This window comes from Salvia splendens, chromosome 3, assembly GCF_004379255.2.
Source record: "Salvia splendens isolate huo1 chromosome 3, SspV2, whole genome shotgun sequence".
Classification (NCBI taxonomy): domain Eukaryota; kingdom Viridiplantae; phylum Streptophyta; class Magnoliopsida; order Lamiales; family Lamiaceae; genus Salvia; species Salvia splendens.
Window position 1 is genome coordinate 15,801,215 of NC_056034.1, and position 60,450 is coordinate 15,861,664.

At 38.3% G+C, this 60,450-nt stretch overlaps 5 protein-coding genes across 6 annotated transcripts; 4 read left to right on the forward strand and 1 right to left on the reverse strand.

The window, feature by feature from the left end:
- Positions 1 to 7,066: 7,066 nt before the first annotated feature.
- LOC121796655 (senescence/dehydration-associated protein At4g35985, chloroplastic-like) lies at positions 7,067 to 8,190 on the forward strand. Its single transcript, XM_042195461.1, has 2 exons — positions 7,067 to 7,533; positions 7,807 to 8,190. The coding sequence occupies exons 1-2, from the start codon at positions 7,067 to 7,069 to the stop codon at positions 8,123 to 8,125; spliced, it is 786 nt and encodes a 261-aa protein (XP_042051395.1). The 3' UTR covers positions 8,126 to 8,190.
- A 2,286-nt stretch (positions 8,191 to 10,476) lies between these two features.
- LOC121797200 (probable serine/threonine-protein kinase At1g01540) lies at positions 10,477 to 13,559 on the forward strand. 2 transcript variants are annotated; one of them, XM_042195947.1, is made up of 9 exons: positions 10,477 to 10,772; positions 10,857 to 11,181; positions 11,686 to 11,993; positions 12,107 to 12,211; positions 12,302 to 12,424; positions 12,502 to 12,672; positions 12,775 to 12,904; positions 12,968 to 13,177; positions 13,261 to 13,559. In XM_042195947.1, the coding sequence occupies exons 2-9, from the start codon at positions 10,903 to 10,905 to the stop codon at positions 13,375 to 13,377; spliced, it is 1,443 nt and encodes a 480-aa protein (XP_042051881.1). In that variant the 5' UTR covers positions 10,477 to 10,772; positions 10,857 to 10,902; the 3' UTR covers positions 13,378 to 13,559. The 2 variants fall into 2 exon arrangements, with proteins under 2 accessions (XP_042051881.1, XP_042051880.1); XM_042195946.1 differs by having other exon boundaries at positions 10,477 to 11,181.
- Positions 13,560 to 25,325: 11,766 nt separating this feature from the next.
- On the forward strand, positions 25,326 to 28,300 carry LOC121795234 (protein BPS1, chloroplastic-like). Its single transcript, XM_042193725.1, has 2 exons — positions 25,326 to 25,455; positions 27,041 to 28,300. Exon 2 carries the CDS (start codon positions 27,054 to 27,056, stop codon positions 28,113 to 28,115), a length of 1,062 nt encoding a protein of 353 aa, XP_042049659.1. The 5' UTR covers positions 25,326 to 25,455; positions 27,041 to 27,053; the 3' UTR covers positions 28,116 to 28,300.
- A 673-nt stretch (positions 28,301 to 28,973) lies between these two features.
- On the forward strand, positions 28,974 to 31,026 carry LOC121795236 (mitogen-activated protein kinase homolog MMK2-like). The gene is made up of 6 exons (XM_042193727.1): positions 28,974 to 29,284; positions 29,435 to 29,564; positions 29,644 to 29,781; positions 30,013 to 30,345; positions 30,420 to 30,603; positions 30,684 to 31,026. Exons 1-6 carry the CDS (start codon positions 29,112 to 29,114, stop codon positions 30,854 to 30,856), a joined length of 1,131 nt encoding a protein of 376 aa, XP_042049661.1. The 5' UTR covers positions 28,974 to 29,111; the 3' UTR covers positions 30,857 to 31,026.
- Positions 31,027 to 31,720: 694 nt separating this feature from the next.
- LOC121795235 (putative UDP-rhamnose:rhamnosyltransferase 1) lies at positions 31,721 to 33,859 on the reverse strand. The gene is made up of 2 exons (XM_042193726.1): positions 33,269 to 33,859; positions 31,721 to 32,695 (listed from the first exon to the last, which is right to left on the reverse strand). The coding sequence occupies exons 1-2, from the start codon at positions 33,824 to 33,826 to the stop codon at positions 31,829 to 31,831; spliced, it is 1,425 nt and encodes a 474-aa protein (XP_042049660.1). The 5' UTR covers positions 33,827 to 33,859; the 3' UTR covers positions 31,721 to 31,828.
- Between the last annotated feature and the right edge of the window lie 26,591 nt (positions 33,860 to 60,450).

A 60,450-nucleotide genomic window follows, 5' to 3' on the forward strand; every position in this document is an offset into this window, starting at 1 on the left:
CAATAAACCCTTATTTGGTTAGTGATACGAATGTGATCTTTGTATGATTTTCTAATTTGCTTTTCATTGTATTTTTCTGTTCAGATAAAATGTCAAACTTGGCTTACAAGTGTTTGATGGAAACACACAAGTTGACTGGGTCAAATTTCATGGATTGGCTCCGTTGTTTGCGCTTGGTGCTAAGGCATGAAAAAATTGATTATGTCCTGGACAAACCAATTGGTGTCGTTCCAATTGGTGTCGTTCCCAGTAAGGAATCCTCTGAGTTTGCTACGTTTGACGCTGCTCCTCATGAGAAACATGTTGAAAATACAAATGATGCTCAGTGTGTCATGCTGTCATCCTTGAGTTTAGAACTTCAAAGACAACATGAGCACAAGCTTCCATATGAGATACTTAAACACTTGGAGAGTTTGTATGCTTCACAAGCTAAAATTATGGAGTATGAGATACTTCGCGATCTCTTCAAGTGCAAGCTTCATGATGAAGGAAAGGTTTCTGAGCATGTGCTGAAAATGATTGGTTTGATTGAGAGGTTAGCCTCGATTGGAACGGTGCTTCCCCCAAATGTCACAACTGTAATACCCCGTAAAAAAAAGAGAAAAAAAATTAATTATTTATTCCAAATTTGTAGTCATCTACTTGGTCAAATATATTTCTCCAAACCCCATCACCAAACGATTTCTCCATATCTTCTTCTCTCCTTAAAAATCTCCAACCGAATACTCTCTGATAACTCTATTTATACATCTCCTTCCACAATCTAACAAAACCGTCGTTCCTACAGTTTTCTTCCTTTCATTAAAGTTTGAAGGAGAAACCAAGAGAGTTGCAATTTTTCAATACCTTCTCTTCTGCAAGTATTGCCTCTTCCAGTAGGTATATACACAGTTCTTGATAGTCTATTCATTCAATTGCATGATTTAGTTTCACATAATCACACACGGGAATAAATCCCTTTTGAAATTCTCGAAACTGTTGAATGATGGATTTGTGTGAAAGCCTCAATCTTTAACACTATTAGAAGCTGCCCTTTTGTTTTCCCTTCAATTCAATTCTTGGAAAATATTTCTGCCTACCTACTAAAAATTAGAATCAGATAATTAGAAATTTAATAAAGGTGAGAATGGGGAAAAGGGATGGAACTTACCTGTTGTGCGAACGGTGCTGCTCGGCGACGAAGGAGCGGTGACGGCTGTGAATTGCAACGGCTATGGATGGCGGATGCTGGTACAGCAGCGAGAGAGAGGGAGAGAATCTGTTTTAGGGGTGTATACTTGGATGATATAGAGACGAGAACCTGAGCATGTTGTGAGGAATTGTTGTGGTGAATTTGTGGAAGAATGGCGGAGGGAGAGAGAGACGTGAGATTGAGAGAGAGAGAGAAATTTTAATAAAATTGAATGAAGAAGAAAGAGGCTGGGAGACGTGTTTGGAGGCTGGGAGTACTTTAGTTCAGTTGTTTAAAGGCTTGGGCCATTTAATTCATTTACAAATTTTGGGCCTTTGGTTTTTAAAAGAATTTGGCCTCATTAATTAAAATTGGATGTTTTGTTTGGCTCTTTTATTTTGTTTGGGGCTTTATAATTAAATTGGAGATATAAGGTGGGGGAATAATTAAGTTTTGGGCCGATAATTAATCGTGATGAATTATTTAATTAATCCCAGAATATTTTGAAGGATGAATAATCTTTATCCTAATTCCAAAATAAATATATTTTCGAAGGGAAATGGTTGCGATAATTTAATTATGCACTTTTCTAATTTTTGGGAATTTATTTCGATATCATGATGGAAAATACGACGAGCCAACGGAGGAACGCGGCCGCCGAATAATCGAAAATCGAGAAACGAGATAAACGATTTTAATTAGGCTGCATGCATCTTATTTATTTACTTGATTCATTGTGTTGATTTATGTGTTATTTAAATGCTAAAGGTGATTCCTTGCTAGAGAGACGTGATATCAAGGGAAAGGAAATAATTTCGGTTTAAGAACTTGAGGTGAACTTTCTTTTTAAATAAGGGCAATGCCCTAAGTATATTTTTATGCGAAAATGATATGAATATTTGTCATGCCGTGTTTTGTTTTATTATATGGAACCTATCTGATGTGACTTTTGCCATCAATGGATAATCGAATTTGGGTCTGTCTAGGAGTGAGTCCCTATTCAGGCTAGTGTACACCTATGGAGATCGTGAGCCGTCTTTTGGGTCGGCCGGTCTAGTGACTTGGAATGTGGCCACGTTCCTTGTCATCAATGGATCAGATATGGGAGATAGCTATGGGAAAATGGTTGATCAACCGAATTTTACAATGGAAATGATTTTAGTGTCTTGGGCGATTTCTAAAGTTAAAACCCCAAGGTCACTCAATGGTGGCATGATAAATACTTTTTATAAAATGTTTTCGGCATGAGTCCACTGAGTGCATCAAGTACTCAGCCCTGCATTTCTTTTTAAAAAATGTGCAGGTTGAGCAGTGACGAGCGCGGTGGGTGTTGAGCATAAAAGTGAAGAATGTCTATCAAATGTCTAGAATATGTTGTGTCTTCATACATAGCATTATTTAACTCTCGAAATGCTTCCGCTAAATATTGTTTCTTTTGAGTTGTCGATAATTCAGATACTATGATTTTATTCGAGCTATTCCCATTTGTTTCGGACTATGGTTGAGTTGTGTTGTTTTTCCCTTTCTTCCCCGCTTCTTTAATCCTCCCCTAGTCGCGATAAACCGTGTTTTCTATCCTTAGAAAATGCGGGCGTGACAACAAATCTAATTCTTCAGTCTCTTCCTAGTAGCTTTGAGAATTTCATTGTGAATTTCAACATGAACAACATGAAGGTTGGGCTGCCAGAATTGCACAACATGCTTAAGACTTATGAGTCTTCTACTGCTAAGGTAAAATTTGTGCTCATGGTGAGCTCTTATGCGAAGTCTTGGAAATGGAAGAATGAGCAGCAACAGAAGAAGAAAACATCTAAGAATGCTGTTCTAAAGCCCAAGAGTGGAGGGGCCAAGAAGAAGTCGAAATTATGAAAGGATGAGTGTCTTTTCTGTCATGAGAAGGGACACTGGAAGAGAGCATCTAAGGATAACTGTTTTGTTAAGTGTCTACAGTTTATTAGTGCATGAAGTATGTAATAGTCCTTGGATCTGAGGTCATTACACATTTTGTTTGCTGTGTGGTGTGCTTTGATCTTGCCCAACGCTTTGCCTCCCAAAGGAGGATTGAGACACAGACCTGTGTTGGGTATATCATAAGATAAATGAAAATGATAGTTGAGCCAAGAATGAGATTCATTCATCGATGAGAATTTCGAGAGAACACTCAAATTCTCTATATTACTTGACCACTAAGTCATTGGCCAATGCAAAGATATATTCGATTAAAGTAATTGAATATGATCGAATGAGTCATTTAATAAAGATGAGATAAAGTGATTGAGCCATTTGGATGACACATGAAAAATCTTAGGCTCAATCGGTGGTTCGTGAATGAAAGGATATTACTATAAACTTTATGTAAATGCTTGTTTACCGAATTAACGTAAACGTCCTTCATATATCGAGCTACACTGCCAACACATTCTAGGAGTTTTGTGCAGACTTTGATTAGATCGTCGTCGATAATGAGGGCCTAAAGGGTCACACTATATGTGTATTTTGATCTGCTCAAGGGTACAAAGTTGGAACTGCGTATTATATCTAATGCTAGTCCAAGTGGGAGATTGAAAGGAAATTGGCTAGAATTAGATTAATATGGATTAAGTAATTATAGTTGGGCTACAATTATATTAGTCCATAAGCCCAACAATCATGGAACCCTAGTGACTCTTCATCTATTTAATGGTTATTTATTCTCCATTGTGGGGCATGAGAAATAGCGTAACAACAGAGAGAAAATACGTAAAGCTTTGTAGAGAGAATTTATAGCATTCTTCTATGGAGCAATTGTACCTGGATAGTTCCTGCATCGGATTGGATTGCACGTGGACCTCGATCGTAGTGGATTCAATTTGCAGGATTCAATCGTAGAAGAAAACAACACAAGTAAGATTTAGTTTCGTTGTGTTTATATGCTCAACTTGCAATATGATTATGAATCTAGATCTGTTATTCTTGTATGCAATTTCCGCGGCGCTTATTAGATAAATACAAGAATTTCTAACATTCACGCCATTCATGATGACAACATTGATTCCAACAAGCTCCTGTTGTAGTGGCTTGACCTATAAATACGAAGACAATGCACCATCTTGCATTCCACACACAAGTTTCTGCAGTGCATAACACATTCTCTCTCTCCCCCTCTTTGCATCCTTCATTGTCGACGCTTTCCCTTGTCTCAGCCAACTTGCCGAAGCTTGTTCATCTACGGTGGTGCAATGAGCAAGATGAAACCGTTTATTCTTTGAAAACGACACGCCTTATCCGAAAGCACTACCGGAGCGTACTTCGTCTTACGGACGAAGGCCTTCCCAAATTCTGCTTAACAATATTGTTTCAAGTTTAAGTTTGTATTTCAAGTTCTTTGTAATTTTCTTCTTTTTTTGTTCTTAGATTGTATCACGTCCTACAAATTGTTTAAATTTTTTATCTTTGTAATCAAATTTTATTTTTAATGAAGTGAGTTATATTCTTTATTAATAATATTTTACCAATTTTGCATTATAATGATGTTCACTATCAATACTATTTTTCGTACCTTTAGTTGATAGATGTAGCATAAATTAATTAGACTTTCTAGACCTCGTATTTGTAATTAGGATTCGAAAAATTGCAAGACCATTTATTCATACTCCCAGACTCCAACGACGTGAGCTTCTTCCTATTTGCATACAGTAGTAGTAATTTTTTTGCAGAATCATGAATTCTAGTATTGATTCTTGTTTGTGTTTGAAACGTGTAACTGAAAGTGTTTGATAGCCAAGGAAGACCATTTATTCATACTCCCAGACCCCTTTCCTAGGCTTTTCCATCGTTTGACACATTTTCAATTTTGGTTAAGAAGCCCGCGAAATAACCCGGCCCGCAAAGGCCCAAGAGTGTATACCACTATTTCGGATGAAACTTATCGGTGCTGGAGAGGAGGTTTGTTTTCCAACTTTCAAATTTTAGTCTAGAAACTTAAGAGCATCCGCAACGGTGGCGACGGTCGCCACCACCGTCCGCGCCGCTGGCAAGGCGAAGCACCGCCGCCGCTGCGCTCGCGCCAGCATTTTAGTCTAGAAACTTAAGAGCATCCGCAACGGTGGCAACGGTCGCCACCACCGTCCGCGCCGCTGGCAAGGCGAAGCACCGCCGCCGCTGCGCTCGCGCCGCTGGCACGGCGCTACTCGATGCATTGAGCAGCGCCGCACCAGCGAGCAGCTGACGTGGCGGCACGGGATTGGGCAAAAGCATAGTCGTTGCCTTCAAAAAAAATTTATTTTTTTTATTTAAAATCAGTTTTTAATTAAAAAAACCGATAAAAAATAAAAAAAAAATTCACTTCCCAAAAAAATTATAACCGTTTATTACCGTTTTTTACACTTTTTTTATTATTTTTTATTTTTTCCCCCCAAAAATACACACTTTCATCTATAAATACCCCCACTTTCACACCAAAAAATTCACATCAAACTACACAATTCTCATCTTCATTCTCCAATATCCATTCTCATCTTCATTCTCCCATATCCATTTTCATCTTCATTCTCTCATACCCTAACAATGTCCGGCCAAGGCGATGACAACCCGCCCTCTCACGGTTGGAACCCCCAATGGTTCGGGGGACAACCGTTTCCTAGTCCGGAAACGGAATATTCGGCCCCTCCTCTCACCCAAGATTCGGCCGTTCCGGGTGGCTACCGGCCATACCCAATCGACGACCAAGGTGCCTCCGAAGGACGATACGGGTGGACACCGGAGCCTAGGTCGACCGCCCCTTCCCAAACTCCGACTCCTCCTACTCGCGCCGGTGTCCGCACACCGTACACTCCTGCGGAGATGGATAAATTGTTCAAGGCGTACTTCAAAATCTCCGAAGATGCGGCGGTTGGCATGAACCAATCCGACGATCACTTTTGGTGGCGCGTCTCTCGCCGGTACAATGCAAACCGGCCGCCGGGAACGATCGAGCGCAACGAGAGTACGGTGCGCAACTGCATCGGCCGAGCCGACGAAGAAATTGGCAAGTTCAATGGCTATTTCCTCCAGGAGTCGCGGAATGCCGGGAGCGGCCGGAGCGAGGTCGACATCATCACTGCCGCGCTGAGCACCTACCAATCCTTGAACGGAAAGTCGTTCAAGTACCTCAATGTTTGGCAGGAAACGCAGTTCCACCCGAGGTATATAGGAGGCGTAACATCCTCCTCTAGCGGGTCCTCCAAACGGTCAAGGTCGGTATCCCTATCCGACTCCGGCTCCGAAGAAGTGGCTAGCCAACTCGTCGGAGCTAACTTGGGTAGCCCCGACGCCGGACCAAGCGGTTCCCAACGCCGACCGCAAGGAAGGAAGAAGGCGGCGGCCGACCGCCGGCGCTCCGCGACTCCATCGACCCCCGCCCCCGAACCCGCACCCTATGTTCCACCTCCACCCCCGAACAACTCGTTGTGGGCCCTTTTGGCCCAACTCAATATGGCCGATAGGTCAACTATGACCCCCACGCAACTTCAAACGCACGAGGACATGATATTGGGTCTCAATAAACAATTGGGGTTGGTGCCGCCGGATGCGTAGTCTTCCTCGGGTAATATTAGCCAATAATCATGTAATTTTTTATTTTTAGGAGTTTAATTATGTAATTTTTAATTTTTAGGATTTTAATTATGTCTTATTTATTTATTTTATTTGTAATTTGTAATATTTATTGTGGTTTTTTAATGAATTTTAGTATTATGGAAATGTTTTTGTGTAATTGAATTTTAAATTAATTGTGCTCGTTCTTGCGGAAGAGCACAGTTGTGGGTGTTGTGCTCTTGCCAGAGAGCAGACAGAAAAAATGGGGTCGGGCACATAACTGTGCCGCTGGCAAGAGCACGGTTGTGGATGCTCTAAATACCTTCCAAAATTATCCCGCTCATGCTCAATCCTCTCTTCTCTTCCATCTTTCTCTTCCCCTTTTCTCTTTTGAATTACGGATTGACTTTAGCGGCGAAGGGGCAGGAGGGGAAGGTGAGGGAGCTTGACGCGGTGCTGGAGAAATTCAACGCGTTTAAGGTGGAGAAGGAGGCGGCGGTGGTGGAGCAGGGGTGGTGGGGGACGGTGGCGCGGGAGGTGTCGCCGGAGGAGATGAAGGGGGAGAAGAAGGAGGAGGTGGAGAAGAGCGCCGCTGCGTATTGGACGACGCTGGCGCCGAATGTGGAGGAGTATAGCGGGAGCGTGGCGAAGCTGATCGCCGCCGGGTCAGGGCAGCTGGTGAGGGGGATTTTGTGGTGTGGAGATGTCACTGTCGATAGGCTTAAATGGGGGAATGAATTCTTAACTAAGAGAATGGGGAAAGGCTCAAGTTCTGAGGTTAGCCCTCAAGCTTTGAGGAGATTGAAGAGGTAGTAGTTTCTTTCTTCCATTTCAATTCTTTAATCTTTGAATTTAATTAAAAAAAAGAATTTTTAAGATTGATTTTGTGTATAATGGTTTGCCTTCAGTTCTCTGTATTGATTATTGCTGAAGTATAAGGAATTTTGGGGATAGTTTTTGTGATTGTGTGGCTGGAGCTTTCATCTTATGTTAGTTGTGGTACTGATAGTAATGCTGTTTGTACAAGTGTGTATTGCTTGGTGATGAAGTTGATTAGTTGATCATGGTTGTAATTGTGGCAGGATGAAGCAGATGACGAAGATGCCGGAGAAGGTTGCAACCGGGCTGCTCTCGGGGGTTGTGAAGGTCTCTGGTTTCTTTACTAGTTCAGTTGTGAATTCTGCAGTGGGGAAGAAATTCTTCAGCCTTCTTCCTGGAGAGATCATTCTTGCTTCCTTGGATGGATTCAGTAGGGAGGGGAAGAAGAATCGGAAGGAAATTATAATATATATGGAGCTAGGGCTTAAAAGAGTATTTTGGGAAAAAATAGAAAATATTGAGGGCTATAATGTCTACTCAATATATATATTGTTAACGTGGGTATTAAACTTGGCCATTTAAGAAACTTACATTTACTAAATGCATCAAACAATAACCGAGAAAAAGAAAAGGCTACATAATTTGGATTATTTTCTGATGTAGTTTCTTCTCTAGCATTTTCCAACTTATGCTAGGTAATATCTAGTATAATTGTTACTATTTTTTTTATGGTGATGAGATAAAATACTACTAATAATTTCTATAAAATGAAACTTATTATAATTAAAATCAACATGATTGCTTACATGCATTGACATGTTATTGAGCATTAGATATCTCCAAAATTATATTCCCTTCTCTGTTCCAACTAAGTTTGAGTCGCATTCATTTTTGGAACGTCCCAATAAACTTGAATCATTTTTTTATAATAAACAAAATACTTAATCACTCTTACTTTATTCTCTCTTATATTTTCTCGTATTTTCTCTTATTGTATTTTATTTAATTTAATCAATTCAATACAATTTTTAAACGTTCATGCTCAAAATTTTTTCCCAAACTTAATTGGGATTTATGGAATAATAAAAATAAGATCACTTGTAAAATATTTGAAAGAATATATGTGGAGTGAAAAATAGATACTACTCCATAATTATGTGTGGAGTAAATTTTGAAAGAGCATGTGTGGAGTAAAAATTTGATAAAATTTTCACAATTCACCCACATTATTAAAAATTTGTTTGGTAAGCCATTTAAGATAATTTGAATAAATATTCGTCGATTACATATTTTTCATTAATGGAAAAAAATGTAAAATTCAGTCACATCAAAACCAGTTAGCTAAAGCTAGATAGAGCCACATATAATTGATATTCTTAAACTTTATGTAACAGTGACGGTCCTTTTTCTGCCTATAAGGCCATCCACAATAGGAATAGCCCAGCAATAGCCCAGCCATAGCCTAGCCACTGCCACATCATCAGCACTAAAAATCCTCCTGCCACATCATAAATAGCCCAGCCATAACCTAGCCACATCATAAATAGCCCAGCCACATCAATAGCCACATCACTAATAACAATTATATAAAATGACATAATTAACAATCACACAATATACGGAATTTAATTTACGAGACATATACGGGAAACATTAATAATAATAGCCACATCACTATTAACAAATATATACAAAATGAAATAATTAATAATCTCACAATATACGGAATTAAATTTCCGTTGTTAATCTTGAACAGAAATTAAGATAGAGAGAGTACTCGTTAAAACAAGTGGTGCGAATGAAAATGACGAACAAAGCGCGTATATATAGTGTTTCGAAAAAAAAATTATTTTTTCGCGCTAGGCGGTGCGCTGGGCGATCCGGGCGCTGCAATAGCGCCGAACGGACCGCCCAGCACCACGCGACCGCCCAGCGCTGCGCGGTTTCTCTCTCCAATCGCCCGCTGGGCGGCTGCAATAGATCGCTCAGCGAACCGCCCAGCGAACCGCCCAGCGCCGGCGCTCGGCTGGGCGGTCGCTAGGCGCCTACTGTGGATGGCCTAAGAAACCTAAATTAAACGGTTCATATAATCCCCTTCTTATCTTATTGCAGATTTATGCGCTCCGCTTTCTAGCTTGACTCCGTCAATCGAATGCGTCTTTGCTCGCCACGTGTCATTATTCTCATTATAGTGGGTCCTGAAATTCCATGAGTCTGAGGGTTAATTATTTGGACCATTTCTAAACTTAGATATTAAAAATTGTTTATTTTTCAATCCCATTTCTAACTTTTGTAATTTCCAATTTATACTCGATGTTTTCCTGCTTGTTAGTATTTGTTTCATACAGATTGACAGTATAAAAAATTTCAACTATTTTTCAAAATATTTTGCAAGCAAAATCAAATGCAGTATTTCTAAAGTGAATGCTTCATGAAGCTAGAGTTGATATTTATAAAGTTATTCACCATATACATTGCTGAGTGAGTAATCAATAATCATACTATTAAGGTTCAATATAATATAGTAATTCCCCAGTTGAAATTGAAAACCATGTAATTAATTGAATGAGGGAGTACCTTATATATTCGTTAAAGAATTCATATTGATTAGTTACCTATTAAACTAGAGAAAAACAACTAACTTTTAAATTTCGAATTTTGAACTTTGATCTCACTTTAACAGGAAAAAAGGCTTTAATAGAAGAACTATTTTAATTATGAACAAACATTAACCCATAATTTTCTTACTAAATTATAGATTTTGAGTTGACTATGCGTTTAGATATGGAAAAGTAATGTATGGTGTTTGACCAATGACAGAGAAAATTGAATAAACGCCAATTTATTCGAGTCATAAATATTAATATCATGATATATGCATTTCATTTTTCTAAAGGAAAGATAAAAAGAGAAAAGGAAAAGAGCTCCGTCGCAAATGAAAGATTAGAATATAAAAACCTTCGATAAAGCAAAAGCAGGCAAATCAAAACACACACACTGTCCACTCTCTAGTCTAATTCACCGATTCTCTCTCTCTCTCTCTACACACTCGCCGGAGCCGGAGGAATCGAATCGATTGAATACAAATTTATTAAACCAATTGCGAACAGACGCAATACACTGAATTCCTATCTCACAAGCAGTTCACTTTTATAGTTTCCACCTTGGATCCATTGAACACAAATTTATCAGCAAACACTCAATACACTGAATTCATATCTCACAACCAGTTCAGTTTCCTCCTTGCATGTGTATTTTTCACCTTATCTCACACACGCAGAGTTCGCATTCGTTAATTCTCGTACATCGATAGGTACGCGGGGAAGCGGCTGATTTTGTGGATGTGAATCACAGAAGAAATGTCAGTTTTGGATACGGCGTTTGTGGACACCGAGCTCTCTAACAGGACATCGATCTTCGGCCTGCATCTATGGGTGGTGATCGGGATAGTAATCGGAGCAGTCATAGTGCTCATTCTCTTCCTCGTGTCGCTCTGCATCACCGCCTTCCGCCGCCGCGGTAGCGCCGGCAGCAAGGGAAAATTGCGCTTCTCGGCGAGCGAGATGAGTCCGTCCATATCGAAGGAGATACAGGTGATCGCCCGCGACGCCGCTGAGCAACGCTCCGTCGCACCTCAGGTTAGTTTCTGAATTTTTTCGATTTGTAATTTTTTTCCATTTATAATGAAAAATCTTCAGGAACTTATTGCTTGGTGAATTAGGGATAAATTATTCTCTGGTTCATAAATCGTGATTTGCTCTGATTGCTTAATCAGTAGCGATTCGAGTTGGACTGAGAAAATCATTTTGAGGTTTTTTTTTTTTTTTTTACTTTGGGAGCTCACATGCCTATGATAGTAGCATTCAATCGTTTTGTTCCATGAATTTCGATTTTGCTTATTTTTTGAAGTTGATGTTTACTTGTTATTTTCAATTTAGTTGTTCAGATATTTACTCTATTGAACTCATCTGAATTTAATGACAGATTTTATTTCAAATTGATTTCCTTGTACAGAAACAGATATCCTGTATTGGAAAATCCAAATGATGATTTATTTAATGCATTGTCAATAATTAAAAACGATAACAAGGTTTAGATTATTTAGAGGAGTGATTTATTTTATATGGATATGAAAATCTCAGGCTGTGCCAGAGATACAGATAGATATGGGGAAGGTGGAGCACAGGGTTGTGTTTTCTGATAGAGCGGGATCAAGTGGCGAGAGCAAGGGCACTAGTGGGGCTGAGACAGGATCGCGTGGTGGCAATGGGTCGTTGCCAGAGGTGTCCCATTTGGGATGGGGAAGGTGGTATACTTTGAGAGAGCTTGAGGCAGCCTGTAACAGTTTGTCTGATGAAAATGTGATTGGTGAAGGTGGATACGGCATTGTGTATTATGGCGAGTTAGCTGATAACACCCGTATAGCTGTAAAGAATTTGTTGAACAACAGGTAAAGTGGTTTCTCAAATTGTTACATTCATTTAATGCATGGTTTTGTTGATTAGGTTGAAGAGTTTTTTTATATGAACTTTATGTGAATGTCTTTCCCTTGACATTTCTTAGGGGACAAGCGGAAAAAGAGTTCAAGGTTGAAGTGGATGCAATTGGACGTGTTAGACACAAGAATCTTGTCAGGTTGCTCGGTTACTGTGTCGAAGGAGCCTACAGGTATCATAAATGAATTTCAGTTTAAGCTACATATGTGCATCAAGCATTAAGACTTAATGTTTTTCGTTTTTTATGTGTGCTTGTATGCAGGATGCTTGTCTATGAATATGTTGATAATGGAAATTTGGAGCAATGGCTTCATGGAGATGTGAGAGAAGTCAGCCCTTTGACATGGGAGATTCGTGTGAATATAATCATTGGAACTGCTAAAGGGTGCGGTAGTTTGAAAACATCTGACCTGCCCGTGGTTGTTCCTTCTATTTATATTTGGATTATCTTCTTCGTTGCAGATTGGCTTATCTCCATGAAGGTCTGGAGCCAAAGGTTGTTCACCGTGACATCAAGTCCAGCAACATACTGCTTGATCATCAGTGGCATCCTAAATTATCTGACTTTGGTCTAGCTAAACTTTTGAATCCAGAGATTTCTTACGTGACAACACGAGTGATGGGAACATTTGGGTAAGCAATCCATAATTTATACTTCATAAAAAATCATTTTTTTAATTGAGTAATTTCATGTGAGGTTGAGTTGCTATAAACTGTTCTTCATTGGTTTGCTAGTTATGTTGCTCCTGAATATGCTTGCACTGGTATGCTGAACGAGAAGAGTGATGTATATAGCTTTGGAATATTGATCATGGAGATCATCACCGGTAGATCACCGGTTGATTATTCCCGGCCAAAAGAAGAGGTTAGTTCACATCAACTGCCAAGCTTGCGGACCAAAGTCTCACTAGAAACAAATACAATGCAGGTCAATCTGGTTGAGTGGCTGAAGATGATGGTTGGAAACAGGAAATCTGAGGAAGTAGCAGATCCCAAGTTGCCGGAACGGCCTGCCTCCAAAGCGCTGAAGCGCCTGCTCTTGGCAGCCCTTCGATGTGTTGATCCTGATGCCCAGAAACGGCCCAAGATGGGACACGTGATACACATGCTGGAATCAGAAGACTTCCATTCTCGCGAGGTAAGTCTTGCTCTTGCTCAGTATTCTTGATTTCAAAGTATTAAATGAGTCAAAAGAGGTAGGCTGATCTTTTTGATCTCCAGGAGCGGCGAATTGGGCGGAACTCTTCCAGTTCCGTAGGTGATCGTGGCATGATCAATAAACAATGCAGTGAAGGAGAAAGCAATAGAAGTCATAGGTATAGTGAGATGGCTGTATAATCAAGATGGGTGCTATGCTACTGTTCCTCAATATTTTGATCTGCTTGGTTATTCCATCACCATTTTTCCTTCTCCAATATATAGTTGCATAAATTATTAAATGTGGTCGATATAGCTAGGCTGTGTAAAGTGAACGATTCATTTTTTACTGTTATAGTAAATTAGAGGAAATTGTTGGAATCCATGTTCATATATAATTGCACCTATTCTGGAACAGCAATGCTGTGATATGATATTGTGTAGTTTTGGGCGTCACACTCTCTACCATTTGATTGATGACTCGAAACTCCACAGACCACAATCACTATTGACTATTGAGGATAGAGGTGGATAGTTGGATAAGTGAACTGGAAATTAGTAGTACAATTGATTAAATTCGAATTGATAAGTTTGCTCAAATTATGAGATCGTGGTTCATCATACATCATGAGTTGCTATCAATTGATATAGCTGCGTGAGCTGGAAAACAGCGTCTTCGGCCAACTCTCTCTCTCTCTCTCACAATCACGCACACAGATAAGGAACAACTCACGCATTATTGGACTGTACCCTGTTGTCCACTGAATAATATCCTCTTATTTTGTTATTATATTAGTATTATATTACTATATTTATTATTGCGCTCCTATACTTTTTTATTTCAATATTATATAGTACAGACTATTAGGTTGTGTTGTGTGCACCACATATACAGTTAGTATATGGCTATGGCATTTTATATTTCCATGATGCCTATTATTAGTGATAAATTATGTGAGGCTCGTTTGGTAAGGCCGGTTAAGGCAAGATATGAATTGTAGTTGAGAGTTACGGTGTATTACATGCTTAGGTAGATTATAGTACTAACACAAAGTGAAGCCTGCATTATTTTGAGGCTGCCACGTATTTTTTGCCGTATCTTATTATTGCTACCAAATCAAAATACCTAGGCAGTGATCTTAATAAGAGAAACACAAGTTGTTACGCATCTCAACAAGTAACAATAGCAGGTATTATTCTCATTAAAATAAACGACTGCAATGTTTTTCCCTTTCAAGTTAAAATGACTTCAACGTTATACGGCTGCAGAGTCGACCTAATTTCATCGTTATATCTTATTAGAGCATCTCCAATGGAGGCTAGCGGACCGGCCGATTCCCGGCGCTGGCCGGTCTGCTAGCCGAACCATTGTAGGCGGCGAGCGGAAAAACGGTGAGAATTTCGGCGAGCGCACGCCGATTTTTGAGCGCTCGCCGATCGACTGGCAGCCATTGTAGGCGGACGATCGACCAACACTTTTTTTTTTAATTTTTGAAACACTATATATACGCGATTTGCACGTCATTTTCATTCGCACCGCTTGTTTTAACGAGTTTTCTCTCTCATTTAATTTCTATACAAGAGCAATAAAGCAAAATGGAGAACAACAACGAGTCTACTCCAGTGACGAGCGGGTCTCAAACTCCCACGGTACCCGTGGGAGGTGGATGGGGTCCGATGGCCGGGTACTACAACATGTACCCTTGGATGTAGATGATGTCGGGGTGGGCAACCGGGATGCAGATGATGCCGGGGTGGCAGCCAGAGATGTAGGGACGCCCGGGGGGGCAATGTCTATCGCCCCAGTCTTGATTTTTTTACTGTTTCTTCGCACACATCGACCCCATCAGAGACGCAGTTCACTGGGTGTGAGACTTTCTCCTTAGAGGAGTTGGGGATAGATCTCGAGGATGCGGACACTCCCGTTCAAACGGGGGGGAGTAGGGCGGGGTCTGGGCGCACCAGAGAAGAAGAAGGGCAAAAGGGTGGTCGGCGAGTCGTCGCAGCCGGCTGATGACGACAGTCCGGCACGGAAGAAGTGGACGGATGCGGAGAACGTCGCGCTTGTACACCAACACCCTCCACATGCAGACCAGTGGCCAAACTGATGAGGACTGTAGGAGGATAGCGGACTTTATAAGGAGTTCACCTACTGGAACTGCTATGAGGTGCTGATGGACTCCGAGAAGTTTCGGGTAGGTGTCGATGTTGGCTGGCCGAAGAAGCAGCGACTGAACTATGCCGGTGATTACAGCGGCAGCAGCGGCGGTTCCCACGACCTCCCCGAGGATGTTAAGGAGTTCCAGTCCCCTCCATCGTTTACTCGCCGCACTCGCCTGGTTGATCAAAGGCGGGCGCAACGGGTAGCGAGGGGGGTCGCCCAGGGGTCCCAGGAGGTCCAGTCGGCATCCCCCCTGTTGGCAAGTCGCCAACCGAGCTCGCCTTCTTCGCACGTCAACAAACGCGGGCTCAGATGCACAAGATCTTTGCTGAATGGAGGGCGGCAACTGACCCTGTGGAGAAGAGGTTTCTTCACTCAATGCTCGAGAGTATGCGGGTCGATTTGGATGCCACCTCGGCACAGTTGGGGGGCTCAGATGCCGCAGATTTGGGGGTCCCGGATAACAACGACAACGACGGCTACGGCCACGAGGAGTGAGGCGGAGGCGGGGGCTCGTGTGTGGAAGAGGGGTTTTTTTTAAATTAATGTAAATTTTTTTAATTAATGTACTTTTTTTAATTTTACTATTATTATTGAATTTTCCAGTATCTGTGTCATAAATTTAATTCCGTATTTTGTGTGATTGTTAATTATTTGTTTTTTATAATTTTGTTTATTGTGGCTAGCCTATTGCTTGTCCAGTTGCTGTTAAATGGTATAGACAACATATTTAGAGAAGAAAGCATAGAGAGAAGATAATTGTATTTGATTGAATGATGAAATGGTACTCAACACCCATATATTTATAGGGATGTTAATGACCTTTGAGATCCTACAATAAATGTATATTCATGGAACTACACTATTATTGGAACATGCACATCTTCAATGCTTCTTGGAACTCCATTCTTGGAACTCTATTATTCTTTAATGCTTATTGATACTTCCCCTTTTCTCAACACTCCCCCTCAAATTGAGTGGTGGGATCTCCAAAACTCAATTTGGAAAGCACATCTTCAAAGCTCCTTGAGTTGACTGCTTTAGTTAGGATGTCGACAAGTTGATCCTCAGAGCGAACAAAAGGGAGTTCGACAATCCCATTCTCAATGTTTTCTTTGATGAAGTGTCTGTCAACCTCCACATACTTTGTTCGATCATGTTGTACTGGATTTTGTGAGATGCTTATAGCGGCTTTGTTATCACAATACAACTGGCACTTGCTTGGAGAGAGATTAATCTCTTTCATCAATCTCCTTAACTATAAAATCTCGGTCAACCCACTTTTAATCCCACGAAATTCTGCTTCAGCACTCGAAAGAGCCACCACCTTCTGCTTCTTGCTTCTCCATGTTACCAAATTACCTCCAACAAAGGTAAAATAGCCTGCTGTAGACTTCCTATCGTTTGGGTTCCCTGCCCAGTCAGCATCTGTATAACCATGAATCTCAAGATGCCCATTTTTGGCGAACAACACTCCATGCCCTGGAGTTCCCTTCAAATACCGACAAATCCTAAGTGCTGCCTCCATGTGATCTGTCTGCGGCTTATGCATGAACTGACTTACGACCCCAACTGCATAGGCAATATCTGGCCTAGTGTGCGAGAGATATATGAATTTTCCGACCAGTCACTGATATCGACTACGGTCAGCCAACTTGGCTCCTTCTCTGATTTGTAATCCGTGATTAACTGCCAGAGGAGTGTCTGCTGGTTTACATTCCAGTAGGCCAGTCTCTGCTAGGATGTCCAAGATATACTTCCTTTGTCGCAGAAAAATTCCTTTGGTTGACCTTAGCACTTCAATCCCAAGAAAGTACTTGAGATTCCCCAAGTCCTTCATCTCAAATTCCTGAAAAAGATTTTTCTTTAATTCCTCAATCTCTTCTAGGTCGTCACCTGTAATAATCATGTCATCAACATATATGATTAAACATGTGATCTTATCACCCAACTTCTTAAAAAATAGCGTATGGTCTGAATTGCTCTGTGTATATCCATAGCTAATCATTGCCCCAGCAAACTTCCCAAACCATACTCTTGGAGATTGCTTCAATCCATACAAGGTCTTCCTCAATCGGCACCCTTCACCTGCTTTAAAATCTGTTGCAAAACCTGGGGGTTCCTCCATGTAAACTTCTTCTTCTTCCTTCTTCAACTCTCCATGTAGGAAGACATTCGTCACATCAAACTGGTGTAATGGCCAGTCCCTATTAGCAGCAATGGATAACAACACCCGAATAGTGTTCATCTTAGCTACTGGAGAGAAGGTCTCAGAATAGTCAACTCCATATGTCTGAGTATAGCCTTTTGCGACAAGTCGTGCCTTGTACCTTTCTATCGAGCCATCAGGTCTTCTTTTGATAGTGAAGACCCATCGACAATCCACTGGTCGCTTCCCTTCTGGTAGAGCACATTTCTCCCATGTGTGGTTTCGAATCAGTGCATCAATCTCTTTCTTCATTGCTTCCCTCCAATGCTTGTATTTCATAGCTTCTTCCCATGTCTGTGGTATTTCTTCTTCCTCATATAGTGCATTCTCGAAAGCCCGAGCCATCTCTGATAAATGGCCTTTGGCTAGGTTCACAACAGAGTACCGCTTTTTCCTGTCAATCCTCTCTGGTGTATACCTTTTGGGTGGAACTCCTCTGTTTGACCTTGGTGGAAGTATGTACCTCCCAGTGTCAGGGTCAACTCCTTCGACCTCGACTTCCTCAATTTCCCTTTCTTCGGTCTCAATTGAATTTTCTTCTGCACTTACAGTGTTAGCCAAACAATTATCTGTATCCACAAGATTACTTACATTGGATAACCTTAACGGAGAAATATTTGAGGCGATGCCACCTTCTACGATGGACTCTACCACATCAGAGACTTGCTCAGCGGAATTGCTTACTGTTTTCTCTGATAGATCCGCATCAGGATTGCTTGGCGTTGGCAGTGGCATTGAGATCCAACTTAGCGGGTCCGTATCATTGTTATCCCTAACATTACTCTCCCCCTGACCGCTAAGATGGGTAAAGAAGTACTCAGTTTCAAGAAAGTTGCAGTTCATTGTAACAAACATCCGGTTGGACTTTAGATCGAAACACCTATACCCCTTTTGATTTACCCCATATCCTACAAAAACGCATTTGATAGCGCTTGGGGATAGTTTAGTTCTTTCATGTTTAGGAATGTGGACAAAAACAGAGCATCCGAAGACGCGAGGTTCAAGAGTCAAGGGCGGAGGAATTTTTGTGAAGGTGGACAAGACTTGTAGAGGAGTTTTGTGTTTGAGAATACTTGTGGGCAATCGGTTTAAGAGATAGGCTGAGGTGGCAATGGCTTCTGGCCAGAAGTGTTTCGGGGCTTTTGACTCTATAAGCATAGAACGAGTCATTTCGAGGAGAGATCGATTTTTCCTTTCGGCCACACCATTTTTTTCGGGAGTATGAGCACATGTGGTTTGGTGTATAAGGCCTTTGTTTTGGAAGAATTGTTTCATGGTAGAATTAACGAACTCCCCCCCATTATCTGACCGAAGGACCTGGATGGTTTTGTGAAACTGAGTTTGGATAAGGTTATAGAAATGGGTAAAGTGTGACAAAACTTCAGATTTTTGTTTCATGAAATATATCCAGGTCATGCGAGTGCAATCATCCACAAAAACTAAGAAATATCGAAAACCTTGCCCCCCAATAACAGGTGCGGGCCCCCAAACATCAGAGTGTACTAAGGAAAACGGGGTTTCAACACGAGTATTACTTAATGGGTAAGAGTTCCGATGACTTTTGGATAAAAGACAAGTTTCACAGTACATGTCATGCTTAGGAATAATACTAGGAAATAACAATTTTAAGTAACCGATAGATGGATGACCCAAGCGCCGATGCCAAAACCAAGCTTTCCGGTCAGCTGATCCGTGAGTTAACATGGCAGTCCCTTTTTGAGATATCTCATCCACATAGTAAAGCCCATCACGTTCAGTGCCACGCCCAATTATCTCCCCGGTTCGGATATCCTGCAACAGACAAAATTGTGGCTGCATTAGTAACGTACAATTCAATTCCTTTGTGACATGACTAATGGATAATAACTTATGAGACATCGAAGGAATATATAGACAATTTGATAACTGCAAAGTTGGGGAAATGTTAACGGTTCCAGCCCCCTCAACCACTGTAAATTCCCCATTGGCAGTTTGGATATGAGATTTTAGAGGTTTCTGAAGGTTGGTAAGGTCTGAGGCATCATATGTTATGGTATCGGTTGCCCCACAGTCAAAAATCCATTTATCATTTTTCTCATGGCTATTAGATACTGCACACACAACTCCAAGCTTCTCGAGAGGCTGAAATCGATTTTGGCAAGTAGTTTGGGAAATTATGGAATTTTCAGGAGATTTGGGGGCTAATTGTGACTGAGAATTTTGATGGGGTAAAACCTGCAATTTCCCAAAGATTTGGGGGTTTCCAATAAAAGAGCCCCATAACCCTAATCTACCTGAATAGGGCGCCGCCTCTTCCCTCATCAATTCTTCACTCCAATCACGAATAACACTCCCACTTCCGCCGGTGACGAAGTTTGCTGCCCCGGTTGTGTTCACCGGCTGAGCAGCTTCATTTCCGGTCCTTCCTCCTGGCTGGACAGCACCGGCGGTTTGCGCAACCCCCTGCACGGCGTTGCCACCGTCGCCTCCAACTGCTGCGGCGGCGTGCCCGTCACGGTTCCAGGGTGTTTGCGGTTGCGGCGGCTTGCCGTGCTTCTCTTCCCACCAATCTGGATACCCAATTAGTTCAAAGCATGAATCTTTTGTGTGTCTTTTCCGTTTGCAGTAGGAACACACCAATTTTGACTTGTCTTCTTCATCACTTTGCCGATTTCTGCCATTGCCGCCGCCGCGACCACCACCGTGGCTGCCGCGACCACCACCGTTGCTGTCGCGACCGCCACCCCGAGAGCTGCCGGTAGGGTTCTGCCACCCTCTGATGGCGAGGCCGGTTCCGATTCCATCCGTGGCAGCTGCTCCGCCGGTGTTTTCCTGTTGTAACACTCGGAGTCGTGTCTCCTCCTGCTGAATCAGGTTGTACGCATAGTCGACGGAGGGATGCGGGTCCATTTTCAGTATCTCCCTCTTGGTTGTTTCATATTTGCTATCAATTGCATATAGAAACTGACATACTCTCTGATCTTGTATGAATTTGTTATGAATCTCCATATCCTCTGGACATTTCATTGGGTTCGTCTGTTTTTGATCAATTGAAATCCAGATCTCTCCCAACCGGCTCCATATTTCTTCTAATGAACTGATTCCTTGTCTTAGTGTGGTTGCTTTGAACTGAAGGTCATACACCTGGATTTTATCTCTTCCACTCCCATATGTGACGGCCAACGCATCCCAGATATGCTTCGCCGTCAGATGTTGTGAAACTCGACTAACCAGTCGAGGCTCGATGTTTTGTATTAACCAAGTGATCACACAATGATCGGCTTGTTGCCACTGTGTGAAGGCTGGATCGGTTCGAGGTGGGGAATGAGGCACTCCGGTGACGTGAGAGACCATTCCCCGACCACTTATTGCCGTCTTTATCAATACGGACCAAAGGGCGTAATTTTCTCCATTTAACTTGTTCCCACCAATGTGGAGGGGCTGCGTGTCGATTCTGAATGGCACGACAGCTGTTTCTGGTGGATTTGGTTGGTTCATCGCAAAACTATTGCACATAAAATTGGCAAACTGCCGGGCAAATTCATCTGCCATAGATGAATCTGAGGTTTCGGTTACTATATAGTTGTCATTTGACATTTTGGCTTATGGTTACAGGTACAACGGAAAAAGGAAAAACAAAAAAAAAACGAGAAGGGGCCGAGAAAGGTATCAAGGACGATGATGATATCTTATCTGAGTCCAAACCTGCTCTGATACCATGTTAAATGGTATAGACAACATATTTAAAGAAGAAATCAATGGGAGAAGATAATTGTATTTGATTGAATGATGAAATGGTACTCAACACCCATATATTTCTAGGGATGTTAATGACCTTTGAGATCATACAATAAATGTATATTCATGGAACTACACTATTATTGGAACATGCACATCTTCAATGCTTCTTGGAACTCCATTCTTGGAACTCTATTATTCTTTAATGCTTATTGATACTTCCCCTTTTCTCAATAGTTGTTTGTCCTGATAATGTGGCATGAGGAGTTTTTAGGGCTGATGGTGTGGCAGGAGGAGTTTGTGGCTAGTCTATGACTGACCTATTACCATTGTGGATGCTCTTATAATAAGATATTGTTTATGACCAATGAATCTGTTTAGGTTATTATCTAATTAAGATTGTTTCATGTTCAAGCAGGGGGAAGCCGGCTTTAATTATTATTAATTTCAAATATATAGTGACAGAACCAAAAATCTACGATCTATAATCTATAAATATATAAAATGGGAGTTTTGGGGAAAATAACAAAAATGTGCATTAATAACATTTTAATAAAATTAGGAAAATGAAATAGGCTTTTTATTCTTGTACTAAGTGGAAATGGAAATGGAAATGGAAATGGAAATGGAAAGACCAAAGCATTTTTTTGTATGAACTAATTATATTATACTATAATTTTAGACAAGAGTAGTAGTGTCTCTTGATTAGAATTGGAAGTGGGAGTAGTGCCTATTGATTGGAAGTGGAAATAAACTGAATCTTTAAATTTAGTGGGAATAATGCATATTGCAGTGTCTATTGATTGGAAGTGGAAATAAACTGAATCTTTAAATTTAGTGGGAATAATGCATATTGCAGGGTCTTTAGAATGTGGTGGGACTGTTCAATACTTGTCTATAAAAGAGATTTTAAATCTTGATAAAAATGAGTCAGTTAGTTTCACCTCTTGAACCTCGTATACTAACAAAATGTCTGGCTATTAGAAGGATGTCAAGTTCTCACAAAATGTGATGATCAATAGAGGTAAGGTCATATGTAGTTTTTGTAGAAGCTGGCGACCATTTCATGGACATTTTGTTAAACTTCTAGATTTTTGATACGTGCATATCCATTTGAAGATCCCCATATCTTTATTAATTAGTTATTTTGATTTACCGTATCTTTATGATATCTATTTTCTTGCTCATTAAGTTAGTATTAGTATTATAAATAGGGCTATTGTGATTCTCTTCCATCAATCAATGAATACATGAATTTACGCTTCTTTCTGTTTTATTTTAGTACTTCGTTTAAACCTTGAGTTGTCGACGGGATTCCCCCTCCCGGGACTTCTTGTTTATCGTCTCCGGCATCGTGATAAGGGAAATACCCTTATCAATTGGTGCTTTCATCTTCGAACTCATGGCAGAAGTCAATCTTCGTTCATGGCCGGAGATATTGCAAGCTTCCGAAGGCTTGCAACTGAATTCAACAGCCGTAACCTTGCAGCATATAGTGGCATGGATGGCACGCTTAGAGTCTAGATTGGAAGAGTTGGAGCAGCGTGCTGTGACGCCGATTCCCCCGTCGCGCCCCGAACCTGACCCACCGGACGGCCCCCTGCTGTACGCCGTTGCCCAGCCGCCTTACCAGCCATCGGTTCGTTACCAGCAAGAGATATAGTCAGGAAGGTCCCAGCAGGTTGCACGTCGTGGATGAACCGGCTGCGGCGGCTGGTTCCAACACTGCTTATCATACGTGTGAGATAGTTGATGATAGCAGTCCATGGTGCTGGTGGGGCTGTCCGGCTGGTAGGGAGGCGATGGTTGCCGGTGGATCGGTGGTTGAGGCTGTGAGGCGGCGTACAGTCGGGGTCGGTCGGGTGGATCAGGATCGGGTTGCAACGGAGGGAGCGTTGCTGCTACCCTTCGCTCATGCTCAACCAATCGAGTCTCGAGTCGGGTGAACCTAGCGAGAATATGCTCCAACGTTGCTGCTGTTGGATTCAATTGCAAGCCTTCGCATGCTTGCGATATCTCCGACCATGAACAAAGCTTGACTTCGGCCATGAGTTCGAGGATGAAAGCACCAATTTGTTAAGGATAATCTCCTTAACGCGATGCCGGAAGATAGATTAGAAGTCCCGGGAGGCGAAATCCCGTCGACAACTAGGGTTTGCAGAAAACGATAAAGAAAAAAAGAAAGGCGATAAACGATTATTTCATTGATTGCGATAGAAGAATATAATATCTCCTATTTATAAGACTACTCTGAATTAGGGAATAAGAAATAAAGATACTAAGAATATATGGAAAGATATGGCAAATCACTAATTAACTAAATAATAGGGTAGAGGGAATATTCAATGAGATATCTCGTATCAATTTTCTTGTTGGGAAGAATCATGAAAATCCTCCACAAGCACTATAGAGACGACACACCCATAATTAAAAGCCTAAATAGTTTATTACCATCATTATGGGAATTTAAGTATGCAGACAACACTGATCACTGTATTGGTAGTTCTTGAGAAGTATCAAATCATGTCTCATTTACTTGTGCGGATGATGTGGTGGAATGAATCGATAGAGGCTTGTGAATACAGGTGATGTACACCATGGTGACCAAGACAATGTCATCGTTTTAGCGTGCATTTAATATGCATCTTGCTGATTTATGGAAGTATGTATGATAGTATGAGGGGTGTTGTCGAATTAGGAGGGAGTTTTATATTATCGACGTTGGTTTGTTGTTTTAGCAGAGTATTCTTTTGATAAACATGTTTGCGTTTTTTATTAATGATAAAAATATTTTGTATGTACACTTTAATTAGTCCTAACTTTGATTATTGGTGTTTTGGACTAATGGTGAAACATTTTGTATGTACGATTTCGATGGCTTGACTCCAAGTAGTTCCTTCGTTGATTCTAAATAATACTCCATCCATCCCAAGTTACTTGAGTCGTATTCCATTTTGGATTGTCCCTAGCACATAGAATTCGGTCGGTACGGTTAGAACCGAACCGACAACCCGGTTAACCGACACTACATAGGAAAAATGCCCACCCTAGCCACCACTTGCGCTACATTGCATTATTTGTTTATATATTTGCAGAAAGAATTATGTACGCACTTTGTATTAGAAATTAAAGAAATAATAACAACCTATTTATAATATCCTTAAACTAACAAAACCAAAAAATTTACCAACTTGCTCAATCCAAAAATTGAAATATTTTAAAAAGTAAACAACTCCAAGTTCAAAGCTTCCAAAACAACAAGGTCGATCAATAAAGTATACAACCTACTTATAATATGCTCAATCCAAAAGTTGAAATATTTAAAAACAAAGTTTACAACCTGTTCAATTCAAAAGTTGAAATATTCAAAAAAATAAACAACTCCAAGTTCAAAGTTTCCAAAACAACAAGATCAATCCATCAAAATTTACAACCTACTCAATTCAACAATCATTCAAAGTTCAAATATTCAAAAGAAAACCTCCAAGTTTAATATTTCCAAATTCCAAAATAAATGCACGATAAATTTAACCTGGATTATGATCACTTAAATAAGTTCTTTTCAATTCTCCCAATTTTGCATCTGCATTTGCATCGTCCAATAGTCAATGTCACTTTGCTATCCTTATGGAGTGCCTCCACTGCTGTAAAAAATACCCCCTCTGTCTCATAATAATTGTCACTATTTTCCATTTCAGTCTGTCACATAATAATTGTCACACTTCATTTTTACCATCAATGGTAAGTAGGTCCTACATTCTATTAACTCGTTTCACTCACATTTTATCATAAAATCAATATAAAAAAGTGGATCTCACATTTCACTAATTTTTTTTTATTCTTCTTAAAACTCGTACAATAATAAGAGTGACAATTATTGTGAGATGGATGAGTAATAAATTATAGAAAATGAGAAAAGTTTTAAGTAAACTCCGATTTCCCAAACACACACGCTTTAATGAACGGCCAGATTTCGCTTTCCCGGTCCGCTACATGCGTCCGCATCCTACATAAAGTACACCCGCAATATGTGATAGCCAATTAGGTTCGGCCACGTGTGCCAACAACTCCAAGTCTCACGATTACATTGTTTATCTGTCATGTTGGAATTCAATTTCTACAACCCTACATTTTGCGAAGACTTTGTGCGAAGCTTTACCAATCCTCTACGCGTCTTCCGGTACTGTTTCAGGTACAGAAATCTTCTCTCTCGCTAGATCGATCCCGAAGCATGTATGTGTGTTCGCGTATGTCGGTTTCTGCTCTCTGCGTCCATGAATTTTGTGTGTAATTAGGTTTTGTCTGAGGTTTGCGGTAAACGATGATGATATGGGCCGTTGAATGGAGTATTTGGTGAGGATCTGATGGATTTTGGCTGGATTTCTGATAGTTGTGTTATTTTATGTTGATTATGCCTTGTTTGCTGAAGGTTTACCTTATTGTGTAGATGTGATTGTGTTTTTTCATTTTTTGATGTATAGTTGGTGTTAAGAATCCTTACTTTGTGTTTCTCGAGTTTCAATATGATGATGACGAAATTATGTGCATTGACTGTTTAATTTGTGAAGATCTGAGGAGTTTCATGAATTTCTTGTTCTTGGTTCTGTAAGTGGCCGGATCTTTATGATTGGATTGCATATTTGATTTCTGAAAAAGTAATGTTGGCTAAAATGCTAGATCTGGTTGAAAAAAATTGTGTTTACTTCATCTTTGGTTTGTGGAAGTCCAAATTTGCATTTGTTATGACCAGAATCTGCATCTGGAGAATTATGTTCGATTGAGTGAATGGGAATGGACAGAGGGTCATCTATATCACAAAAGGGGACCCTTGTCGAGCTGATTTTTATTATTTTCTGGAGTTTTGTTGGGTTCATGAGAATTTCTATGATATGGAGAGTTAGGAGTATGTCTTGTAAATTTAATGGGAAATTTTTAAACCATTGAACAAGTGTAAGCAACTGAAATTGTGTTTGTGCTGTTATTACTTCCGACAAATAGGTACTCCTGGTCTGACTGAATTTCTATATGACATGATAGTGGTCACATGCAATGTTATCAAATAGCGGATATGGCGGCGCCAAGGCGCTATGGCATGACGTTCAGTGGTGGAAACGCCATAGCACCATGTCGCTGTCATAGCACCGCCATATCCGACTTTTGACAACATTGCATGTGTACTGTATTTAGGAATGGGGCATTATGCAAGAAACATGGAGGTTAGAGTTGTATTTTATACTTTATTAATTGTTTAAAGTGTTTCAAAAGTTATATTTTAATTATTTTCTAATTTCTGAATTATATATAAATATATAAGTATTATTTTATTTATTTAATTATTGACCGCCATACTAATACGCCATATCCCTGTGGAGGTTTTTAGGCGAACCGCCATAAGCCGCCATACGAGATTGGTAACATTGGTCACATGTCTATTATTTAGACTTGGTAGGATACCATCTTCTTCAACTTGGTGCGTTTTGAAGCTCTTATATGAATGGATTTTTTTTAGGTTTTTGACGATCGTGATGTCTGCAGCCTTCCTGTCCCGTTGATCTGAAAATACGTCTGGCCTTGCTAAAACTTGCGATCATGTATAGAATATGTGCTTATTTGACTTGTGATGATCATCTCTGATGTGTGATGCTGATGTGTTTTCACTGCTAAAGTGTTGCCTAACTACATGTTTACAGTTGTTTTCCTCTTACTGTGTTTTACTTTCACTGTCTTTGGGAGTGTTTTGCTTCTTATAATCGGATATTTTTTATATGCTCTTGCAGTTAGTATAATAGAATGAGCCGCCCACAAGAACCACACAGGCCTTTCCTCCCCTTTGGAAATCCTTTTCGTAGGATGTCACCGAAGGGCTCATACCTATCCCCTAAACTCCTTGCGTTGTTAAATACATTTGAGGAGACATTGCAGGGTAGGATTAACAATCTTAGGCCAGTAGGTAGGGATGATGTCTTGCGCTTATCCTGGATGAGGTTTGGGATGGACACACTGTGTGAAATTCATACTGACGTGAAAACTTTAATTACGGCTCTTGAACTCCCTGTTTGTGATTGGGATGACAAATGGATAGATGTGTATCTAGATGATAGTGTGAAGTTGCTTGATATCTGCATTGCTTTCAGCTCTGAGATATCTCAGCTGAAACAGGGCCACCTCTTTCTCCAATGTGTTTTGCATAACTTTGGTGGAGCCCCCACAAAACAGTTTGAACGGGCCCGTTCTTCCCTAGAGGGATGGAAGGAACATGTTGCTAAAAAGAATCCAAGATTTGATAATTGCTTCTGTGCCATGGATGTACTGGCTGAGAAACTGGACCTACCAAAAATCAAGAACTCTGCCAAGGGGAATATCTTGATGCGAGCAATGTATGGAGTCAAGGTGGTTAGTCTCTTGGTATGTAGCATATTTGCTGCTGCATTCTCTGGTTCCACAAAGAAGTTGATGGACATACAGGTTCCTGAATCTTTCTCATGGGCAGCCGCATTTTCTGAGCTCCAGGCTTTTGTAAATACTGAAATAAGAAGCCTACACTCGAGTGGGAGGACCACGATACTGAAGGAGCTAGAAGCTGTTGATACAGATGTGAAGAAGTTATACCCAATTGTGCAAGAAGAGGAGAACTTGGTTGAAGCTCAAGTTTTGGTAAGCTCGACATCAGATTTAGGAAAATCGGCAGGAAAACTCTCACAAGGACTTGATCTACTCGCAAAGGACGTAGACAGGTTCTTCCAGATAGTCCTAACTGGACGCGATACTTTACTCGGTAACCTTAGAATTGGTGGTAATGCATCTGACGGAGTGCGACGAGTTAACTTCAAAGGAGGTCCATTGGTTTGCTGAAGGTTAAATGTAAACCCGCTCCTTTGTACACAAGTATGTAGTTTAGGAGTACTGTGTTTTCTGTTTGAATATATACAAAATATATGTGAGGTGTGCTGTGTCTCTGGCTATGTAATACTAGAATTATGGGTGAATCTTTATGTAAAATCAGTATTAATGATATATAAATATGGCTTTCATATCTACAGCAGTTCGTGCTGACATGTCATCTCTGAATTTTTCTTGACCTTATTTATAATTAAGCTAATTATTTTGACCGCTGGGTGAAAATGTTTGTTGAATTTTTTATCAAGTTTGATTTTTCTTAGTCTTCTATTCTAGTTTTGTATATGGGGCAAAATGGGATTCTGGAGAATTTGAAGGCATTTTGGACTACAAATTGCTTTGATTCTGTTCTGGTCAATATTTGTGGTGAATTAATACCTTTTTCTCGTTCATGGGAATTTCCTGGAAAAATTGGTGCCGCTCAAGACTGATTTCAGTTTTAAAAAGTATCTCTGACTTTGTCAAAAGAATATGATATCTCACAAGATAGATTCAAGGATCATTTACGGTTATGTCAAAAATTATAATTAATCAAGAATTCATATTTAGAGTAAATCACCAGATAATAAAATTGGAATGCATGATATTTGATGTACAAAATTAATAATGCTGATGTGAGGAAATTAACAAGAGTAAAGAGATGAAAGGAGAAAGAAAATGAAAAAGAAGAAGGGAAGGCAGAATCAGAACCAGGTGTATGGTTTATGAGAAAAGTCAATTTTGTTCACGGGTAACCTTGAGTCATTCCAGTTCAAAAGCATACAGGTTATTAAAAAGTTAGTATTCACCACCCTTGTAATAAAAAAGCAAAGGCCAAAATTTAATGTCGGAGAGCTCACATTTTGCTTTGCTTTGCGACACCGGCACTAAACTCATCCCACAAGTTTGATCATCTTTGAAGTTGAGCATCGTTTGGTTTTAGCAAATTTTATTTGTTTTTTATTGTTTGGTATGTCTGTGGAGTCGAGCTCTGGTTCAGGCGATCATGGTGGACATAATATCAAAGGGGTGGTGACCCATGGCGGGAGATACATGCAGTACAATGTGCACGAAAATCTGTTTGAGGTTTCGAGGAAATATGTTCCTTTTAAGCCTGTTGGCCGTGGAGCTTATGGCATCGTCTGGTAATATCCTTATATTTGTTTGTTTAATCTTGTTTGTTGGGATAGATTGGAGCTTGATGACTATCTGACATATTTGGAGTTTGTAGAATTATGATGAGTTTAAATGGTTGAAGAAAATTATGAATTTGGACATGGTTTCTTTTGTTTTAGCGCTGCTGTGAACTCGGAGACTCGCGAAGAGGTGGCCATTAAGAAGATCGGCAATGCATTTGACAACATAATTGATGCAAGGAGGACGTTGCGAGAAATCAAACTTCTGCGCCACATGAATCATGACAATGTAAGAACACACCCACACACACACAAATAATGTAGTACAATTTTTCAGTTGAGAAACATTTTCCAATATATGTATGCAGGTGATCGCCATTAAAGACATCATACGGCCTCCTCAAAAAGAGAACTTCAACGATGTCTACATCGTCTATGAACTTATGGACACTGATCTTCATCAGATTATCCACTCCAATCAAACATTGACTGACGACCACTGTCGGGTTTGGCCTCTTTTTCATTCTTTCTAGTGGTATAAGATTTTACTATGTCATACCATAAATGATTTGATTTTGAATTTTCAAATAGAATATCTCATGTCGTTACCATCTTTCTTGACATTGTAGACGGGCCTGTGTCGTGGTTTAGTACGTGCTGATGGAAAAATGATCTTCTCTTGTATGCTACACTATTATATTGGGATGTCACATTTAGTTTCCATTTCACTTTTGCAGTATTTTCTGTACCAAATACTGCGAGGACTTAAATATGTTCATTCCGCGAATGTGTTGCACCGTGATCTGAAACCTAGCAATTTGCTCCTCAATGCTAACTGTGATCTGAAAATCGGAGATTTTGGGCTTGCAAGGACCACATCTGAGACCGATTTCATGACCGAGTATGTGGTTACTCGCTGGTACCGAGCACCAGAGCTGCTCCTAAATTGCTCGGAATACACAGCTGCAATAGATATCTGGTCTGTGGGTTGCATATTTGGTGAGATCATGACAAGAAAACCCCTGTTTCCTGGCAAAGATTATGTCCACCAGTTGAGACTCATCACACAGGTATTTATAAAAATTTATTCATTTCTTCTTCGTTTGGTTTCATTTTCCTTATTAATGTTTTCTATTGTTTAAAGCTGGTAGGCTCTCCCGATGACGCCAGCCTCGGTTTCCTTAGAAGTGACAATGCCCGAAGATATGTCAGGCAGCTCCCGCAATACGTGAAGCAACAATTCCCTTCCAGATTCCCCAACACTTCAGCTGGAGCTCTTGACTTACTAGAAAAAATGCTCGTTTTCGACCCTAGCAAGCGTATTACTGGTACACTCCATGTCCTACAACTCTTTCTTATTTTATGTTTATGTGACTTTATTGTCCGTCCTAACTGTGATGATATGCAGCTAATGAGGCTCTCTGCCATCCGTATTTGGCGCCTCTCCACGACATCAACGAGGAGCCAGCCTGCCCGCGCCCTTTCGTCTTTGACTTTGAGCTGCCATCATTCACTGAGGAAAACATCAAAGAGCTCATCTGGAGGGAGTCTGTGAAATTCAACCCTGACCCTGCTCACTGAGGAATGTAATGGTGCGATGTGTGGATTTCTAACATCTGCAGGAACATGTGTTTTTCACAACGTAAGTAGTTACCAAAGAGGAGATGAGTAATAATTGTAGTGGACACATACATATATATATTGTCTATTTGAGTATTATCTTTGCAGTTAGTAAATTTAACCTTAATGTTTGCACCTTGTTTCTCTAGTAGTAATTTTTTTATTGATAAACCTTAAATTTCCCTCATTTGGTGAATGCTTTTAATTTAAGTGCATCTTTCATTATACAACAGTCTTGTCAGATGCAGACAAGAAATGAGGGTGGTTTATATTATATGAACATGTGTGTAACTCTATATTATTTACAGACTGTCATTGACGGTAATTCTTTGGCCTTGGCTGGCCAGCTTGATGGTCACGGTGAACGGATCCCCTTAAGGCAGGCCGTCATCGTTGCCGTTGATCTCCATTAGGGCTTTGGGATTGTAGTGGTAAAATTGTTGAGTTAGTTGTTATCAAAACAACCGGCTGGGCCCACGCGCTGGGCCATCCAGCACCTCTTCTCGGCTTGATTCTTAATTCGTCCCAGGCTTCGAGCATCGTCTTCCCGTTTCATATCACCTGTGGTCGTGCCTCTTTGTCGTTGGTAATTCGCCAGATAAACACTGCTAATGCATCTTGCATCCGTCGAGGATGGTGCAAGTCCTTTAGCTGGTTCGGCACATGATGCGTGTCGCCTAGATTCGCATTCCCCGTGGCTCGATTTTGCAATGGGAAGTCAAGATCACATCACATGGCATGTTCGGCTCAATTTTGCCTAGTTGATTAGCTTACAGGAATGAATCTCAGGAAAGCAATATGAATCAAGCAAGTGACACATTGAGCTTTCCAGTCGCAAAATAAGATACATAAATAATTAAGTTAATAGTACAAATTACATACCATAAGCATATAGTAGTAGTAGTAGTAGTACAAACACTCTTCAATTACAGCTTACTTGTTTTCTTTTATCCCATTTTTCAGATACTCTGCAAACGTCTTAATATAATCATAGTTAAGTTGTTTATTAGCGAAAATCGCATTGGCAGCTTCTCTAGTTCGAGCTCTTAATGTCTCCCCCTCCTTAGATACCATAGCTTTTTTCAAGGCACATGCAATGCCATCTCTACTAAAGGATCCATCTCCACCTCTTTCAACCTCAACCGCCAATCCCTTCTCAACCAGCAACCTCGAATCCAACGGCTGCGCAATGATGAACGGCAGCAACACAAGAATGTTTCCATAACTTATAGTTTCCACAATAGATGCCCATCCTGCATGAAACAAAGAAGCCCCTATCGAAGGATGGGAAAGAATCTCCCTCTGTGGTGCCCATCCTATCTGCACCACTCCCCGCCCTGCCACCCGCGCCTCAAACCCGGGCGGCAGTATCTGATCGTCTCCCCAATCGGGCCTCCTCACCGAGAACATGAACGGAAGCCCGGAAAGCTCAATCCCATATGCTATCTCATGGATTTCATCTCTCGACAATTTGTACTCACTCCCGAACCCCACAAATACTACAGAAGATGCCTCCTGTTTATCGAGCCAATCACAGATTTTACTCCATGGCTCTTCTGTCATGATCATCCTCTTTTCCTCCGCCGGTGGAAGGCATCCCACCGGAAAAACCGGCTTTCCGGTGATCTTGGAGAGGAGATTCAGGTAATCACCTTCGAGCTCCATGCAAGTACGAATTGCCAAAGCATGGCTGCCTTGGATTAGTCTAGCCAACCGCGCTCCATCTTCTATTCCGGAAGCTCCTGTGCTGTATAAAAGATTATGCATAGCTACAGCTTCATGGCTATTCCTGCAAGCTACCTGTTTCCATCCCAAATCGGAGAATTAGAAAATGCGCAAAAAGCAAACAATATATAAGTGCAATCCCTACTTCATTATATGACTATATGAGGTCTTTTGGGAAGTGTCCCAAGAACAAGAATTGCAAGGGCATTTGTGCAGACAATATCATACTAATGTGAGTTCGGGTGTATATCACCGAACACTTACACTTAAGGATGTTAGTGTAGCCCGCAAAGCTTGTGGGCGAGCCTGAATAACCCGCTAAATTTAGAGACCTAAAGGTTGAAAATTTCTAATCTAATAAAATTACAACTCCATTAGCCTACAATTAGAGTAAGGTTGACCCGAAATTCGATGGACTGAGTTTAAATTTGCATCTTAATCATGTTTGAGTTTAAACATAGTAGTATATCTCAAAATTATCATAATTAAATATTTTACCATCTTATAAAAATAACTAAATTTCATCACTATGTATTGTATTGATCACATGCTAATTTTAATGGTAGCAACCCGATTAGCCTGTTGGACTATCCTGATTAGCTCGCATCGGATTAACTAGCAACGTTGGCCTGAAACAGTATACACTACCTGTGACGGGAAATCGACCCAATCCGGAGGCGCCATCATGTGAGCTGGCGAAGGCCTCGCCTGCCTCCGAGCCTCGCCTGACAGGAACTCCGGCGACCAGAAGAACACTGCGGTGCTAGCAGTTGCTATGGGGAAAAGTATCAACTGGACATCCAGTTCTTGAGCGATATCAACCGCCCAGTGGTGAAAGAAGTCGACCACTATCCAGTTTGGAGATCTCTCAGCAATCAGATTCTTGAATGGTTCTTGGAGAAGGTCGCAAGCAATCTTCAGATCATCCATTCTCTCTGCCGGAATGTCGGTCGTGGCCGTGGCGTTTTCCGGCAGAGGATTGGGGTGGAGAAGAGGGAGAGGGATGGGCACATATTTGATCAAATGTGATAGGTTTTGTGGGATTTTGGGGAGCCTCTCAATGTTGTGGGGAGTAGAGATGAAGGAGATGTGAATGTTGAATTTGGCTAAGGCAATGGAGAGATCCAAGAATGGAATCATTTGGCCGAATGCAAGCCATGGCACCATCACAACATGGACCTCATTTTCTTCTTCTGGATTCATCATTCTTGTATGTGTGTGTGAGAGAGAGAGTTTATGCCTAGGGGGTAGTGAGAATAAATAAAATCATGCAACATGCACCAATTGATGTTGACAATAAGGCACCCGTAACGCGTCACGCGGGTGGCTCGTAACTCGTCACGCCGGGATGAGACGACGGCGAGACGAGTTGCAGCATCCCGTCGCGTCCCCAGCCCGCCGAGACGCCCTCCCACCGAGACGGATGGCGAGCCGTCTCGCAACGCGCCCGCGCGACGTGGCGCCCTCCGGCGCCATGCGTGACGCCCACTCGCCGGCCCGCGAGTGGGCTTCGTCACGCTGACACAATAAATCATTTTTTTAAAAAATTAAATTTAAAAAATCAAAAATCAAAAAACGGTAATATTACCGTTTTTTCTTTTTATTTTTATTTTTTAAATTTTTTACTCTTTAAATACTCCTAAGTCATCTTCATTTCACACACAAATACACATCTATTCTTCCCAAATCATCTTCATTTCCTCTCCAATTTTCATCTAACCTCTCATCACAAAATGTCCGACGACGGAAACTCTGGCGGTGGCGGCTCCGGCAGGTTTGACATCAACGCGTTCGGCGACTGAGGGGCATGTACAATGTCATGGGTGGTGGTTCCGGTTCATCGACGCCGGGCACCCAGGGTTCGTCGACGCCGGCGGGGTACCAACCACCCCATTTTGATGTGAATGCATACACTTGTCCCTCCGCCCCGATGTATTCGTAGGGATTATCCCAGATTCGGGAGGATTATTCAGTTGAACCCACTCCGGAAGGAGACTGAGGCGGTGGAGGCTCCAGGGCGGAGGCGAAGGCGGACGAGGAGGAGGAGGAGGATGATCTAGGCCGGCATCCGTACAGCCCCAAGGAAACGCTGGCTATGTACAACGCCTGGATCAGCATCTCGTACGATCCCATCGTCGGGAATCAACAATCCCAGCAGTGCTTCTAGGAAAAGGTCACCGATGCCTACCACGAGATTAAGCCGAAAGGGTCCCGCCGCCGCACATTTAAGATGCTCCGGGCTCACTTTGACCAAGTCGACAGAGAGGTCAAAAAATTCTCCGCCATCTACAAGAGTGAAGCGGCTCATTACCAAAGCGGAGCCACGAGAGCCGACATTCTGAGGTCGGCTTTGCGAGTCTACTTCGACGACACCGCCAAACAATTCAAACATGTCGATGTTTGGGAGGTCGTCAAAGACGAGGAAAGGTGGGCCGGCGGTGTCGGGTCCAGCTCGGGCTCGACCTCGAAGCGCACGAAGCACAAGGCGGGTGACCAATACTCGTCTAGTGAGGGCTGTTCGGGCAGCGCCGCACAAGAGGTTGCCTCGCAGGAGGTTGAGGCCACGGCAGACGATATCGGGGGGTCCTCCCGTGGGCACCGTCGGCCTCAAGGGAGAAATTCGGCGAAGGCGGCTAGAGGGAGGAGGGGCCGAGGCGAATCAAGCTAGGCGGGCTCGAGGTCGGGGGCACCCTCGAACTCCCTAATGTCCATGTACATGACCGCCATAATGGCGGACACTTCCCGCATGACGCATCCCCAATACCAAGCCTATCTTGCCGGAATTGAGTTTATGGTAAGACAACTTGGTATTCCACCTCCAGGTGGCTTCAGTGCACCTCCACCGCCTTCGATGGATGATTCGCCGGCGGAGTAGTTTTTTTTATTTTCTATAAAATTGTATTTTAAATTATGTAATTTTTATTTTTTAGGATTTTAATTATGTGTTTTTTTTATTTTTTTTGAATTTTAAGTTGTATTTTTATTTTATGTTGTAATTTTATTTTATTTAATGAAGTATGTTTTTATTAATTGAATTTGTTGAAAATAAAAATAAAAAATAAAAATGAATGAATAGTAATTTAAGAGATGGTTAAAAGACGGATAAAAAATGGAGGGTTGCAGGTTCTGTCCCTTAGTTAAAAAATGGAGTAAAAAGTACAGTGGTGTCCAAGAATAATAATATAAGAGACGGTTAAGGGTCGGATAAGAGACAGCGTTGCAGAGGGCCTAATCGTTTATTGTGCGTGTGTGTTTATGTGATAATAAAGGTGGTGAGAGTGAGATTAAATTATTCGACATGCATAGTGACGTTGCCGTAAATCATGTGAGTTAGATGAGCTGTAGTTGTCTTTACCATAAATTATCACTCCGTATTTTATATCAATAATTAGAGGCTTAGAGCATAAGCAATCGTGTCCAATTTAATTAGAGAGAAAACAGGGTAGGTTATTACAAATATGAAGAATATGATGTATAAGTGATTCAGTTATAAAATACTACAGGTTTGAATCGATTGAGAAGTTATTTAAAAAAAACAAGCTACCTTTATTCAAATATTATACTCCCTCCGTTGCATGAAATATTATCCAATTTTGTTATTTTGGTCCGTTTGTAAAAATTTATTAATTTTTTACTTTTTTCTATTTTTGGTAAATGAACTCCACTTTCCACTAACTCTTTACACTCATAATCCATTACCATTCATCCCATAAAAATAGGCTATATTTCCTTTTTCGTCCGTCCCGTGCAAATAGTCCATATACATTTATGGCAACCCTTTTCTCTTTCTCTTTATTTTATTATTTATGAGTCTCACTATCTAATAAACAATTTCAACTATTTTTTCTCCATCTCTCTTACTTTACCAATTATGCATTAAAACCGTCAACATATCAAATGGTCTATTTCTATAGGACGGAGAGAGTATTATAAATGTACAACCCTCATTCTACTAACATTTTCAATTTACTTTTCTTTATATTTCTTAAAATTCGTGCCTAATTAAATTTGTATAATATTTTACGTACGAGGGAATAGGTGACTTAATTAGTCATTCACATAAGTTATATTTGTGTTTAAGAAATTTCGTTACTGTACTTACCAGTAACTAATCATTTTGGTAAGTTGTAATCATTTTGGTAAATAGTACCATAGTTGAGTCATTTCAATAACAAATTTTTGGAAATGAATTTAAATTTAATACATATAATTAATATAACTTAAATAGCTAACTACCTATAAATTTATGTCTCATTAGTTAAAAAATTAACATACTTAACCATATTAATTCTTCATTATAAATCAAATATCATCTTTTATTGTCCATTTATATGATACAATAGATTAGGGATGTCAATCAGGTCGGCCGATCGAGTTTCGGGCCGGGGCTACTCGGGTTGTGAATTCTTTCGGGTTGTAAAAGTTCAACCCTAACCCTAAAAGCTCAGGTTTCGGGCTAGCCCAGCGGGTTAATCGGGTTGCTACCGATAAAATTAACATGCGATCAATCCAATAAATAATGATGAAAATTAGTTATATTCATAAAATGTAAAATATTTAATTATGATAAACTTGAGATATATGGTCAAACTCAATCATAAACATGATCAAATACTAAATTTTGAAATATTTCGTGAAATTTTAATGTATGTTTTAGAAATTTAAATATATTTTAAAGTGAATTTGAACTTTTTATTTTATTTATCAATTATTATATTAATAAAATCGGGTTTTCGGGCCAGCCCATCGGGTTTTCGGGTCTAGCCCTAAAGGGTCGCGGGATAATCGGGTGCGGGCTAATCGAGTTTTAATTTTATCGGGCTAGAAATTTCCAGCCCTAACCCTATAAATTTGGCGGGCTATTCGTGCCAGACCACGGGTTGCGAGCTACATTGACATCCCTACAATAGATAATATAATAGCAATATGATAAAAGATGTAATCATGCAAAATATTGAATTTCTGTTTTTTTTCTTTTCCTTTTTGGATAGGATAGGGATGTTACAATTCTTCCCCTCTTTAAGAATTTTGTCCACAAAATTATTTATCCACTATACTCACATATCCAATAAAAAAATTGTTGACCTATTAATACAAGTAATTAAGTTGCTTCATCGTATTCATAATAAATTTGAATTTCTGTTTTTTTCTTTTCCTTTTTGGATAGGATAGGGATGTTACAATTTTTCCCCTCTTTAAGAATTTTGTCCACAAAATTATTTATCCACTATACTCACATATCCAATAAAAAATTGTTGACCTATTAATACAAGTGATTAAGTTGCTTCATCGTATTCATAATAAATCAAACACTTTCTTTGCAAACATCTATGTACTTTTCAACACCTGTAATCTTCATCTAAGTACTTTTCATCACCTTTAATCTTCTTTTAAAGCTTTATCTTAGAGCATGCACATCGGTGCTAGTTGGAACGAGCACCCGCCTTGCCGCTAGTGTGGCGTAGGCCCTGCTCGCCGTTGTGCTCTTGCCAGCGGCACGGCCCTGCTCGATGCATCGAGTACCGCCGTGCCGCTGAGCAGGCTGGCGTGGCTCTCCATAATTGGCCAACGGCATAGCCGTTGGCATTTTCCTTTTTTTTTATTTTTAAAAATCGAAAATAATACCAAAAATAAAAAAAAACGGATTACCAAAAATATGGCCGTTTTTTTTAATCATTTTTTTGAATCTTTTTAATCCCAAAATCATTTATAAATACACACATTCATCATCCATTTTCACATCAAATTATCTCTCAATTCATCACCTACATCTTCCCCTCTCACTCAAACACTCTCTATATTAAAAAATGGATATGAACGATATCATTGCGGAAGCGGAGCGCGAAGAACAAGAATACTATCAACAATATTGTGCCGCCTATGAAGCCTATCTCGCCGCCGCTGCCCCCGCCCCTCCTCCTCGACCAACGAGATCAAATCGCCGCTACATCCCTCGTGACCGGGAGGGAGCCAACGAAAGGCTCGTTGCCGACTATTTTTCCGAAGAGCTGCGGTTTCCGGCAGATTACTTCCGGCGTAGTTTCCGCATGTCAAAACGGTTGTTTATGCGTATTGTCAACACATTGTCCGCCCGTGTTGAATACCTCCAATCATGTAGAGATGCAATCGGTCGGCAAAGTCTCTCGGTGTTGCAGAAGTGTACTTGTGCCCTTCGACAACTTGCTACCGGGAAAACGGCTGACCTCTTCGACGAGTATCTGCATGTTGGTGAGTCAACTGGAATCCTATGCCTCAAAAATTTTTGCACCGGCGTTCGTTCTGCTTTCGGTGAGGAATTCCTTCGAGCACCCACCACTGAAGATTGTCAACGGCTGCTTCATCTTCACAAAACAGTCCAAGGATTTCTCGGTATGCTTGGCAGCATTGACTGCATGCATTAGAAGTGGAAGAATTGCCCGAATGCTTGGAGGGGGCAACATTTAAGCGGCCACAAAGGCGGCCCAACGCTTTTCCTTGAAGCGGTTGCCGACTACTGCTTATGGATTTGGCATGCATATTTCGGTATTGCCAGATTCAACAACGACTTGAACGTGTTCTATTCTTCACCACTCTTCAATGATGTTTTGAATGGTGTAGCACCAGCGATCGACTTCACCGTCAACGGAAATCCATACCACATAGGGTACTATCTTGTCGATGGTATCTACCCAAGGTGGCCAACTTTCGTGAAGACGCTCAACAATTCGCAAGACCCGAAACGGGTTCTTTATTCGCAGCATCAAGAGGCTGCTCGAAAAGACGTCGAAAGAGCTTTTGGAGTCCTTCAAGCCCGATTCAACATTGTGAAGTCCCCGGCTCGGCTCTAGTACACAAAGAATATTGCTGATATCATGTACACGTGTGTTATCTTGCACAACATGATTATAGCTGACGAAGGACCGATGACGGCTAACTTTTACGACGAGGATGAAGCCGGAAGCTCGACTGCAAGGTCTCCCCCACGCCGAGGTGAGCATACGACGTTGCACACAATGCATGAGACCAAAATCCACATTGAGCTACAAGAAGACCTAATCCAACACATTTGGGAGAAATTCCGCCGCGAGTAGTAGTTTTTTTAATTTTATGAATTTAATTATCTAATTTTTAATTTTTAGGATTTTAATTACGTAATTTTTATTTTTTTAGTTATTTGTTATATTATTTCGGATATTTTTAATGCATTTTAATATTGTGAAAATGTTTTTTATTTAAATTAAATAATAGAATGGTAGGACCATTGAGCATGCTCTTGCGGAAGAGCATAGATGTGGGTATAGAATGGTAGGACCTTTGAGCATTCTCTTGCGGAAAAACATAAATGTGGGTGTTATGCTCTTGCCAAATAGTAGGGAGTAAAAGTGAGTTCGGACTCATTTCCATGCTTTTGCTAAAAAGCATGAATGTGGATGCTCTTATAACTTAAATCTCCATTTAGACTAATTCCTCTTGTCTCGTAAAATTGTTTTTAAAGGGCACTAGCAAAATTCTTATAAGTAATTCTATAAAATATATACGTACTAGTAATCACAAAACATTATAACTTCATTCTCAACTTGTATCCTTTACTACTAATTGCTTACCTTTTAAATAACATTAGTATGTCGTAATAACACACAAAAAGGTCACATTATTGTCTTTCATACATTTACTTTTACTACACACCTTATATTTCAATCTTCATCATTATTCAAAATCTGTCCTCTTCTTATTTCAATTTATTCTCAAATTTGTTATCTCACATAAGCAGTATAAGAAAGAACATACCTCTTACTTTAGAATAAAGTTAATTTTAATAAAATTTTCATATCCTTCAATTATGGCTATATTTGTTCAAGGAATCATAATTAGCCTAGTTCGATACTCTAACACATATAAGGGCACCCGCAACGCTGTGCCGTTGCGGTTCCTATGCCGTTCCGGCGGAACGGTTCCGCGGCGGCACGCGTTGCAGGCTCCGTTCCGTCGCCATTCCGTGCCCATGTCGTTCCTATGCCGTGTCGCGTTCCGTTCCGGAGGAACGCGGAACGAAACGTTCCGCCACGCGCCGAGGCGACGTGGCGGCCTCCCATTCGACGCGTGAAGCCCACTCGCTGCCCCGCGAGTGGGCTTCGTCCCGGTGACGCAATAATTCAATTTTTTAAAAAAAAATTCGAATTTAATTAAAAAAAAATTGCAACGGTAATGTGACCGTTTTTTTTATCCGTTTTGTATTTTTTTTTATTTTTTATTTATTTATTTACTCTATAAATATTTCTATTTCATACTCATTTCAATCACAAACACATATCTATTCCTCTCTATTTCCACCCCAATTTTCATCTCAAATCAACTCTGCTTTCATTCTCCCAAATTTAATCAAACTAATGGATCCTTTTGAACAAATGCGTCAAATATTGCAACAATCACTTGAAGAAGATCGACGACGGGAGGCCGAAGAAGCCGCGCCGCCCCAACGACGCTCCCGTACGTACATCCATCGTAACCGGGAGGATGCCGCTGCAAGGTTAGTACGCGACTACTTCTGCGATAACCCGGTTTGGGGAGATACGTACTTCCGTCGCCGTTTCCGCATGGGGAAACCTTTATTTCTCCACATCGCGAATACTTTGGCAGCCCGGGAAGAGTTCTTCCAGGAAGGGTACGACGCGGTCGGCCGTCCCAGCCACACGACGCTGCAGAAATGTACTGCAGCAATCCGCCAGCTTGCGACTGGACAAACGACCGACATGTTCGACGAATACCTCCACATCGGAGACAGCACTGGGCGAATGTGCTTGCTCAAATTCTGCAAAGGCGTCCGGGCAGCCTTCACCGACGAATTTCTCCGGAGGCCAAGCACGACCGATTGTCAGTTCCTGCTCGACCTTCACGAAACAGTGCACGGATTCCCCGGGATGCTCGGTAGCGTCGATTGCATGCACTAGCAATGGAAGAATTACCCGGTGGCGTGGAAGGGGTCCTACACGAGCGGCCACAAAGGCACCCACCCAACCGTTATACTTGAGGCCGTTGCCGACTACCGCCTTTGGATCTGGCACGCGTACTTCGGGGTCCCCGAGTCGAACAACGACGTAAACGTGCTCCACCAGTCCGACCTCTTGACCGAAGTTTTGGATGGTAAAGCGCCGGCCATCAACTTCGTCGCCAACAACCGGCTTTATAAAATGGGTTACTATCTCGCCGATGGCATCTACCCGAAGTGGCCTACCTTCGTGAAGACGTGCAGTGGGTCTGCGAACCCAAAGCAGGCTCTTTTTGCGCAGAAGCAGGAGGCTGCTCGCAAGGATGTGGAGAGGGCGTTCGGGGTTCTCCAAGCGCGCTTCAACATCATCAAAGCCCCGGCTCGTACGTGGTTCATGGAAAACATGGTCGACATCATGTATACGTGCATAATCTTGCACAACATGATTGTCCAAGACGAAGGACCCGAGGCGGGAAATTGGTTCGACGACGAATCCCCCGGAAGCTCAACCGCAAGTAGTCCGCCTCGAAGTGGAGCGCATCCGTCTATACAAGAACGGTTATCTATTCGTGCAAGGACACGCGACTCTAGTGCCCACACCCAACTCCAACAGGATCTAATTGAGCACATTTGGGCAAATTTTGGCGGATGAAATTATTAAAATTGTGTACTTTTATTTTTTTAGGATTTTAATTGTGTGCTTTTTATTTTTTTAGGATTTTAATTGTGTGCTTTTTATTTTTTTAAGTTTAAGTTGTAATTTTTTTTAATGTTGTGTGTTTTTTAATAAAGTGTGTTTGTTTTTTAATAAAGTGTGTTTGTTTTTTAATAAAGTGTGTTTTTTTAATTGAATTTAGTTGGAAATAAAAAAAAATGAAATTGAATGAATAGTAATTTAAGGAACGGTTAAGGAACGGAGGGTTGCAGGTTCCGTTCCTTAGTTAAGGAATGGAGTAAAAAAGTACAGTGAGGCCCTCAAATAGTGGTTTAAGGAACGGTATAGGAACGGTATAGGAACAGCGTTGTGGATGGCCTAAGATTTATGTTCACCAAATTCATTATCTACTTGACATTGTCCACTGGTACATGTACTTCTTATTCCACCAAGCAAATTATAATCATTCACATGTTATACCACAAATACTAAACAATAGTGCAAGGTGATTGACCCTTCTCCTCTCGGTGGCACATGCTCGGGAATATTCATATTCCTGACATGTCAAATGCAAATGCAATTTATGATACGCACAAATGCAGACTATCCCAATGAAATCATATCCCTGCTCTGATACCACCTAAATGTCACACCTCAACCCCTTTTGCCGTAAACTTTTTTATAATAAACAAATATAAATTATAGTTAAAAAAAATCATATATTAATTACATCATCATTAAAAATACTATAATTACAAAATCCATCATTTTTAGGCTTATTTACATATATTCAACATCAACACATACGACCATAAACATTAAATATCATAAATAATTTCATATCTATATGCATATGCCTCTGTTCAATTTATTATTATGTGACAAATCAAGCTTAGTATTTACCCGGGGTTTCCTCTATGACCCGAAGGTCCCTCTGTAATTGGACTCATAGGTCCTTCTGTATTTGATCCAAAGGTCCCTCTGTAATTGGGCTCATAGGTCCCTCTGTAATTGGGCTCATAGGTCCCTCTATATTTGACCCGAAGGTCCCTCTATAATTGGACTCAAAGATCCCTCTGTATTTTCAGATCCAGAGTAAGACCGTCACAAATCTCTTTTAATCATATGATTTTTGTACTTTCAATGCCATATGTAAAACATATCAATTCTATCAATTGCATATCTATATTATATTCTAATAAATAATTCCAATATAATATATAAACATATCTTTTACATGAATCATATATTCATATCATATTCAATTATATAATCCAAATATTCACTATAATGTAACACATATCAATCAATTACATAGCATTTATAAAATTAAAAGTGTGATTTATACGTACCAAAAAATTAATAAATAATATAATCGAACCTCTGATTTTGTTTCCCAAATTATAGCCATCGTTACACCTCACTTCTCACTTTCTTTTTTCTACTCTCCTCTTCCTATTTCTACTCTCTTTCTTTTTTCTACTCTCCTCTTCCTATTTTCCTTCATAAAAGAACTAACTTTCCATAAGTTGCTTTTCCTAGATTTATTTATTTCTTTCTTTTTATGCATAATATGGCCACGTATATATGTTATATCCTCGAAACCTATCCAACTTGTTTAACTAATACTCATTATAAGTCACATGACTCATATTGTGCATGCAATCCTATAGTTTGCCACGTAGAAGTATATTATCTAATATTATATTAATGCAATATTATCCTTTTCTTATTTCTTTTAGGGGTCGTTTGGTTGTACTGATAGGCCTTGATAGGGCCGCCTATCGGAGGTATATCAGCCGTTTGGTTATACTGATATACTATCTCGTGACCCGATAAACCAATCAAGATCCGGATGAAATTTAAGATTGCTACCTGCATTTCACCTATAACACTGTCCAGGTCCTCCCCTCCGATATTGCTCAATCTCGCTAAGCCCGTTTGGTGAAATTCGGCCAAGTCACAATTATACCCCTTCACTCCACCGTTTCAAGCCCCAGCTCCTCAAAGAGAGGTCGGCCATCGATTTTAGGGTTTGCATTCAATTTTGTATGAAATTTTGTTAGCCCGTTTGGTAATCATCGTTTTAGGTAATCTGTGAATGATTTGCAGATTCGCCGACCACATTTGGTGATATCGTAACCTGGGCTCGATTTTGAAGCGATTACCCATGGCTAATGAACAGGAATCTCGCAAGGTACACTAAATTCCCAACTACACAACAATTACATGGATGCTTGAAAATTTAATTCGTCTTCATCGCCGATTTGGATTGTGTTTCAATTGTTTGTGCATGTGTGCTTAGGAATTACATACTTTTCTAGATTGATATGACTTTCTTCCAGATTTGCATTTCTCAATTTGTATGTAGGGCTTGCTAAAATATACTTCCTCCCAGATTTGCATTTCTCAATTTGCAATCTGTGTGCAGCTTGGCAAGATTTGTAGTTCTAATGGAAAATTCAGCTGAAATGGTTGTTAGATTAGTTAATGGGATGCACATCTGAGTCAAATTAGTGCTTGTTTAGTACTAAATTGAGTGGGTGTTGCATTGGTTTCAATTGGAAATAGCACATTCGTGTTGCTGCATTTGCACAGAGTATTTGCTGACATGAATTTCATGGAACTGATGTTTGTGAGTCTGTTTGATTGTCTTAGTTAGAGTAATTGGATTTGCGTCCAACTGTTTGTCTGTGTTCCTTCTCAGGTTGGAAGGAGGCGTGATGAGATGACAACCGTTTTGATTTTACTTGAGGAGTTATTAAGTAATCTTCAAATAATTTGTTGCTGATATCTCTCATAATCACTCTAATTGGACCAAATACTCGCAAGCGCAAACGTTGGTCCATAGAGGATCCAACCCGAATGCTCGATTCAATTCCTGCTCATGTCAAGCAGTTAGATAGGCTTGTCCGTCTCACAGATCGGTCTTGCGTTGATAATTTACGGATGGATAGAAACACATTTGGCCGACTATGCCGTATACTCCGTGATTGTGCAGGGTTAATTGATCAAAAATTTGTCACTGTTGAAGAACAAGTTGCCATGTTCCTATGTGTTCTATCACACCACAAGAAAACTCGTATAGTTGGATACGACTTCATGCGGTCCTCCCACACTGTGTCGAGATATATACATATTGTCATCCGTGCTGTGCTCATGCTTCACAACCTGTTTTTGGTGAAGCCTAGTCCTATAGATGATAGTTGCAATGACCGACGTTGGAGTTGGTTTAAGGTTAGAATATTAATTCCATTTTCAGTAAGCTCTTCATTAATGCGGTCCTTATTTATATGACCCGTTCATTATATTTTCGATACTATTCAGGGATGTCTAGGTGCCTTAGATGACACGTATATCAACGTAAGAGTGTATGTTACCGATGCACCACGGTATCGAAACAGGAAAGGCCACATCACAACCAACACTCTAGTTGTATATGACCCGCATCTTCGTTTTGTTTACATTCTACCAGGATGGGAGGGATCTGCGGGGGATTCCAGGATTTTGCGCGATGCAATAAGCCGACCATTGGGACTCAAAGTGCCAAAAGGTGATTCTCTTATTTAATCTCATAGTTGCTGGTGCATATAGGGTAGGGCGATGTAGTTAACAGTTTGGAAGTGTCATCGTTCACTTGTTCAATCCATTACAGGTTGTTACTATCTTTGTGATAATGCATACCCGAACGCCGAAGGCTTTGTGACGCCATTTAAAGGAGTCCGTTATCATTTGAAGGAATGGGGTCCTGGTACACAAGCACCTCAAACACCCGAGGAGCTGTTTAAGTTGAGACACTCCAAGGCTAGAAATGTAATCGAACGATCATTCGTGGTCTTGAAGATGCGATGGGGTATACTCCGTTCCGCAAGTTTCTATCCGATTGAGGTGCAAACAGGCTTGATTATAGCATGTTTCTTACTTCACAATTTCATTCGCGATCAGATGGCGGTCGATCCGGTCGAGGAGGAGTTGGGTAACCACGACGACGATGGGGATGAAATGGATCAAGAGCAAGCGCATGTTGATCATATCAACAGTGTGGAACCTTCAGCTGAGTGGAATAAGAAAAGGGATGATCTGGCAACCGCAATGTGGGCCGAGAGACATATCATGTAACCGAGGATATGCTGATGTTTTCAATGTAATTCTTGCAATTTATGCCGTGGATATTCATACGTTTGTGTTGTGCTGTATGTCCAGATATAATGGTTGCTTAACTATGGTGCAACTTGATATTTCCAGCAATTCATTTTCATTTTCACTTACATATGGTACAATGGATATTCATACATTAATGATGAGCTTATTTTCATTTTCTTGTTCGAATAAAACCAATTTCTTTTAAAGATTGGCTTTATTCAGAAGACGACATTCTGTCAAATTCCATAATACTATATTATTGATGACAAAATGGATTTATCTTCCAAATTACGACAAATTTGAAAGCCCTTGTGATTTTTAAACAAAAGTATCATTATTAAACAAAAGTATCATTTTATCATTTGAAACTATCATTTTATCCCGTCAAAGTATCATTTTATGATGCAAAAGTATCATTTTATCATCCAAAAATCTAAAACTATCATTATTAACCAAAAGTATCATTTTATCATTTGAAACTATCATTTTATCCCGTCAAAGTATCATTTTATGATGCAAAAATATCATTTTATCATCCAAAAATCTAAAACTATCATTATTAAACAAAAGTATCATTTTATCATTTGAAACTATCATTGTATCCCGTCAAAGTATCATTTTATGATGCAAAAATATCATTTTATCATCCAAAAATCTAAAACTATCATTATTAAACAAAAATATCATTTTATCATTTGAAACTATCATTTTATCCCTTCAAACTATCATTTTATGATGCAAAAGTATCATTTTATCATCCAAAAATCTAAAACTATCATTATTAAACAAAAGTATCATTTTATCATTTGAAACTATCATTTATCCGGTCAAAGTATCATTTTATGATACAAAAGTATCATTTTATCATCCAAAAATCTAAAACTATCATTATTAAACAAAAGTATCATTTTATCATTTGAAACTATCATTTTATCCCGTCAAAGTATCATTTTATGATGCAAAAGTATCATTTTATCATCCAAAAATCTAAAACTATCATTATTAAACAAAAGTATCATTTTATCATTTGAAACTATCATTTTATCCCGTCAAAGTATCATTTTATGATGCAAAAGTATCATTTTATCATCCAAAAATCTAAAACTATCATTATTAAACAAAAGTATCATTTTATCATTTGAAACTATCATTTTATCCCGTCAAAGTATCATTTTATGATGCAAAAGTATCATTTTATCATCCAAAAATCTAAAACTATCATTATTAAACAAAAGTATCATTTTATCCCGTCAAAGTATCATTTTATGATGCAAAAGTATCATTTTATCATCCAAAAATCTAAAACTATCATTATTAAACAAAAGTATCATTTTATCATTTGAAACTATCATTTTATCCCCTCAAAGTATCATTTTATGATGCAAAAGTATCATTTTATCATCCAAAAATCTAAAACTATCATTATTAAATAAAAGTATCATTTTATCATTTGAAACTATCATTTTATCCCCTCAAACTATCATTTTATGATGCAAAAGTATCATTTTATCATCCAAAGATCTAAAACTATCATTATTAAACAAAAGTATCATTTTATCATTTGAAACTATCATTTTATCCCCTCAAAGTATCATTTTATGATGCAAAAGTATCATTTTATCATCCAAAAATCTAAAACTATCATTATTAAACAAAAGTATCATTTTATCATTTGAAACTATCATTTTATCCCGTCAAAGTATCATTTTATGATGCAAAAGTATCATTTTATCATCCAAAAATCTAAAACTATCATTATTAAACAAAAATATCATTTTATCATTTGAAACTATCATTTTATCCCTTCAAACTATCATTTTATGATGCAAAAGTATCATTTTATCATCCAAAAATCTAAAACTATCATTATTAAACAAAAGTATCATTTTATCATTTGAAACTATCATTTATCCGGTCAAAGTATCATTTTATGATGCAAAAGTATCATTTTATCATCCAAAATCTAAAACTATCATTATTAAACAAAAGTATCATTTTATCATTTGAAACTATCATTTTATCCCGTCAAAGTATCATTTTATGATGCAAAAGTATCATTTTATCATCCAAAAATCTAAAACTATCATTATTAAACAAAAGTATCATTTTATCATTTGAAACTATCATTTTATCCCGTCAAAGTATCATTTTATGATGCAAAAGTATCATTTTATCATCCAAAAATCTAAAACTGTCATTATTAAACAAAAGTATCATTTTATCCCGTCAAAGTATCATTTTATGATGCAAAAGTATCATTTTATCATCCAAAAATCTAAAACTATCATTATTAAACAAAAGTATCATTTTATCATTTGAAACTATCATTTTATCCCCTCAAAGTATCATTTTATGATACTAAAGTATCATTTTATCATCCAAAAATCTAAAACTATCATTATTAAACAAAAGTATCATTTTATCATTTAAACTATCATTTTATCCCCTCAAACTATCATTTTATGATGCAAAAGTATCATTTTATCATCCAAAGATCTAAAACTATCATTATTAAACAAAAGTATCATTTTATCATTTGAAACTATCATTTTATCCCGTCAAAGTATCATTTTATGATGCAAAAGTATCATTTTATCATCCAAAAATCTAAAACTATCATTATTAAACAAAAGTATCATTTTATCCCGTCAAAGTATCATTTTATGATGCAAAAGTATCATTTTATCATCCAAAAATCTAAAACTATCATTATTAAACAAAAGTATCATTTTATCATTTGAAACTATCATTTTATCCCCTCAAAGTATCATTTTATGATGCAAAAGTATCATTTTATCATCCAAAAATCTAAAACTATCATTATTAAACAAAAGTATCATTTTATCATTTGAAACTATCATTTTATCCCGTCAAAGTATCATTTTATGATGCAAAAGTATCATTTTATCATCCAAAAATCTAAAACTATCATTATTAAACAAAAATATCATTTTATCATTTGAAACTATCATTTTATCCCTTCAAACTATCATTTTATGATGCAAAAGTATCATTTTATCATCCAAAAATCTAAAACTATCATTATTAAACAAAAGTATCATTTTATCATTTGAAACTATCATTTATCCGGTCAAAGTATCATTTTATGATGCAAAAATATCATTTTATCATCCAAAAATCTAAAACTATCATTATTAAACAAAAGTATCATTTTATCATTTGAAACTATCATTTTATCCCGTCAAAGTATCATTTTATGATGCAAAAGTATCATTTTATCATCCAAAAATCTAAAACTATCATTATTAAACAAAAGTATCATTTTATCATTTGAAACTATCATTTTATCCCGTCAAAGTATCATTTTATGATGCAAAAGTATCATTTTATCATCCAAAAATCTAAAACTATCATTATTAAACAAAAGTATCATTTTATCCCGTCAAAGTATCATTTTATGATGCAAAAGTATCATTTTATCATCCAAAAATCTAAAACTATCATTATTAAACAAAAGTATCATTTTATCATTTGAAACTATCATTTTATCCCCTCAAAGTATCATTTTATGATGCAAAAGTATCATTTTATCATCCAAAAATCTAAAACTATCATTATTAAACAAAAGTATCATTTTATCATTTGAAACTATCATTTTATCCCGTCAAACTATCATTTTATGATGCAAAAGTATCATTTTATCATCCAAAGATCTAAAACTATCATTATTAAACAAAAGTATCATTTTATCATTTGAAACTATCATTTTATCCCCTCAAAGTATCATTTTATGATGCAAAAGTATCATTTTATCATCCAAAAATCTAAAACTATCATTATTAAACAAAAGTATCATTTTATCATTTGAAACTATCATTTTATCCCGTCAAAGTATCATTTTATGATGCAAAAGTATCATTTTATCATCCAAAAATCTAAAACTATCATTATTAAACAAAAATATCATTTTATCATTTGAAACTATCATTTTATCCCTTCAAACTAACATTTTATGATGCAAAAGTATCATTTTATCATCCAAAAATCTAAAACTATCATTATTAAACAAAAGTATCATTTTATCATTTGAAACTATCATTTATCCGGTCAAAGTATCATTTTATGATGCAAAAGTATCATTTTATCATCCAAAAATCTAAAACTATCATTATTAAACAAAAGTATCATTTTATCATTTGAAACTATCATTTTATCCCGTCAAAGTATCATTTTATGATGCAAAAGTATCATTTTATCATCCAAAAATCTAAAACTATCATTATTAAACAAAAGTATCATTTTATCATTTGAAACTATCATTTTATCCCGTCAAAGTATCATTTTATGATGCAAAAGTATCATTTTATCATCCAAAAATCTAAAACTATCATTATTAAACAAAAGTATCATTTGCAAAAGTATCATTTTATCATCCAAAAATCTAAAACTATCATTATTAAACAAAAGTATCATTTTATCATTTGAAACTATCATTTTATCCCCTCAAAGTATCATTTTATGATGCAAAAGTATCATTTTATCATCCAAAAATCTAAAACTATCATTATTAAACAAAAGTATCATTTTATCATTTGAAACTATCATTTTATCCCCTCAAACTATCATTTTATGATGCAAAAGTATCATTTTATCATCCAAAGATCTAAAACTATCATTATTAAACAAAAGTATCATTTTATCATTTGAAACTATCATTTTATCCCCTCAAAGTATCATTTTATGATGCAAAAGTATCATTTTATCATCCAAAAATCTAAAACTATCATTATTAAACAAAAGTATCATTTTATCATTTGAAACTATCATTTTATCCCGTCAAAGTATCATTTTATGATGCAAAAGTATCATTTTATCATCCAAAAATCTAAAACTATCATTATTAACCAAAAGTATCATTTTATCATTTGAAACTATCATTTTATCCCGTCAAAGTATCATTTTATGATGCAAAAGTATCATTTTATCATCCAAAAATCTAAAACTATCATTATTAAACAAAAGTATCATTTGCAAAAGTATCATTTTATCATCCAAAAATCTAAAACTATCATTATTAAACAAAAGTATCATTTTATCATTTGAAACTATCATTTTATCCCCTCAAAGTATCATTTTATGATGCAAAAGTATCATTTTATCATCCAAAAATCTAAAACTATCATTATTAAACAAAAGTATCATTTTATCATTTGAAACTATCATTTTATCCCCTCAAACTATCATTTTATGATGCAAAAGTATCATTTTATCATCCAAAGATCTAAAACTATCATTATTAAACAAAAGTATCATTTTATCATTTGAAACTATTATTTTATCCCCTCAAAGTATCATTTTATGATGCAAAAGTATCATTTTATCATCCAAAAATCTAAAACTATCATTATTAAACAAAAGTATCATTTTATCATTTGAAACTATCATTTTATCCCGTCAAAGTATCATTTTATGATGCAAAAGTATCATTTTATCATCCAAAAATCTAAAACTATCATTATTAAACAAAAGTATCATTTTATCATTTGAAACTATCATTTTATCCCGTCAAAGTATCATTTTATGATGCAAAAGTATCATTTTATCATCCAAAAATCTAAAACTATCATTATTAAACAAAAGTATCATTTTATCCTTTCAAAGTATCATTTTATGATGCAAAAGTATCATTTTATCATCCAAAAATCTAAAACTATCATTATTAAACAAAAGTATCATTTTATCATTTGAAACTATCATTTTATCCCGTCAAAGTATCATTTTATGATGCAAAAGTATCATTTTATCATCCAAAAATCTAAAACTATCATTATTAAACAAAAGTATCATTTTATCATTTGAAACTATCATTTTATCCCCTCAAACTATCATTTTATGATGCAAAAGTATCATTTTATCATCCAAAGATCTAAAACTATCATTATTAAACAAAAGTATCATTTTATCATTTGAAACTATCATTTTATCCCCTCAAAGTATCATTTTATGATGCAAAAGTATCATTTTATCATCCAAAAATCTAAAAATATCATTATTAAACAAAAGTATCATTTTATCATTTGAAACTATCATTTTATCCCCTCAAAGTATCATTTTATGATGCAAAAGTATCATTTTATCATTTGAAACTATCATTTTGTCCCCTCAAAGTATTATTTTATGATGCAAAAGTATCATTTTATCATCCAAAAATCTAAAACTATCATTATTAAACAAAAGTATCATTTTATCATTTGAAACTATCATTTTATCCCCTCAAACTATCATTTTATGATGCAAAAATATCATTTTATCATCCAAAAGAAACTGTGAAATAAAAATTTAACAAAAGAAACTGTGAAATAAAAATTAACTTTACAAAAGAACAAAAAAGAAAAAAGAAAATTTTAGAAAAGAAGAAAAACAGAAAAATTTAAAAAATATGTATGCACTATATTTATTGCTTGCCTCCATTTTTATCAACTACCTATCTATACCACAGTGAAAAAAAAAAACCAGGTCGGCGACCCACAGTGTGTATAGGATAGTGTGTATGTATATTAACTTGAGAGAGATAATTTTGAGATTAACTACATACGTGTATATGTTTCACACACACGTACTCTACTTAGAGCATCCACAGTGGTGCAGAATTCCCGGCAGAATTCTCCGCGGAATTCCCAAAAACACCTCATGCCACGTCATAAGGAATTCCCACTGCATAGTAGACAATTTACGGAATTAAAATTTTGACGCGAATACGGAGAAAATGCAATCACTTTATTTAAAAAATACATACTTCATTAAAAAAAAGTACATAATTACTAAAAAAAAGTACATAAAAATAAAAACTGGCTTCTCATTCCTCGGATTCCTCGTCGCCAGTCCTCTCGCCTTCCCCGCCGCCAGTCCTCTCGCCTTCCCCGCCGCCGCCCCCCTCGCCGTCGCCGCCACCACCCCCCTCGCCGTCATCGTCCGACATCCCGTCGAGCCCCAAATCGCGGCGCATACTGTCGAGGAGGGGCTTAAGCTTCCGCTTGTAATGGGGTCTGTCACTTGGCGCCATTCAACCATCGCACGTAACAAGGTTTCATGTGCGGCGATGCAGGCGAATGAGGGGTTCTCGGAATCGTTTTGGGGGTGTTGCCGATTGGGCCTCGGCGGATCCACTGGTGCTTACCCTCGACATCCGCGCCGCAGATTTTTGCCCAACCAGGCGACGGCAGCGCGCCTATGATGTGGGTGTGGGGAACTCTGACTCGGGAGGGGAAAGTTCCGTGGAACCAGCACTGCTACTGTACTCTTTGGAGGCGCTGATCTTCGTCCGCTTCGGCCAACAGGATTCAACACCCGCAGTGAACTTGGGCGAAGACTGCACCATAAGAAACACTGGCCAATAGTTGAATTCCCCGAAGCCCTTCTCAGCGTCAGGGAACTGCTGATGAGCCAGCAGTTTCACATCCTCGGCAGACATGCCGCTGGTTACCGAGCGGATGTTGTTTGTTTAAATGCCAGCAAATCGGCTGAGCTGCATCTTCAACCACTCCCACTGTTTCCGGCATTGCTCCGAGTTGTGCGCCTTCCCCCCTTGCGGTTTGAACTTGAGGTAGCTTTGGCTAATGCGCCACCACATCCGGTCGATGTGCTAGTTCGCCCCGACGTATGGATCCTCCACTACACTGATCCACGCCTTCGCCAGCGCGACGCACTCGTCCATGCTCCAGACGGTCCTCTTGCTCCCGCTGGATCCCTCCCTCACCTCACCTCCGTACACCGGGACGCCCTGTCCTCGCCCAGTCCTCCCTGCCCTCTCCGTCGCCTGTGGTGCCCTGGCGGGAGTATCCCGGATCGGAGAAAGCCCCAACTCCTCGAGCGAGAACGTGTCGACGCCAGCGAACTGAGTCTCGAGAGGAGAACTCGACGGGTTGTCCGTCTCCAGTAAATCCATAAAGGGCCGATAGACGTTGTCGACTGGCGATTGGAGGACCCCCTGCCTACTCCCCTCGCAACGACAGGCGACCCCTGCATCTGGGGCATCATCCCCGGCATCTGGGGCATCATCCCGTACCACGACGGGTACATGTTGTAGTACCCGGACATCATTCCCGGTGGCATTTGAGACTGGGGCATCATCCCCGGTATTTGAGGCATCGTAGCGGACATCGGCGTACTCCCGCTGATGGAAAAATGGGGCGTCGGTGAGTCGCTCGAGGCGGATGAATCGTTGTCGTGGTGCTCCATTGTTGATTCACAAGAAATGTATTTTTAGAGAGAGAGAAACTTGTTAATACAAGTGGTGCGAATGAAATGAAGTTCAACGGGATGTATATATAGGAACCGAAAAAAATATATATAATGCATTAAACGGGAATTCTGCACGGAATTCCGCGAGCATCAACGCAATGGCGGACGTCCGCACAGAATTCCGCGGAACGCGGCGGAACTGTGAATTCCTTCGCGGAATTCCGTATCCGTGCCTGGGACGGGTAATGGCGGACGTCCACCACGGAATTCCCGCACGCCAGTGGGAATTCTGCCTGGACGTCCGCCATTGCGGATGCTCTTATATATGTATTCCATGCATGCAAACAACATTATGCACACATTTGAATACTTAGCAATTCTATTAAAGTAGGAGAGTGTTATATTGATAACTCATTACTTAATTGCTAACTATAATTAAATAATAGCTATTAGATATTCAAATCAAGGGCCTAGATCATCAGTCCCAAAATGTCAATACAATAAAAAAAGTCAATAAGGGTATTAAGGTCAATTTACACCAAATTAGTTATAACTAACTTTAAAAAAATATCTCATAACTTTAAAACGCATATAACTTTCTTGATTTAAATTATGTTTCCGCACAACATATATCAAATTAAAGATAATTTGATAAGGATTCTAACGAGATCTCACTTGTATATGTTCCGATGTCAAAATCTAAAAAAAAATCAAAAATTTTCAATTTTTTCGTACAACAACAAATGTCAACATAGTGTATAAAATATGTCAATATAATACATTCAGAATGTCAATATAAGCAATGTGTTAACATTCTCAAAGCATTGTGTTGACATTCTCAAAGCATTGTGTTGATATTTTCGAAACACTATATTGACATTTTCATCCAAAATTCTAATTTGGTAATTTTTTTTATCTTTTTCGATTTAATTAGTAAAAACAAAAATTACACATGACAAATTTTAGACCACAAGATTTCTAAAATCCTATGGTCTTAAATTAGTTGTAGATAGCAATTAAATGATGAGTTAGCAATTGATCACTCCTCCTACTAAACTACACGTATATATATTGAAAGAGGGGAATGTTATATTGTTAACTCAATACTTAATTGCTAACTACAATTAAATAATAATCATTAAATATTCAAATCAAGGACCTAGATCATCAGCCCCGGAATGTCAATGTGATAAAAAAACGTCAATAATGGTATTAAGGTAAATTTAAAACAAATTAGTCGTAACTAACTTTTGAAAAATATCTCATAACTTTAAAACGCATATAACTTTCTTGATTTAAATTATTTTTTCGTACAACATATATCAAACTAAAGATAATTTCATAAGGATTCTAACGATATCTCACTTGCATATGTTCCAATGTCAAAATTTGAAAAAAAATTCAAAAATTTTCATAAATTTCGTTAACAGCTTTATATCAATACACGACACATAATATGTCAATACAATGCTTGTACAATGTCAATATGAAATTGTATTGACATTGTCATAACTTGTATTGATGTATTTCATACACTGTATTGACATTGTGTTTCTAAACTCTAAATTTGATAGTTGTTATTATCTTTTTAATATTAAAAAATGAAAAACGAAATTACACATGACAAATTGTAGACCACAAGATTTCTAAAATCATATGGTCTTAAATTAGTTGTAGTTAACAATTAAATGATGAGTTAGCAATTGATCACTCCCCTATTAATACATATAATTAATCTAACTTAAATAGCTAACTACCTATTAATTCTTCATTATAAATCAAATATCATCTTTTATTGTCCATTTATATGATACAATTGGTAATATAATAGGAAATATGATAAAAGATTTAATCATGCAAAATATTGAATTTTCTATTTTTTCTATTTTTTTCCCTTTTGGATAGGGATGTTATAATTGACATGATAACACCCAAACCCAAAGAGCTGACAAGAAGAAAAGACAACAAGAGACAAGGTCAGAGGAGAAAAGACCAACCACTAACCGGTAACACCAAAGCAGCTAGCATCCAGGGACCGCTCGAAATCACAGCAGGCGCCAAACAGGAGAAGAAACAAGCACTTCCCCAACAAGTCATCTTCTACGTGGGCTCGTTCCCCTTGCCCACCTTTTGATATCTTCAAAGTTTTCCATAACATGTCCCGGTGAAAATGGAAACTCCAAGCACCATTCTCTCATCCAAGATCCAAGGCGCCAAAAAATAATTATTTTTCTCAAAATCCCAGTTAGGCTTAAACTTTTGGAAAATGATCTTATTCCGGATATCCCATATTGACCAAGAAATAACATAGAATAAGACAATCCAAATTTGTTTTTCAAACTTACTAAGAGGAATACCAAGTCATGACATGAGGCAAGCTCCTGGTTGATTAGGAATACAAAGGGAGATATTCCACCGAGCACTGCAATAGTACCAGAAGTTGCTTGAGATCCTGCAGCTGTAATTGCTAACTACAACTAAATTAAGATCATAGGATTTTAGAGATCTAATGGTCTATAAATTGCTTTGTGTAATTTTATTTTTCATTTTATAATATTAAAATGATAATAACAATTACTCCTTATGTCCCATTAAAGATGACTCACTTTCCTTTTTGGTTTGTTCAAACCAAGATGACCCATTACTTAAAATGGAAACGTATTTATCTCTACTTTATTCCATCTCTTACTTTACTCTCTCCACTTACACACAAAATAAAGTTGCATAAATTCTTGTGCCGCCCAAGGAAGGGGTCATCTTCCTTGGGACGGAGTGAGTATCAATTTAGGGTTTAAGAACACAATATCAATATAGTGCACGAACACATGACAATGTCAACACAATTTCATATTGACACAATACAAGCATTGTATTGACATATTATGTTAGATGCATTGATATAAAGCTGTTTTATGAAATTTTTGAATATTTATGAAAATTTTATCAAATTTTGACATCGAAATATATGCATGTAGGATCTCATTGGAATCCTTATAAAATTATCTTTAATTAGATATATGTTGTGCGAAAAGATAATTTAAATCGAAATAGTATATGCATTTAAAGTTTTGAGATATTTTTCAAAAGTTAATTATAACTAATTTGTTGTCCATTGCCATTAATATCCTAATTGTCATTTTTCGTGCATGATATTGATATCCAGAGCTGAATGATCTTGACCCTTAATTTAAAAATCTAATATCTATCATTTAGTTGTAATTAACAATTTAAAGATGCCTTAGCAATATAATTCACACTTTATGTAATAAATTGCGTAACCTTTAATGCAAATGTTAATAGGAATTTATTTCGCGAAGAAGTTACATGATAAATTCAAGCTATATGAGGATTACATAATGTTTTAGTGGGCCGGTTTATCATGACGCCTAATATTTTAAATTTAAATAGGTTTTTACTAAAGTAATTAAAAAAATAGATAAGGATACTATATATGAGTATAATTAAAAAAGAAAGCAAAGAAAATCAATATACCATATAACATAACACTATTTCAATATATATGAGACGAATAAATTATGTTTGTACAAATTATAGTAATAGATGTATACATGTGAAAAGCCACACTATATATATGGATAGTTTGTTATACCTTGCTTTGAAATGAAACGGTCGCGATTTGTAATCAATTCGAAATATTTAATATTCCTAATTAGAATATTAATTAGGAATATTTGTAACTATCACCTTATTAAGAAATTGTATTACTAATGCTTACCCCACAAACCGTTTTTGCAGCCAATTTCTGGTATATATACCCTAGACTATCTCATACTCCAAATATTCAGAAAGTCTATTAGAGCATCTGCAGTGGTGCTCTTCTTCAATGACGGCGTCCGTGCCGCTGGCACGGCACACCCATGTCCGCTGTTGTGCTCTTGCCAACGGCACGGCTCTGCTCGATACATCGAGCACGTCCGTGCCGCTGAGCAGGGCGACGTGGCGGGTTTCTATTGGCTGTTGGCATTTTCATTTTTTTAAAATAAAAAATAATATCAAAAATAAAAAAAAGATATTTTCGGATTCCCAAAAATATAGCCGTTTTATTACCGTTTTTTTTTTAAAATTTTGAAATTTTTAAAAAAGATTTAATCCCAAAATCATCTATAAATACACACATTCATCATCCATTTGGGCGAAATTCAGCCACGAGTAGTGGATTTTTTAAATTTTATGAATTTAATTATGTAATTTTTAATTTTTAGGATTTTAATTATGTAATTTTTATTTTTTTGTAATTTGTAATAGTATTCCGGGTATTTTTAATGCATTTTAATATTATGGAAATGTTTTTTGTAATTGAAGTATTTAAATTAAATAATGGAATGGTGAGACCCTTGAGCATGTCCTTGTGGAAAAGCATGGATGTGGGTGTTGTGCTCTTGGGAAAGAGCAGAGAGTAAAAAAGTAATAAAAGTAGGTTCGGGCCCACATCTGTGCTCTTTGGCAAGAGCACGGATGGGGATGCTCTTAGCTTCTACAAAATACACAAAAGTTCATCTATTTGAAGGTATGTTTTACATCATTTCTAGCTTATAACTCACTTCTTCATTGTCTTCCTTTGTTGCATCAATAAATTTTCTACCAAAAATAATTTATTTTCAGCATGGTTCTTACTGTTTACCAATAGAAGTATAGTCTATTTTAAGCACTCTTCGTGTGATTAATATGTTCCTAATAATGTGATTTTTCCAGAGAAATGACACTGAAACCATGAAATTCACCCTCATGATCTGCAGTCTAGTAGAACTTCATTAGTCATCAAAGTTCGAAATGTGCGTGATATTGAAATGACTAGGTATGGAGATCAAGCAAATGATGTTCGCTTGGAATAGGTTTTCCATATCCCATGGCATGAGTTTTGTCATTTCTTATCTTATTAGGTATTTTTATTAATTTAGCTAATACCATTCTTGTTAACTCTTTTTCCTTGCAGGAGGTTGGGATTCAAGGAACATTTTCCCGTATTTAGCGTTTAAGCCATGGATAATTGTATGTTGTCGTGTCAAGAATTACAAGTCATGAATGATTGAAGATTTTAGTTTATATCGAAAACATATTTGTAATTCTACTGTTAATGTTGTTTAAAAAGAAATTTGCAAAAATTAATTAAATATATTAAATTGTTATTGTGTTAGTTTTTTACTTATGTTTGATTTTATTTATGTTTTTATTTTGTAATTGACTTTTTTTAACAAAAACGCCCTTTGTGGACGGGGTTTAGGCAGACCCCAACCCGTAAATACGATCAAAATGTAATGTTCCAAAAGCATGATCTTAGCCCAAAAGTGACTAAGATCTAAACAAGAACATGAAGATGCAAAGTAGAGGTTCCACAAGCCGGGATCCTCCATTCTATCAAGTGGAAAAAAGATGACTAAATACACTAAGGGGATAAACCATAAAGGACCAAAATCAACCACCAGAAGAGCTAGATCAACCCACATCTCTACGTCGGAAACGAAAGTTAGGATATCCCAGCTGGTCCATCCTAACTAGCGCCTTCAAGTACCGAGGCGCAGAGATTGGATCAAAATATGTAAGGGCAGAGGTCTGGACCCCTCTACCTGCCAGAAAATCAGCAGCCTGGATCAAAGCCATATGGTGTCTAAAATCCGCGGAGCCAATTTTGTTTTGTAATTGATTATTTTAATTCATATTGTCACGACTTTGACGTTTTTAGTTATGGATTAATTATGTCATATCAATAGTATTTTAGTACTTCCTCCATCCCATAAAAAATGTTTCACTTTCATTTTTAGTTGTTCTAAAGCTGCCACATTTCTATTTTTAGAAAAGTTCTCTCTCATAATAATAAAAATATTATATTTTCTCGTTCCACCTAAA

What these genes read in the sequence shown, in the direction of transcription:
- LOC121795236 (XM_042193727.1), top strand. Translation starts at nt 29,112, where the DNA reads ATGTCTGTGGAGTCGAGCTCTGGTTCAGGCGATCATGGTGGACATAAT. An exon ending in GGAGCTTATGGCATCGTCTG is followed by an intron (nt 29,285 to 29,434) that starts GTAATATCCTTA and finishes CTTTTGTTTTAG; the next exon opens with CGCTGCTGTGAACTCGGAGA. An exon ending in GCCACATGAATCATGACAAT is followed by an intron (nt 29,565 to 29,643) that starts GTAAGAACACAC and finishes ATATGTATGCAG; the next exon opens with GTGATCGCCATTAAAGACAT.
- LOC121797200 (XM_042195946.1), top strand. Translation starts at nt 10,903, where the DNA reads ATGTCAGTTTTGGATACGGCGTTTGTGGACACCGAGCTCTCTAACAGG. An exon ending in AACGCTCCGTCGCACCTCAG is followed by an intron (nt 11,182 to 11,685) that starts GTTAGTTTCTGA and finishes TGAAAATCTCAG; the next exon opens with GCTGTGCCAGAGATACAGAT. An exon ending in ATTCCCGGCCAAAAGAAGAG is followed by an intron (nt 12,905 to 12,967) that starts GTTAGTTCACAT and finishes AATACAATGCAG; the next exon opens with GTCAATCTGGTTGAGTGGCT.
- LOC121795234 (XM_042193725.1), top strand. Translation starts at nt 27,054, where the DNA reads ATGAGCCGCCCACAAGAACCACACAGGCCTTTCCTCCCCTTTGGAAAT.
- LOC121796655 (XM_042195461.1), top strand. Translation starts at nt 7,067, where the DNA reads ATGCTCAATCCTCTCTTCTCTTCCATCTTTCTCTTCCCCTTTTCTCTT. An exon ending in GCTTTGAGGAGATTGAAGAG is followed by an intron (nt 7,534 to 7,806) that starts GTAGTAGTTTCT and finishes TAATTGTGGCAG; the next exon opens with GATGAAGCAGATGACGAAGA.
- LOC121795235 (XM_042193726.1), bottom strand. Translation starts at nt 33,826, where the DNA reads ATGATGAATCCAGAAGAAGAAAATGAGGTCCATGTTGTGATGGTGCCA. An exon ending in GGGTCGATTTCCCGTCACAG is followed by an intron (nt 32,696 to 33,268) that starts GTAGTGTATACT and finishes GGATGGAAACAG; the next exon opens with GTAGCTTGCAGGAATAGCCA.